At 32.0% G+C, this 72,089-nt stretch overlaps 3 protein-coding genes across 7 annotated transcripts; 2 read left to right on the top strand and 1 right to left on the bottom strand.

Moving 5' to 3' along the window:
- Nucleotides 1-4,290: 4,290 nt before the first annotated feature.
- On the bottom strand, nucleotides 4,291-8,265 carry LOC132718461 (uncharacterized). 3 transcript variants are annotated; one of them, XM_060702160.1, is made up of 2 exons: nucleotides 8,086-8,265; nucleotides 4,291-6,108 (listed from the first exon to the last, which is right to left on the bottom strand). In XM_060702160.1, the coding sequence occupies exon 2, from the start codon at nucleotides 6,044-6,046 to the stop codon at nucleotides 4,862-4,864; it is 1,185 nt and encodes a 394-aa protein (XP_060558143.1). In that variant the 5' UTR covers nucleotides 6,047-6,108; nucleotides 8,086-8,265; the 3' UTR covers nucleotides 4,291-4,861. The 3 variants fall into 3 exon arrangements, with proteins under 3 accessions (XP_060558143.1, XP_060558144.1, XP_060558142.1); XM_060702161.1 differs by having other exon boundaries at nucleotides 8,090-8,265; XM_060702159.1 differs by lacking the exon at nucleotides 8,086-8,265 and adding an exon at nucleotides 6,272-6,484.
- A 4,669-nt stretch (nucleotides 8,266-12,934) lies between these two features.
- On the top strand, nucleotides 12,935-21,998 carry LOC132718464 (TATA box-binding protein-like 1). 2 transcript variants are annotated; one of them, XM_060702165.1, is made up of 6 exons: nucleotides 12,935-12,984; nucleotides 17,375-17,671; nucleotides 17,973-18,055; nucleotides 19,277-19,441; nucleotides 20,241-20,335; nucleotides 21,285-21,998. In XM_060702165.1, the coding sequence occupies exons 2-6, from the start codon at nucleotides 17,441-17,443 to the stop codon at nucleotides 21,506-21,508; spliced, it is 798 nt and encodes a 265-aa protein (XP_060558148.1). In that variant the 5' UTR covers nucleotides 12,935-12,984; nucleotides 17,375-17,440; the 3' UTR covers nucleotides 21,509-21,998. The 2 variants fall into 2 exon arrangements, with proteins under 2 accessions (XP_060558148.1, XP_060558147.1); XM_060702164.1 differs by lacking the exon at nucleotides 12,935-12,984 and adding an exon at nucleotides 15,860-15,985.
- A 17,615-nt stretch (nucleotides 21,999-39,613) lies between these two features.
- On the top strand, nucleotides 39,614-67,318 carry LOC132718462 (regulator of chromosome condensation-like). 2 transcript variants are annotated; one of them, XM_060702163.1, is made up of 11 exons: nucleotides 39,614-39,627; nucleotides 59,476-59,542; nucleotides 59,907-60,094; nucleotides 61,624-61,803; nucleotides 62,238-62,382; nucleotides 62,862-62,933; nucleotides 63,635-63,781; nucleotides 64,230-64,343; nucleotides 64,545-64,697; nucleotides 65,421-65,526; nucleotides 65,983-67,318. In XM_060702163.1, the coding sequence occupies exons 2-11, from the start codon at nucleotides 59,476-59,478 to the stop codon at nucleotides 66,041-66,043; spliced, it is 1,233 nt and encodes a 410-aa protein (XP_060558146.1). In that variant the 5' UTR covers nucleotides 39,614-39,627; the 3' UTR covers nucleotides 66,044-67,318. The 2 variants fall into 2 exon arrangements, with proteins under 2 accessions (XP_060558146.1, XP_060558145.1); XM_060702162.1 differs by lacking the exon at nucleotides 39,614-39,627 and adding an exon at nucleotides 58,959-59,148.
- Nucleotides 67,319-72,089: the final 4,771 nt, after the last annotated feature.

Raw genomic sequence — 72,089 nt, 5'->3', positions numbered from 1 at the left:
TGATTTACCCTATATACATATAGTAAAACCTTAAAAAATCTTCTTTAAAAAAACTCAAAGAGCTAGAGCTTAGCTATTAAGCATGAAACCTCTTCTAGTGGGTGTCTACCAAGTTTGTTCAAATAAAAGCCCTGGGGTCAAAATTGGCCCCGCCCCAGGGGGTCATTGTTTTTCCTTTTATGTATATAGTTAAAACATAAAAAATCTTCTTTTAAAAATCTTAAAAGCTAGAGCTAAGATATTTAGCATGGAACATCTTCTAATGGGTGTCTACCATTTTTTGTTAAATTAAGGGCCTTGGGGTTAAAAAATTGGCCCGGCCCCGGGATCATTGATTTTCCTTTTATGTATATAGTAAAAACTGAAAAAATGTTCTGTTAAAAAGCCCAAAGAGATAGAGTTTAGATATTAAGCATGAATTATCTTCTAGTGAGTGTTTACCAAGTTTGTTCAAATAAAAGCCCTGGGGACAAAATTGGCCCGCACAGAGGGTGTGGGTCATTGTTTTTCACTATATGTGTTTAGTAAAAACTTAAAGATTTTCTTAGAGCTAGAGCTTAGATATTTATCATGAAACATCTTCAAATGGGGATCTACCAAGTTTGTTCAAATAAAAGCCCCTGGGTTAAAATTAGCCCCGCCCCGGGGGCCTATATACAGGTGAGCGATTTCAGGGCCATCATGGCCCTCTTGTTTCTTTCAAATAAACGTTGTTTTTGTGGTGAGTTATTCACTTATATTTATATTATTTCTTTCATTATTACATTTTTGTTATCTATGTACATATACCATATATTTTATGTTTAAAAGATGTTGTTTATATTATTTGATATAATTTTGTATGAGAAACCTCAATAATAATTGATAAAAAATAGACTGAAACATACATGTATATTTGGATGGACAGAACAATTGTAGTATTAACCGTAGCTTCACAATGCACTACATGTTACAATAGATTTGTCAACCTTCTGGGCTTATTTTCGAAGCTGTAACTATAAGAGTTTGTTTGTACCCCAGGATTAGCTGCAAATAACCCCAAAATATTCTAAAGTCCGGCGTAAATCTATTGAAAAGAGGTTTAATAATTTCTTGTTAATTTTTGGTCTGTTCTAGGAAAGACCGAGCTGACAATAAATTTAATAAGGTAAATTTTATCAAATTTAAATCTTTGCTGCTTTTGATATTCTTTAAATTTAGAATTGTGTACATTCCAAAAAGAATATGGGTAAATGAATCTTTAAGGTTATGTTTGTTCAAGGTAATATTTTTTACATTCTTTTATGAAGATAACATCAGATAGTGTGCATATTTATGTAGAGCTTGGGATGAAAAGTTATATAAATCATTAAAAAAAGTCTGTTTAAATATATTAACTCTTAAATTTAAATGTAACGAAAGTGACTATGAATATGTATTGATAAATCTTACACAACTGACCAACAACCAGCAGAGCCATTTTATCCTCTATCGGTTTTCAATAGGAAAACATTAGGCACATTTGGTTTGTGTCTTCTTTTTTGCAGGAATTTTCAAATAAAAACTGTTTCTGAATAACTACTTTCAAAATGTTGGAAGTTATCCAACTAGCTTACAGAACGTTGGTGGTGCCCATTTAATTTTGTACCGAAAGCCCACCTGAGGCCTTCCTCCACCAGTAAAGCTGGAAAGTCGCTATATGACCTATATTGTGTCTTTGCGACGTAAATTTTTGGTACATAAATCTTTGTCACTTAAATCCCAACCAAAAATAAAAATATGAAATTATTATTAGGTATTACATAGTATTTAGTGATGGAGTATATTGGAATTTCTGTACACCACATTAAACTAAGAGGTCAAGACTCGGGCGATGTCCAATGTTTTGATAATTGTAAGTGTTTGTTTTGATAATTGAATGTGTAAGCTCTCTGTTAATAATATTATATAATTTTCACCTTTTTCTGTAAATGCTACATTTGTGTATTCTTACAGCATTGAATCTTGTTTATTATATACCAATAAAATCAAATATACACGAATGTTGCTGTTATTAAATTTAGGCCAAAGCAAAATTGTAGTTAAATTTCGGTTACTGGAACACCAGTTAACATATTTAATATGTATTTGTCCCAGACTTAAACATTTAGCATAAAAAATCAAGAGCCAGATTACATTTTAAGCTCGGAAAAAAGTAGAGGTATTATATTATAGTCCTGGCGGCGTTGCCGTTGCCGCCTGGATAATAACATTTAACATTTTGGAACTAAAAAATCGAGACCCTATAACATTTTTGTCACTCAAAAAAAAAAAAAAAAACAGGAACTTAGCATGCCTCCAGATTCATGCTTATTTTTATTAAAATATGTTTCAAAGTAAAATATTGTAAAATGAACAAAGAAAGTAATTGACACATGCAAAGGCACGTGCATTACCAAAATGAAGTCATAATGGGTAAAAATAGCCGTGTGTTAGTCACCAGTAGAAATATGGCGATAATAACTATTTAATAATAGTGATGATATTTTGGTTCATCTGGAGGCATGCAGCTTTAACACTAAGCTCGCAAAAATCTTCGAGATTACACTAAAATTAACCTAACCCATGTTTTGGCACAAAAAAACTTCCATGTTATTTAAGTGATGATTTTACCCTTGACCTGGAACAAACGTGATGCTTTAGTTCATGTTGGGCCATTCTTGTTTACATTTAAAATAGCACATGTATTTGGATGGTCTTATGCATTTTTGAGGGTGGTGCGAGGCGAGGTTACATCGAACCAACACTTCCAGCTTTACTAGCGGAGGAATACCTAATGGGCACATCCGTGCATAATTTCAGGGACGAACGGGCACCTAAATGGAACCACCGACGTTCCACATGCTAGCTGGATAGCGTCCTCGCACGAATGATTCCCTAGCAGGATTCGAACCCACAGCGATGATGAGGATGTGAAGTCGACAACTTTAACCACTCGGCATCGGAAGATCCTGCACAAAATGTATATGCTCAAAGTTTGAGCATATAAACTGTAATATATCTAAATGTGGTTTAGTAATCTTTTTTTTTTTATTTTTGCTACAGTCGAATAACTAAACGATCGTTTTAATCAAGAATTTGAACGATGATACGAAATCAGATTGCTTCACAGCTAAAATAAGAGCTTACTTTAAAAAAAAAAATGAACTGAAAAAAAAGAAGAAAAGTTCGAAACGGTACTTAAAGTTCTTTGTTCAAGCAAATTGTTTATGATACAGAAGTATTATTCTTCATGTTTGCGAAGGTATTAGTTCTGTTTGTTTATACCCCGTTAGAAGAATCATTGAAGCTTTTATGAAAGAAAGATTATTTATAAATCTATATCTCTCACATTGTCAAACACTTGGCCTTACTTATCACTTCTCGTCACATACAAGGATTATTTCTAATCTTTCGTATTTCAGAATATTGACGTAATTTATTCATTTGGCGTGCAGCATTTGAAATTTAGACTGATATTTTGTTAAAACTAAACCCCCGAGAGATTTATTTTAGAAATTTTAGGAATTCTCGATTAGTGATATTAAGAGAATGTACATGTATATATGATACGTGTATGACGCAATAAGCATGTTCTTATATAGCAACTTCCATGAAAAAACGTACATGAACGCTGCAAGTACATGTAATAATTTAAGTTATATCTAGATTTTTTTTCCGAGTACACTCTTCTCACTCATCTGAAAGCTTGCAGCTTTAAGTTGCTATCCGTATAATCTCCACTCTGTCAAAGTTACAATACACAGTTTTAAAGGCACATAATGCCTCAGAAATAAATGTTTTTCCATATTTAGAAAGAGCAAACATGAGTTTTATAACGTTTAAATAATGGTTTTAGAGCATGTTAGATACTTATCACCTGAAGAAAGTAGTGCAGAATGTGAAATTATTTGTCACGAAAGTAGCAAAATGTAAACAAAAGCAATATTTTGACTTCCATGCTAAATCACTATAACTGTATTAATTATCAAAATCCAACAAGAGCAAAAGATGGTTCAGGTAATTAGCCGATAAATAACTTTTTGAAAACTTTAACAGGACACCAGAAATAAGAAGCTTTTGAGAAATGAAGATAAAGGCATTTCTGGACATAATATGGGCCTTTAATGATATTTAGTGCCGCGAACTATACATGAGAAGAAAAAAACTAGAGAAAAAATTCGAGAACTTCTTTATCACAGATAAATATATCACAGACATGTTATTAAAAATAAATATGCATAAAATATTATATATAAATATAATATTATTACAGTTAAACCTGTAAATGGAGAAGCCAGTTGAAAACGGACTGCACTAGTTAAAATTTACGTTTTCTTTCAAAATCGGGAGTAGAACAGTTAATAGAATGCATGAAAATGTCACAATTTTTTTTTTTACCTCCCGATGTTCAGTGACATTTAAGCAAAGATATATACGTACACCTTAATATGATTTGTCTTATCCAAGTATGGAAAGCCGTCACAGTCAATATCCGGACACATGTGAATACATGAGAATCCCGTGAATGCTATTCAAAATGTAGTATACACTACAATGTTTGTCAGTTTAAATATTTATTAACACTATTTTCATAGTTCTTTTGCTTTGCATAATCATCATCGTTTGTTATTTATCTGTTGTTGTTTCTATACAACTGCATAGTTAGTGCATATAAAATGGGCATTACTCTTTCCAAACCAAAATATTGACCTAATACGTTGAAATTTGAAAATGCGTTTCATGAATTCTCTAAGCACAAAAATGTAACTTTCAAAGAATACAAAATAAAAAATGCTTCACTATCACACTATGGAACACCATATCCGACTAAATTACATATCACATGCCAACTAATCCGTAATTATATACATTTATCAATCCAGGACTGACACTTTATATCAGTGTCTTCTTTAGATATCTCCAGAGACTGGAGAACGTCGGCCATTGTCTTTGGTGGTCTTGGTTTAAAGGGATCATTGTGGAACCGAATTCGTGGCCTTTTCGGTCTTTCGTTGCGTGAGTTACGTCCCTTAGAACGCGAACTGTGGTCCATGCGGGGCGTTATCCGGGGACTTATTGAACGGGGGCTTTTGGAAGGACGTCTTGAACTGTCTACAATGTTAACTATGTGAGTATCTCTAGTGTCTTTTACTTCGTCTGGTAAAGTAACAGAAGATTCGGATGTACCTGGGATCTCCTCTTCACTAGATCCTAATAATGTTCGTGGGGATTTCTTATTTGGGTGCAAAATTCTATCAATTCTTTCCAACATCATAAATGTTTTTTCGCGCTCAATATTTTCTATATCAAAAGTTTCATGCTTAATATTTTTATGATATTTTTCAATTTCTGGCAATGGCTCCAATGGTTTGATAATACGGATCGTTCCGTTTCTTGAACGGAAGTTCGTTACAGTACGCTGATGACGTTGTCGCTCGTGAGCCGCCACGCGACTCATCGGCATCGACTTTCGTGGTACTGGTTTCATTACGATTTTCCTACTATCTCTATACTGAAATGGCATTTCCCTTGGCCTCATATCTTCCGCAGTAAGTTTCGTCTGGTCATCGAGAGGTGAATAACTGGTTCCCCATGGATTAAAATTAGGATCTACTTTTGGTTCCCGCGGTGTTAATTCATGTGGAGAATCCAAGACAGACGGTCTATGGTGAATAATCCTTGAAATATGTGACGGCAGGCTCATTTGACTGTTCGTTGCCCCCGTGTAACCAGTCACAGTACTTGCAGCTCCTGACATCATCGAAATACTCTGACGTGGTGTTGACGTCATATTGAACATTGAGCGACGTGCTTCCGTATCCGGATCACTTAAAACGGAAGTAGTTATTTTAGGCAGGACCGACATTTTGCGGGGCACTGCCGGGAATGTCGGCACGTTTGCTTTCCATTGGGCTTCAGCGATGTTGTCCAACTTTTTATAGTAGTCAGTCCCTCGTTTTACATCAGCGAGTCTTTTATTTCTAGCTCCTTCATTTTGATAAAACAGTGGGGATTCGTGCCCCGTGGGACTTTCGGCTAACATCATGAAAACCTCCTGCCGACAAAAGTTTTATTCCGAAAGTTTTTCTTATATCACATGATTTCCATCTGAAATAGAAACACGAAATAACATTTAAAGTAAAACTTATTTTATTTTTACTTTGCAATAATATTGTAAGTTAACTTATACTAGAAATTATACCACTACATACAAAGTCAGCATGTCTTTATTTTGATGAAAGTTTATCCATGAATTACAAAAAACTGATACCTTACGAAAATATTTATCCGCCATATTTGTCGAAAATTTTAATTTGTATAAAACGGTTGGCCTTCGGTCGTATAAGAGCGCTGCATATCAACAATTTAACACTTGAACTTGCAAGACAAAATATTCTTTTGTCCTTAAAACTGGCAAGGTTTATTTTGAATATAATCATCTACTGTTTTTATCCGATTGAACATTGTGTGAACAGAACAGTTGAATCAAAGGTATCGTTAATAAGCCATCAGCGCCCAGTATTGAAAACTATCATAGTGGTTCGAGTATTAAATATAGATCATTTTATTGTTTAAATCTGGATAATTACAAAACCGCATTGACACATTCGATTTATGAGTAATTTGAGATAGATGGGTTTTTTATATAATAAGTTATCAATGTTTTTAAAGCGATTTAAATGTTTTAAGTAATTTTAAATCATTATATGTTATTTTTTACCTTCCGAAAATGTACGGCAAATTAAACTAAAAATTCAAACCATTTAAAACCATTTTGTTTAAAAATTATTGACATCTTATCATTCAATAGCCATTGGATATAGCATCAACAACTTCGGTATTTTCACGCTGAATGAAATTATAGTGCGTACTTACTAAGGCGTATTAATGATACTTAAAAGGAATATGCGATAGATACGGTGGCGTATACATGACATTACGCACTGACAAAATGGCGCGTGCCATAACTACCAACAAAATAGCGACCATTTCTCGTGCCTCTATCAGCACAATAACACCCTAGATCGTTCTTTGGTTCATTTGTATCATGTTTGTTGACGATGGCATAATTCAGATATAATTCAACAAAATGGCCCGACCCAGCTACCATAGGTACATCGAAGTAAAAATCATACCTAGTACGTTGTATATCAAAATATTTTATGGTTTTACATTATGTTTATCTCCTAATGTTTACTTTAATAGAATAAACCAGCCATTAATGTTCGAGATGCTACCGTTAAAATACGAGGCTTTATATGTCCTCAAAATAAAATAAAAAATGCGAAACCAATATATAGTATCAAATTGATCACTTTTAAAAAAATCTTTGATTTATTCACGCAATAAAACATATTATTCAATAAACCGTACAAGTACTGTGATCAGTGATCGTTTACTGTCTTTTTTCTAAAAGTAAAATATTTAATGCGAGAAATTAGAAAACTATTTATTATAATATATAAGCGATTAAGTTTAATGGAGCAATCATAAAATACTAAATCACATTTTACAAACCCAAACCATGTAACTGAGCTGAAAATTTTATCAAATGAAATGTACATGTTGAAACATAAAAGCTCTTACATACTGTAATATTATTAAAATACTATAAAAAATACCTTGGATAATAATCAAGGAATTAAATAGAATATCCAATCAATTTGAAAATTAGTTAGCAAAATATTTTCATTTTAAGTACACAAATGCCGTTAAGTCAATTTGTTTGATCAATAAAATTTATTAAAAACAAAAATCGAATTACAAAACTTTGACCCTAAACTAATAATGGACTACAAGAAGCTGGGGTATAGCTACGAATCGACTTGAAAATGCTTCATATATTTGAACTGTTTATGTGTTAAACCATTAACTTGCAATGTACAAATCATACTGATACAAAAATTAACACAATATTTTAAGAAAATGGAATTACTATTTGCCAATACCCACAAACTCATCTAATGAAAGTTTCTCATCGCCAAGAATAACCAAATTCATTTGCTTGACATACAATATAGACCCATTATAGATCAATCTGAGTGCACAATAACAAAAAATGCAATGACAAAAAAAAATACTCACACACTTTGTTAAGTGAAATCTCCAGTGACCGTTAAACAGTATTCAAAACATCACTATATTGAAAGTCCAACTTTCGCATACTACCTGTTCGATAGATTTTCTTCTCTTTTTTAAAACCTCGATAAAAACGCCGCCAATATAATGCTATCTTAATATTGGTGTTACATTTAAACCAGTTGGCTACCAAATTCAAACTTAGTTTGTTGACATTTTATGAAAACAACGGGGGTTAGTTTAGACAATCGAGTACTAGTATGTCAATATCTTGACTTTAAAGGCACATTATGTCGCAGAAACGATTTTTTTTCTTCCTTTTTTTCTGAATAGCCAAAAATGAGTTTTACTTGCATAACGTTTGAAAAATTATTTTAGAGCATCTTACATGCTTATTAGCTGTAGACAGTAGCGATGAATGTGATATTATTTGTCATAATAGTAGCAAAATGTAAACAAAGCAGTATTTTGTCTTCTATACAAAATACTTAATCACTATATCTGTACTAATTGGCAAAAGGCAACAGATGCAAAAGATGATTCTGGTAAACGTTTTGGAAACTCAAACAGGACAAGAAAAATAAGAAGCTTTTTAAGAAAAAAACAAACATAATGGGCCTTTAAACAATCTTCAGCGTTGCATAAATGGATATGGCATGACAAGTGTGGCTATATGTATACATTATAATACAATATGATAATACACAGTCATGATCTTGTTCTTTGGTTATATTAATCATAATCTGAGATATTAATCAACTGTTTTAACTTTGCAATTAAGCATGTATTTAAATATATTAAAACAAACTTGATTACAGATTGGACTTTCATCACATTGTGTGTTCACAGAACTGAAGAAAATAAAAATACTTATGTGCTCACATAAAGTCTGAAAAACATTATTTGTTAGTTCTATTGGCTTACCATAACATTGATTTGAGTTAGGCAAAGCAAAGTTTTTGTTGTTGTTTTCCCCCACTTCCTATGCCATGTATGCGCTCTACCAACTTCAACTCTCTTAATTAAAACAGTCAATCCGCGGCGAAATTCAGAATAAACCTTTTCAACTTTTTACTTACATCTATATAGTCAAGAAGAAGTAAGGAATTTTTGCTGACCTCTCTGCACTTGAATCAATGTTTCTTAGAATTGAAATAATGTGCGTCTAAATAAAAGTCAATTTAAACCCCTGTTAGCAAACGGTTCAATCGCGCTAGATAGGTGCATTTTACTAAAGAAATTATATTTGGAAGTATTAAACATGAGGGGGAGGGATATAAATGTATTCATATATTGTCCATGATAAATATAAATAGATATAGACACAATTGAGGCATCATTAAAAATTATCTTTATTCCCCCACCGCGATCCATGCCACTTTGGGTTGATGGTTAGGGAATATTACATGAATGTACTATTCTGGTGGTTTGCATCGCTGAAGTTGATTGTGTAAATTTTTGGAGTAGCAGTGTGTAGGTAGTGGGAGTGGGACAAAAACAGAATTTTACTTTAGGCATTGATTTAACTATTTTTCGAAGCCATTTGGCCGGTTTTAAAATAACATTTCGGACGAGAAACAAACTTGTAGAAAATTGTCACTCGCAGATTCTTATCTGTACATATACTGTTCCTGAAAGTTTGGATAAATTCATATTTAATGCATTTGTTAAATAGTGCCGTAGGTGCCGCTTCAATTTAATGATGTCATATTCTCCATGGGAAATTATTCCATTTATTAGTTGTCAGTGATAGTCTGAATTCATTAATTTAATCTTCAATTTTATTTCTAAAACAATAGACCCATCTTAAAACTACCTTCTTTAGGAAATAGCTTTACCAGTCACTCTCTTGTTTCGCACTTATTTCAAATATGTATGTATAACACCCATTAATGATAGCATAACATATTAATAATTGCATAGTACTAGATACGAAGGATTTGGAAACATTTAGTTTTACTGCAGTGTGCAAATAATTTCAAGAAAATCAAACATGAAAAGAAAAATGTTTTACATTAGATTCCAGATTCAAGTAATAATTTACACGATTTTACCGAATCACCATATTTGTGTTACGTGGCTAACGCAGTAAGGGCAAATTCTGCATATTTTGACCTGTTCTTGGTAATTTGTGTATATATTGTAAGCGACAGAAAGTTCCATTATTAACGCCGTATGAATACAAAGTTCTGTAGACCATATTTCATAAAAGGTTACTGTCCTAGGTCAATAACTTTAATAATTTTGATAGAATTATGACCCTTTTTTAAACAAAGTAAAATCTACATCATCCAGGTATTTTTTTAGCTCACCTGTCACAAAGCGACGTGGTGAGCTTTTGTGATCGCTTTTTGTCCGGCCGTCCGTAAACTTTAAAGGACATCTCATAAACCACAAAGCCAATTTCATCCACACTTCACAGGAATGTTCCTTTGGTAGTAAACTTTAAAAATTGTTCAAAGAATTTAATTCCAAGCAGAACTCTGGTTGCCATGGCAACCAAAAGAAAAAAAACTTAAAATATCTTCTTTTAGAAAACGGAAAGAGCTAGAGCTTAAATATTTGACATGATACATCATCTAGTCAGTGTCTACCAAGTTTGTTCAAATCTTGGGTCAAAATTGGCCCCACCCCGGGGGTCATTGTTTTTCCTTATTTGTATATAGTAAAAACTTAAAAAATCTTCTTTTAAAAAAACCAAATAGCTAGAGCTAAGATATTAAGCATGAAACATCCTCTAGTGGGTGTCTACCAAGTTTGTTTAAATATGGGTCCTTGGGTTAAAATTGGCCCCGCCCCGGGGGACATTGATTTTCCTTATATGTGTAAAGTAAAAACTTGAAAAATCTTCTTATAAAAAACCCAAAGAGCTAGAGTTTAGATATTAAGCATGAAATATCTTCTAGTGAGTGTCTTTCAAGTTTGTTCAAATAAAAGCCCTGGTGTCAATATTGGCCACTCCGAAGGGTGTCATTGTTTTTCCCTATATGTATATAGTAAAAACTTATAAAAAAAACCCAAAGAGCCAGAGCTTAGATATTTATCATGAAACATCTTCTAATGGGTGTCTACCAAGTTTGTTTAAATGAAAGCCCCTGATTTAAAATTTGCCTTGACCCAGGGACCTATATACAGGTGAGCGATTTCAGGGCCATCATGGCCCTCTTGTTTACTAGTAGTCGTGCAGTGCACACTGCTTTACTGACAACTTGTTCTGACATGCTTGACCATTGTGTGAAACATATTTTTATATGAGGCATTACTGCCGCATACCATTTTCTTTAGACATTCAGAAGAGCAGTGTCGATGTCGAAACTGTTTGCATATTGGAGTTGATCCCCTTTAATATCTATGCAATTTTTGGTCTTGGGCATAAGAAAGTATTGGAAGTTCTAATTTAAAAGTCCATACATGGAATTACATAGAGAGGTAAAGTGTTTTTTTTCCAAAGGAAGATCTAGCTACTTTGATAGCTGCAATATTAAGAATTTTCATCTATATATTTTAAGTTAAGCTGCGTTAAAAATGTTTAGAGTGACTTGAAATTGACATAAACTTTCTTATTACAAGGCCCTTAACCACGACAAGGGGCATTACATGTATTTTCAAATCATTATTTTTGGAGTTCTGGCTTATTTTAATTTTGAATATTTTTAAAAAAAACTGGTAATTGATGGAATGTTTTGAAAACTTTCCAATAAATTGTACTATTTCTTGTCAGAACAAAGCTCATTGATTATATCGTCTCTTCATCATCTGGAAAATTTTACTATTTTTGTGTTCATATCAATATCTTTAACATTCACAATACATGATTAAGTAGTAGAAGTGAAGTGTTTAACAGACAGTTTGTGTTATTTGTTGCCCTTAATAAATGAGTTTTAACATCAATGCTCGTGTTTCATACTTGTGTATAGTCCTGGCATTAACGCAAAAGTATTTGAAGTATTATCTTGACGCTTTAAGACGGATAGATGTCATTTTGAGAAATGCATTTTTAAAGGACCATAACTCTTTGGCACAATTTTAGAGTCATTGCCCTTTGTAATGTTTTATTCCTGATTTTTGTCGGGAGCCTAATTCCAAATGTAATGGAGTCAACTTAAAAATAAACATCATTTAGGAGAACTTAAATGTGCCTATATCTATTATTAATACCACTGAAACATAAACCAATAACATGACATGCTGAATAAGTATGTACACCTTAATCTCAAGTGTTTGAATCAGTTATTCTACCTAACCACATACCCGTGCTGCTTTTGCTACTCCGTAAAAATGGTATTACATGGCCGTGCATATATTTTGACGTGTTTTCATGTGCGTAATACAAACATAGTGTATATAAATGTTACACTATTATAATGAATAAAATGATCTTTTTTTCACTTAAAACAATTATTATTTTTGGTATGTTTATATTATTAGTTATAAAGATTGTTGACAGGTTATATGGCCCTATATAAACGGCTGTTTGTAAATATAACCTGAGCCGCTAGGCTGACCAGATTCTTCATGAATCGACAACAGCCTTGTATATAAAACTATATAAACGTAACGATTATCCAATGAAAAGCGACGTTACAAACGTGCAGTATTTTAAAGAATATAATATCCGTTACTGAATAAATAAAACTCCTTGGATGAAATAATATGCTCGCCAGAGGCTCGCATAATATAATTTTATTAAACTCGTTCAATAAATTTAGTATTGAACTTACACACAATATCATCTGTATATTTGATAGCGGAAATTGTGATTTTGATTGGGAAGGACTGGTGGCATGCGCAGTGCATCGTTACGTTTAAGACGTCATAAGTATTATGACGTCATTAACGTCGTTACCAAAGCTTAAAGGGACAGACAAAATCACAGCTCATCGTTTTCAATATAGTCTATAAAAGGTAAAGATTAGAAAATGTTCTCATGTTTTAAGAAAATATTTTGCTGTATACTGGATAACCAGGTTGAACGTCGGGCTCCGTACATTGCCAAGAGTTTGACGTCCGTAACCAATAATCTGGACGATACAATATTCTTCTGCGTACCACGAGGAGAATTCAGCGTCTTTCTCGAGAAGGACCTCAACTCCTGGAAACTTGATATATCTGGCTTAATGTGCCTGTACAAGTATGCAACTGACGATCCAGTTCTGAAGCCTGGACCCGAGTACAAATATGCTAGGTACGAATTCAGAGCTGGCGACGAATGTATCAAAGTTAAAGGATGGATACCAGTTGACCAGATAGTGCCACCTTTTTAGTTTAATCCAAGTCAAGAAGAAAATGTAGTTTCCGTTGATGTAAAAGGCAATAGATATACCTCAGAAGATATGGTAGTGGTCGATGTGAATCATCTTTTAGAATAAAGGCTTCCTCCTCCAAGGCTGCAGCAAGAAGTGGAATTTCATCATAAAGCCGCCACATGCCAAAAATCAAAAGTAATTGATTAATTTATCCAGTCATCTCTCTGCCTATTTAAAGATCATCACGGTATCCAATTATTTTTATTTTAAGACTTTTCTTACGATAGATATAAAAATAATTTGGAGAAAGACATTTAAAAGGGCAAATATTGGCGGACCTTTCCTAACTAAGGGACACTTGATATTGATAAAACCATAATCTATGCACGAGTCTTGGATCATAAGGACGATTTTTCTTAAGGCAACAATTTGAAAGCCAGTCTTTGGACTAAATCAAAACATTTATCAAAAAAGTTTAAAAAGGAAGTTATGACTTCTTCCATGAAGATTCCGCAACGATGAACAACGAAATAAAAAAAGCGGGATCATAGTTGGATGCGACGGACTAACCAGACTCGTCACCGTTGTCCTACTACACAAGAAACTACTAAACTTTCATTAAATGTGAAAAGGCAACATGGTCGGAACAGAGAAATTGTTGGCACGGATAGGATTCCTACAAATGAAAGCTAGCTCCTTCAAAGATAAATTAAATCAACCACCGCAGCGGAATTTTTCTGGCTAGTACGTTCAAACAGAAATAAAAGAAAACAAGGCGGGGAAAAAACATCATTCGTGTTTTAAATATGTAATGGTGTTTAAGTAATATATTATGCTAAGGTCGCGTTGACTCTATGTGAAGATTACGTTAAGACATGGAGGAAGACCAGAAGCTGAAATGACAAGTACGATGACATCATTCATTTGTGATTTTTTCCGAAAAGAATCTATACATGTATTTACTTCAAAAGAAGAAATGATAGTGCAGACAGAAAAGAAGACTCTATATAAGACTGAATCATTCACCTGTGGTGGATATGATTATCTTGCCTACTGTTATACGTTTATTGAAACTGTACGGAAATACCCGAAGTTTAACGTTCGCGTACTCTTGTTGGCTGAAATGCAGCAAGTTTGTTAATAATCAAATAGCAAGCAATTATACATTATTTATATAAATATATATGTATGTACCTTACCTTGATCTTGCTCATGTTATTATGCTAATAAAATTATTATCCTTTGAGAAGTATTTCAGTTGCTGTATATAATTATACTCATAAATTTCACTTTTGAATTATTATAATAACTTACGTGTTAGGTATTATTTTCTATTTTATTTGTTTGGGTCGTCAGACCAAACAAATAATGGTAGCAAAATTTCAGACCATGTTGTGTTTATCTGCAAAAACCGAAAGTAGTCCAAACTCCTCTAAGCGGTTACTTCCCTTTATAAGTACACTAACGCCGAAAAAAATAAGGGGAGATCACTGCGTAAAGATTTCAAATGACAGGCGCATTAATTTTCAAGCCTTCTCGGGGAAGAAAAAATCTCGATTGGTTGAAGAATTGTAATTTAATGCCGGAAGTTTATTCCAATATATCGAGTCAAGGTCCACCTAAATGAATTAAATTTATGGAAATAAAAGTAAACAGTACATTATTGAACAATTATTACTACGTTTGTTGTAAACAAAAGATCTACCTGTGTTTGTAATTATACATCATTTGGGCATTTTTAAAATGATTATGATTGTCAGACATATTTTCAATCATAATTTTACCGACTGTATTTTCCTTTGGATGTCAAATATATACATTCATTATACATTATCTCTGTTGTTTATTTATTTTTATTTTTTTAGTCTAAAATCAAGAGGTAGACCTATACCTTCAATTCGTATTAATTAAGTTCGAGGTTATCATGAATAATAGCCGAAATGTTCCGATTGATTGAACATTAGCACGTGCAAAACACCATCAGATGTGACGTCATATTTGACGTCATCGCTGAAAGAAAAAGTGGGTGTTTTTAGTCTCCGGACAGCTTTATTCTGATATTAAATCTTAGCGTAACTGCTTTAAACAGTTACACACAGTAACTGTTAAACAAAAAAAAAATGTATGCAGAAAACTTTCGTAACTGCTAATCGGCCCTAAATAAATGAAGTCCCTCGTGTTAAATAACTCGGGGCAATTACTCATGTAGATCTACAGAACAAAAAAAATCATCAGAAATCAACAATTTATAGTTTTCTGAAAAATATCTTAAACTTAATAGATGTTTTGGAGAATTTTCACAAGGATATTTTATAAATTCTTATTTAAAATAGATCTGTATGTCTGTACTGTGATCAGCGGCGAATATCAATGAAGGCATTTTTTCGAAAAGCATGGTTCATCACATCAATATCGTTTTATGTTTCTGATATGTTAGGCATATCACTCGTATAGAAAAATCATATCTTTAGTTTGACACACGACCATTTCTCATAATAATTTAGTATATAATTTAATGGGGACAGAAATCAATAGCTAAGTCTGACCATATAATCGCAGGGGACCAGTCAGCGGAAGGTGGCGCTGTTAATCAAAATGGCTGTCTGCGATCACTTCGTGCGTTTGTAAGAAGACTAATTCGAGTTTAAGGAGCTTGAATGGTAATAAGTGCTGAAATTTTCATGACGCTAAACTGAACAAATTTATGACTTTTGAATAAACTTAGGTGTTTACGATTAGATAATTATGTGCATTTTAAATTAGGAAAAGTATAGATTAGTCACATATTTTCGCGATAATTTAAACAAAAAATTTAATGCAATCTCTCAGAGTGCTTTAAAGAACATTCTGAATTTTAATAATTTGATGGAGATTTGTATGATCCCAGAAAAGGTCAATGACAACATTGAAAAATCATTGACTGTCATAATAGCAGGCAGAGTTGTGAATTCTGCTAGGAGTTAGATTAGTCCTATAAATATGACGTCGCTTTGAGATATTTTTGCTTCTGGGCAAAGCAACGTCATATCGAAATTGCTCAAAAACCCATAGCATGTTCCGCCAGAAAATCGGGCGGAACGAAAAACAATGAAGACAGCGTGTATTTACATATTTTTTGACCTAGCTATGAACAAAACTAAAAAATAAATACCTTTTGTCAAAATAATTAAACTGTCACATCCGAAAAATCATGATTAAATCCTCTCATGTATTTCAATTCCTTTTACAGCCGATAAACAAATGGCGGCCGTAAAGTGCGCGAAATCTGATTGGCTAATTCAAATGCAAGCGTTTAACTGAGTCAGAACAATCTAACGGAATATTTTTTTAACGAAATAATTGCCCATGCACCGTCCGTGTGTTTGAATATATTTTTCCGTTCAAAAATTTGGAATCAATCTGTAAAGCACCTTGTTTAACCAGTATGGCTGATAGAAAAAAACAGATTGATGTTTATAATTTATTTTAAATTGATAAGTACATCGTTTGACAGTTTTTGTGTATGATTGAGCATGAAATTGAAAGAAAATATGATAATCTTTTGAATAAAGCTTGCAAGGCAGGACAATAGACATTTTTGGAATTTTTTATGATGCTATGCGTTTTTGAGCAATAACTATTAGACGTCAGGCTTGACCGACAAAAACTATAACAAGCCTGTAACGTCTAATATATTGGACTAGGAGTTAGATATACAAATATTTACTTCCAGCTTAAAAACTAGCTTGTTAACTGTGAAAATTTATATGTTCACCATAATAACCATATATATAACTCATTATTAGTTGCAATGAAATTACATAAACTTTACAAGACAATTGACTGTTTTTTTAGGAAAAAAATGTATGTCAACAAAGACAAAAAAATCCATTCTTCCCATATATTTATATGCAAGGGGATGTAATTTGGCAGAATTCTACACAGAATAAGAAGGGGTTGCCTTTCATGTCTTGCCAACATGGCTGGCTGAAATGTTTGAGAGTTTGTTAATGGGGATATAACAATATAGCGTAGTATTTAAATAGCCAAATAAGATACCTTTTTTGCAGGAGAACATGACCATAGACAATTTGCTGTGTTAAATTGTATACTACAAGGACATTATCTCAGGCATTATGGCGGACGGTCAAGTCATAGCTGGTGGCGTAAGCCAGCTTCCTGGTACAAATGGTGGAGTTATTGCCCCTGAAGGTTATGATCCTAACCCTCAACCAGAGGAAGAGGACGTTCCAATGTTAGATATTAATATAAACAATGTTGTATGCAGCTTTAATACCAAGTGTCATCTGAATTTGAAAAGAATTGCCATGGAGGGTACAAATGTAGAATATCACAGACAACATGGGGTATTTATACTATTGTATTATATCTGAACTTTTGGTCAAGGACCTGTAATCCCTCAAGATAAAAAAAAATGTGCAAATGAGTCAAGTTCTGATAGTTATTTGCTTAATTAATTATGTACATAAAACTAGTAGTCTAAGAACTAAATATTAAAATGTACATTAGTAACATTTATAAATTTTATGTCTACTGACACTTATTTAAGCAAGATTTTATTTTGACTTCTTTTAGTTTGTTATCCAGTTTATTTGTGAATGTGATTACTAAAACACTTATCATTGGACTTTTTTAATTCCTTTTCAGATGTTAAATATGAGATTAAGAAATCCTTACACTACAGCCAGTGTGTGGTCTTCTGGTAAGATCACATGCACAGGGGCCCTGAGGTAAACATATTTAAAGTCATATTAAGTGTCATTTAAGGCAAGCTGCGTTTTACTGAGATTCTGAGGGAACTGATGATTTTTAGGGAAAATGACCAAGTTATGTTAATTGTTGTAGTTTTCAAGAATGAAACAAATAACTCATCAACAATGTATAGATTTTCAAGTACTGAATGATACTGTATTATGTTATTGTATGTTGAATTACATTGTATATAAAGTGAAGTAAGAAAAGGGAACTTATGCATGCCTAAGTTTGTATAGGAATGAACAGCGATTTTTCCCCTGAATTGTCAATGGGTCCGGTACCATAAAAATTTTGAAAAAAAGCGTTGATTCTTAACAAATTGTGAATTTTTTAATTAAGATTGTTAATATCTTATTAAGCAGTAAGAACATATAATGTTTTTAACCTAATAGTTCCTGTTACGAGACATTTTGAATGATGTTTACAGAAATTACCAGACGCTTGTTTCAGTATTGATTCGTCCCTAGAAGTTTCGTATTCAAACGGTACGAAAATTTAAAGGGCGAATGCACTGAAAATCATAGTTGGCTAAAGGCATTTTAAGATAAACGAAGCACAATAGGCAAAATTTTAGCATCATTATGAGAAGAGAGCAAATAATACATTATTAAAGGCTTAATTAATCAGATTTGTGAAATTTCATCAGAAATTGTGAACAGCTCCGTTGGACCGAGTCTGAAAATTGTGAAGGTCCGTTTGTGATTGTGAATGGGTCCGTTATTCGGTACCACTTATATAGGGAAAAAAATCGCTGATGCCGTATAATGCCAAACTTGCGTCTCAGTTTCCTTTTCCATTATAACTCATGTGATAATATTTTATGTTTGATTTTAAACAATGCTGTAAATATTACAGAAAAAACAACATCACAGGTATTGCTATACTGCTATACTGATGATTTAAAAAGAAGAAAACGAGTCTTTAAACATGTTTTGTAAAGAAAAGAAATTAGTTGGATTTTTTTCGTCTTATTGTTAGGACAGGTAGACAAATCTGAAACCATTTCTTCAACAGTTAATTGAATTTATTTACTTACAGCATTTAACATTTTCCTATTTTTCACATTTTCCTGTTTATGCTTGTTAACTACTGGTCCATGGTCCATGAATGTTGTTTAAATGAATTGTATGTATACAATAACATAGCATTTTACAATAGTTTTACTCAAAATTTTAATATTTTTCCTCTATCTTCAGTGAAGAGTTTTCCAAAATAGCTGCAAGGAAGTTTGCAAGAAAAATACAGAAAATGGGATATAAAGTAAAGTTCACCAATTTCCGTATAGTGAACGTCCTTGGAACATGTTCACTGCCATTTGCCCTTGATATTACTAAATTTTCCATGGAACACAAGGAAGCCAGGTAGGACTTTGACAGTCATACATATATTAAATTGATTTGGAAAAAAATTGTCTGAAATACTTTTGAAATTCATAATAAGTTTATTGTGATCCAAATACAGAAAAACTTTGTAAACTTCCTTCTGCTCCTTATTAAGGAAGTGGGTATTAAAGCATTAAAAATTTGAAAGAAGATGATATATACCTTTTGGTGACGCTGTCGGTTAATATGAGAAGGGGCACATGTGGCTGAGTGGTTAAGGTTGTTGACTTCAAACCACTTGCCCCTCATCGCTGTGAGTTCGAATTCCTACAGGAACTTTGGATTCTTTCATGTGAGGAAGCTATCCAGCTAGCTTACGGAACGTCGGTGGTTCTACTCAGGTGCCCGTTCGTGCCTGAAATAATGCACAGAAGGGCACTTGAGGTCTTCCTCCACCAGTAAAGCTGGAATGTCGCCAAATGACCTATACTGTGTCGGTGTGACGTAAAACCCAATCAAACAAACAAATTACTATGAAAAATTGATTGGATGTAGTATTTCTCACGAAGGCGCAATCTGCGCAACACAAAAGTTCATCACTCTACATAGAAATGTAATAGTAATTTAGCATGTTAGATGCTTCACTTGATATATTTAAGAATTTTTAAATTTTAGATTTAGCATTTTGACTTTGGTAGAGTTTCTTAGTCTTCTTTTAATTTTAAATGTTTGATTGACTTAATTAAATTCAAATAAAGTTGATCTTAATGTTATGTTATTTATAGAATCAAAATCAACTGAAATAAGTGAACAGACTGTTATTAACTTTACTTTTTAGTTATGAACCTGAGCTGCATCCAGGTGTTACTTACAGAATAAAAAGTCCCAAGGCTACACTGAAAATATTCTCCACGGGCAGTATAACTGTCACAGGTAGTATTGTTGTCCAGTTTCAGTATTTTACTGGTTATCATTTTATCTATAATTGTTTTATTTTAGCAACATTTTGTTCTTTTTGTACACCAAAATTTTGTTTGCATTTATTTTTGGACACTGGTTGTCTGTCCACACTACTGAAGTTGTAGATAGGGGCCATTTAACTATAAACAGAACTATAGAGAACAACAGAGTTCTTTTCCATAACAAAAAAAAACAAAAGAAATTAGTAAAAGAAATGGCCCCTTATCCTATTTTTGTTTCACGTCTGAGAGAAAAATGAAACTACTGGGCAGAAATGTTTACCATAATGAGAGGATGTGCAGACAGATCCAAGGTCAAGTCATGCATAAATTACAAAATTCCTTGTCTCTTCTGTATCTTTTGAACAGATGGAAAGAAATTAAAATTATTTTGGCAGAAATATTACTTATAATAAGATGATGTGCATAATTCAGGTTTTGGCTTCCTGAGATTAAGATTGGCTTGCCTCAGGGGTCAATTGATTTATAAGTAAGACGTTACATTGATAAAGTACATTTAAGTAGTTTTGTTGTTTGAAGCTACATTACCTAGAGTGGCAATATTTGTCATGTAGCAATGCCTTGTGTACCTAAATAAAACTGATATTAATCATTAATATTGGTGCTGCACAAGGGGTCACTTTGAAATTACAGACCTATATAGAAAAACACATTTAAGTCTTATTGTGTGAAACTACAATGCTCCAAGCTCAGATATTTGTGTATGGGATTAACAAATATACAATCCATTTGGATTTTGAGGCATTTGGAGCTCCACAACCCAACTGTTTGTCATCAGAATCACTTTAAGTAATAATTGACCAGTTTTGAATTTAAAGAAGTATATTATAAAATATCAACAGAGTAAAGTGACTGAAATTTCTGGGTTTCATTTTCTTTTAACATAGGTTTTACTATTTCAGCCCCACGGGTAGCAAATGTACAGTCAGCAATAGAATATATATATCCATTAGTGGCAGACTTTAATGCTGGACCTAGATCTGTAAAAACTTCTTCTAGTGTGAACAATGTGATGAACAAAAGACTACAGGCTGAACGCAAAGTCGTGGATGATGAATCGGATTTTGACGGAAGTAGTATGGAAGACAGTGATGGAGATTTTGACAGTGATGTTAGTCAGGATTAAAAGCGCGAAGTTAGTCAAAATTTAAACATCTGTGGTGTTTCGAATAATTGTGTTTCTTATCGTTGGAGTCTTTGTTGTTACAAAATATTTGTACCGAGCGTCATCGAAGTAATAGAATTTTCACATTGATTAATTTATGAAATATCTTGTTCATAATTATGCTTTGTTATCGGAAACTTTGGGACCGATGTTTTGGTGTGATGTTGTTGAGAAAATGTACGTGTTCTGTGTAAGTATGAGTGGATGTGTTACGATATTGTCACGGTTATTTCCTGCATTGAATTTTTGTAGTTGAACATTTGTTACTTATGTACTCTGTGGCTTTTTACATGCATATGTAGTTATTGATAGAATGATTTGTTGAATATATGTGTACTGTGAATGGATTATCATTTATATGCTCTGTTATTTCTTGTATATACGATGGAAAATCTTGAAAAATGTTTTTTATAGGGTAAGAAATATTTAGTATGAATATAGTTACAGGCATTTTTTAGCTCGACTATTCGAAGAATATGAGAGCTATTCTAGTCGCCCCGGCGTCAGCGTCCGCGTCGGCGTCTGCGTTGGTTAAAGTTTTTTGTAAAGTCAAATATCTCAATTACTGCTTGAGATATTCAATTGAAACTTACAATACTTATTTATAGTAACAATGTACATCAGATTGACAAGTTGGATAACTCTGCCTACAATATTGACAGAATTATGCCCCTTTTTAACTAAGAAATTTTGGTTAAAGTTTTTTGTAAAGTCAAATATCTCAGTTATTACTTGAGGTATTCAATTGAAACTTACAATACTTATTTATAGTAACAAGGTACATCAGATTGACAAGTTGGATAACTCTGCCTACAATATTGACAGAATTATGCCCATTTTTAACTTAGAAATTTTGGTTAAAGTTTTTTGTAAAGTCAAATATCTCAATTATTGCTTGAGATATTCAATTGAAACATACAATACTTATTTATAGTAACAAGGTACATCAGATTGACAAGTTGGATAGCTCTGCCTACAATATTGACAGAATTATACCCCTTTGGAACTTAGAAATTTGGGTTAAAGTTTTTTTTGTAAAGTCAAATATCTTAATTATTGCTTGAGATATTCAATTGAAATTTAAAATACTCTTTTATAGTAACAATGTATATCAGTTTGCAAAATTGCATAACTCTGCCTGCAATATTTGCAGAATTATTTGCCCCTTTGAAACTTAGAAATTTTGGTTAAAGGTTAAAGGTCTTCAAAGATATTTACTTGAAACTTTACACATGCACTTAGGGTCATAATTGGAGGGTCATAATTGTATGTCACTGACCAAGTTCCATAACTCTATCTTGCATTAAGGCTGATTCATATCCCCTTTTCTACTTAGTCTCTTGGTTAATGTTAACATGATATTGATAGTTTTACATATCTCAATAACTATTAAAGATATTTATTTAAAACTTCACATATGCATTAAGGGTCATAATTGTAGGTCACTGACAATGATCCATAATTCTATCATGCATTTAGGCTGATTTTTCTCCCCTTTTTCAACTTAAAAATTCATGGTAAAGTTTTGCTTGTAAGCTGTTATCTCAACTACTGAAGGGTTTGTACCTTTTTTGGGACAATTTTATGCATTCATAATAATAAAGCAGTGATTAACTTGATAAAACATCTTAATAACAAGCCTTTGTACCTTTTCTGTCAAATTTATGTATTCAAAGGTAATTAGTATTATTTTACTCAATTAAACACCCTTGTGACATTACCTTCCGAATAGTCAAGCCAATACTGTAAAATTAGACTCTCTCTAAGGCCTATAACATGAATTTATGAAAAAAATTAGCTCTTTTGTGAACTTAAAAAATTTAACATTATAAAGGCTCTTTTACTATCAAGCACTTAGAATAGTCGAGCGTGCTGTCCTACCGACAGCTCTTGTTATACTTAATAAAGTTAACACACTTCTTTTATGCTATTCCTGTCAAAGGAGACTTACCTGTCTTGACATAAATTATATTTTGGGTTATTCTTATGTAGTATTGATTGAAAAAATGCAGTTAGAACATGCTTCCAGATTCACGTTTTAAATGTATGTCGTTTAAACAATTAAAACATATCATTTTTAGCTCAAGTATAAATATTGTGGTTTTTGCAAGTGCGAGTTATTTGGTATTCATATAAGTCACTTAATAATTTAGAAATTACTGTGTTTCGAAGTAGGAAAAAAGGAAATGCAGTCAAATACAATTGGCATAGTATCCTAAAATGCTGTTGATGATAATACTTACAAAATATTGTTTTCCATTCGCTTATTTTGGGACATATAGACTTAAAGAGTTGAACCTTAAATATTTTAATTAAAAGGTAAGAATTGTCTCTATACAAGAATGAATTTATTGGAATTTCACCTTGTAAACAACCTCACCTGGTTTTATTTAAAGAGCCACTTGAGAAAACAATTTGGATAAAACTTTTAAGAAAAGTTGAAGTATGAAATAACAATTTGGACACGGTGAAGTGCTAGTATTTCTACATATTTTATTTTTGCAAGGTATATTTGTAAATATTTTGTGTATTTGGATATTGATGAACATTGATGAGATCAAGTCATTTTACTTTAAGATCCTTGAAGTTACATGTTATATTAAAGGATCTCCACTGAGGTTCCAAAGACATAAAAAAATGATAATCTTACAAAATATGAAGTGAAGCACTTAAAATGGAAAATCTGCGAAGGTTGACAAATAAATATACTCAGAATTAAATTGAAAATTGATTTTTATTCGTTTCTTTGCCAGGTTTAGTTCAAATGCTTCTCATTTTTTGATCATTTTTCATATAAATAAAATAAAAGAGAGTATTCTGGAAAAACAGGGTGAGGGAATTAGCTGAAAATTTGCACACAAGTAATTGGATAAGACCTAAATAAATAGGTACACAAATCTGTTTAAAACTATTTTCCATCCTGTCATGTCAAAATATCTCAGTGGAGTCCCTTTAATGGGCGATATTCATGTTTTTTTAATAGTGCTTATACTGTACAGGGCTTTATATACATGTAAAAGTGCTTACTCTTTATGATGAATAATTTGTTGTTTGTTTTTGCTTGATTTTTTTGTTGTCATGTGTATTGTAAGACACAGTTGTACATACATTTATATTGATAAAATGCATTTACTTCCTAAATATGTTAAGTCATTGAGTGATTTAGATTGTTTTTTCTCTACCTGCACATCTCTGCTGGTATTCCTACAATTTGTTCTATTCTAATAAGGGATTACAGACCCTTTTTCTCACCCTTTTGATACTTCTTCTGTCCATCATTACATATGTCTTGAAATGTTTACTGAAATAATCTGTTCACATCCAGAGTATGTTCAATGCTGTTTACTTTTACTAATTCATGCCCCATTTTTATGCCCCCACAATGTGGGAGCATATAGCGTTGCACTTGTCCGTCCGTCCGGAAATCTTGTGAACGCAACTCCTCTTAAACCGGATGGCAGATTTTGCTTAAACTTACAGGGATGAACAACCTTAATGTGTAGATGGTAATAAAGGAAGGAATTTTCGCTGCGACCAAATTTAACAGAATTATGGCCCTTTGTTGATTTTTTCACTAGATACTATGTAGAAATTTTGTGAACGCAACTCCTCTTAAACCGGATGGCAGATTTTGCTTAAACTTACAGGGATGAACAACCTTAATGTGTAGATGGTAGTAAAGGAAGGAATTTTTGCTGCAACCAAATTTAACAGAATTATGGCCCTTTGTTGATTTTTTCACTATATACTATGTAGAAATTTTGTGAACGCAACTCCTCTTAAACCGGATGGCAGATTTTGCTTAAACTTACAGGGATGAACAACCTTAAGGTGTAGATGGTAGTAAAGGAAGGAATTTTCGCTGCGACCAAATTTTACAGAATTATGGCCCTTTGTTGATTTTTTCACTATATACTATGTAGAAATTTTGTGAATGCAACTCCTCTGAAACCGGATGGCAGATTTTGCTTAAACTTCCAGGGATGAACAACCTTAATGTGTAGATGGTAGTAAAGGAAGGAATTTTTGCTGCGACCAAATTTAACAGAATTATGGCCCTTTGTTGATTTTTTCACTATATACTATGTAGAAATTTTGTGAACGCAACTCCTCTTAAACCAGATGGCAGATTTTGCTTAAACTTCCAGGGATTAACAACCTTAATGTGTAGATGGCAGTAAAGGAAGGAATTTTTGCTGCGACCAAATTTAACAGAATTATGGCCCTTTGTTGATTTTTAGTTTTCAACTTGCGGCACATGTAGTCCAAAAAATATTTGACCTAGAGTCATAAGATTGACAGAACAGTGGTGTGTGGGGGCATCCGTGTCCTATGGACACATTTCTAGTTTGTTTCTAGCCCGAACTAATCAAATGTATATTACTTTCAATGACAACATTTTTTATATCGTCACTCAAAGACATTTTCCCCCCTTTCATGTACAGTCAAAAAACTGTGATAAATATGTATATATACAAAACATGATGTGAGTGTAAGTTTTGGAATATCATTTCATCCTATTTTTGTTCATCAAGGGCATTATTTTTTGTAATACATTTTTCTACACTTAAACATACTGAATAATAGTAACATTTTCCGATATTATTTCACCCGTACCCTGCTGTTCAAAACAGAAAATGAAAAGTTTTTACCAGTGGTGCTGTCTGACCAGGCTCTATACTGTTAGCTGACCAACTTCAAATTTTCATCTTGATATCCCCCCAAAAAATGATAATGGACAGTTCTAATAATAGAAGAAATTTAGCAGGTTTCAGGTTAATGTAAAATCAAATTTATCAGTATATAATTAAACTCGACACCGTCGCAGATATTTCTTAACACCCTATGAATGCTATTCCTGTGCCACGAGCGTACAAACAATTTAAATTGTTACTGGCGATGAAGGCTTTGCAGTTTTTTTTTTCCGCAAAGCAAGGGTTAAGTGTCATAATCATGATTTTTGTAAGTTTAGACTTTCCCATGCCATTAGCATACAAACAAAACTGTTACTGGCGATGAAGGCTCGGCAGATGTGTTTTTAGCATGGCAAGGGTTAAGGGTCAGATTCTTGATTTTTGTAAGTCTTTTTTGTAATTTTTAGATAATTTCTTTGTTATTTGAATGAATCTGACACATCAAATTAATAAGTGTTTTCTGCTACATTGCAGTAAATTGTGTAAATGAATTAAAACAATGATGTTTAAGATGTTGTCAGTTTAAAAAGATACTGATTTAGCAATAAAATGGTTATATTTATAAGAAAAGATTCACCAATACTTAATTAGTTATTATGTGATAATGTTTTAAAGTGAATGAATTACCTTCCCTTCATACAGTAAATTTACCTGTTTTGGCTTAATTGAATGCTAGTTCAATGCAGCCTATTTGTTCTTTAATATAGAACTTTATCGATGGAGTTTTGAAATGTTCTTTACTTTGAGCTTTAGAGGACCTATATTACATGTGTTATAGAAATGTGTTGGACATTACTTGTAAGAGCAGTTATTGGGTAATTTATAAGAACTTTCAGTATAAATCTAGAGATATAGTATTCCAACAGTTATCATTCATCAGTTAAAAACAATTGATTATTTGAAAAAGAAAAACAAGAATGAGCTTTCTTGCTTCATTTTTGAAACACGATACAAAATGAAACTTACATTTTTCTGGTATGTTTGTATGTTAGAGATATGTTGATACAAGATTCATTTTATTTTGTGCATTTTTCTGACGAATTCCATGTTCATTTTTTCAGTTTTTTCATTCAAGAGGTCATTGCAATGATACAATAAAGGTTATAATAATGTAATATTATTTGTCTTGTTGTGTATTATAAATACCCATTTACTAATATCCGAGATAATGTTCACAAACACCAGAACTTTAGGACTCTACTTTTTAAATGTTGATAATGTCATTTTTAGCTCGACTATTCGAAGAATATGAGAGCTATTGTAGTCGCCCCGGCGTCGGCGTCAGCGTTGGTTAAAGTTTTTTGTAAATTCAAATATCTCAATTATTGCTTGAGATATTCAATTGAAACTTACAACACTTATTGATAGTAACAATGTACATCAGATTGATAAGTTGGATAACTCTACCTACAATATTGACAGAATTATGCCCCTTTTTTAACTTAGAAATTTTGGTTAAAGTTTTTTGTAAATTCAAATATCTCAATTATTGCTTGAGATATTCAATTGAAACTTACAATACTTATTTATAGTAACAATGTACATCAGATTGACAAGTTGGACAACTCTGTCTACAATATTTACAGAATTATGCCCCTTTTTAACTTAGAAATTTTGGTTAAAGTTTTTTGTAAATTCAAATATCTCAATTATTGCTTGAGATATTCAATTGAAACTTACAATACTTATTTATAGTAACAATGTACATCAGATTGACAAGTTGGACAACTCTGTCTACAATATTTACAGAATTATGCCCCTTTTTAACTTAGAAATTTTGGTTAAAGTTTTTTGTAAATTCAAATATCTCAATTATTGCTTGAGATATTCAGTTGAAACTTACAATACTTATTTATAGTAACAATGTACATCAGATTGACAAGTTGGACAACTCTGTCTATAATATTAACAGAATAATGCCCCTTTATAACTTAGAAATTTGGGTTAAAGTTTTTTTGTAAAGTCAAATATCTCAATTATTGCTTGAGATATTCAATTGAAATTTACAATACTTTTTTATAGTAACAATGTACATCAGTTTGCAAAATTGCATAACTCTGTCTGCAATATTTGCAGAGTTATTTGCCCCTTTGAAACTTAGAAATTTTGGTTAAAGGTCTTCAAAGATATTTACTTGAAACTTTACGTGTACATGTACTTACAGTCATAATTGGAGAGTCATAATTGTATGTCACTGACCAAGTTCCATAACTCTACTCGCATTTAGGCTGATTCATCTCCCCTTTTCTACTTAGTCTCTAGGTTAATGTTTACATGCAAGATTTACATATCTCAATAAGTATTAAAGATATTTATTTAAAACTTCACATATGCATTAAGAATTTAATTGTAGGTCACTGACCAAGATCCATAATTCTATCTTGCATTTAGGCTGATTTTTCTCCCCTTTTTCAACTTAGAAATTCATGGAAAAGTTTTGCTTGTAAGCTGTTATCTCCATAACTACTGAAGAGTTTGTGTGTTTTTGGGACATTTTTATGCATTATTAATAATAAAGCAGTGATTTACTTGATAACAAGCCTTTGTACCTTTCCCGTCAATTTTATGTATTCATAAAATACAGCAATTTATCTACTCAATAAACACTCTTGTGACAAATTTTTGAATAGTCGAGCCAATACTGTCCTCCGACAGTTCTTGTAATACTATACTGTTAAAAAAGTACATGTACAAGTGGCAGCATGGCCGAGTGGTTAAGTTGTCGGACTAATAATCTAATGATCACTAGACGCATGGGTTCAAACCCAGTCAGGGGCCAGTTGCTGTTTCCTTGAGCAAGAAACTACACTCATTGCTCAGTACTGGTTGGTTCCAGGAACGGATTCTAAAAGCTTATAGCTTCCCTAACAATTGCATTAAAATAAATTCTATATAAACCAAAAGTACATGTACATGTTTATGACCACAAAAACACATTTTACTTTTTCCACCCAAGTCTAGGGGCAAATGGTTAAGGAAGTCAACTTCAAACCGCTTGCCTCTCACTGCTGTTGGTTTAAGCAATGTGTCTTCAGATTCTTAAATGTGAGAAAGCTATCCAGCTAGCTTAAGGTTCTCAGTTGCCAGTTTAAGGCACTAACGCAATAACTTCCTACACCAGTAAAGATGGAAATACGCCATATATAACCTTTGCTGTGTTGGTGTGATGTAAAAGTATAAAAGCTATGGACATGAAACTTCATAGGTTGATAGATCTCATTAAGAAGAAGTGCAGTGCACAAGAACCAGTACTCTGCATGTCTTATTTTTTTGAGTTATTGCCCTTTGTTAATTTTTTTACTTTATTTTTGTCCAGGCCATTTCTCCTAAAGTATAAAAGCTATGGACATGAATCTTCATAGGATGATAGATCTCATTAAGAAAAAGTGCAGTGTACAAGAACTGATACTCTGCACTTCTTATTTTTGAGTTATTACCCTTTATTAATTTTCATACTTTATTTTTGTCCAGGCCATTTCTCCTAAAGTATAAAAGCTATGGACATAAAACTTCATTGGATGATAGATCTTATTGATAAGAAGTGCAGAGCACAGAAACTGCTGCTCTGCACTTCTTATTTTTTGAGTTATTGCCCTTTGTTAATTTTCATATTTCATTTTTGTTCTGGCCATTTCTCCTAAACTATATTGTTCAGAAGGGGACACATCCATCTGGCGGAGTTCTAGTTCGATATATGGGCTGTTGCCTAGTTTTTCACTCCTGATGACACATATTTGAATTTTTCCTACAAATCATTCAAACAAGCTTGCTGATAAAATTTCCAAGGTATTTGGGCTCAAAATATTACATTTATAGTGTTAAGGTTTTCCATATTTGGGCTATGTGGCCCTGTTTTTGACCCCAGATGACCCATATTTTTAACTTGACCAAGAAATCATCTTACAACCTTTCTTACTAATTTTAAGGATATTTGGACCAAAACAGTAGAGTGTAAACTAGTTTTTTTCTATATTTGGCTGTATGACAAAATCATGATATACACAAACACTGGTTAAACAGGGTTCAAACAAAAATTGTATTATATTAATTTAAGCACTTCTCAAGGACTTTATAAGGTCAATCTTGCATTTTCAAGGACAAGTCTTGCCATAAATTTTCTGCAAACAATGTGTAAAGCAAAGATTTCTATCTAAAAGAAGATTGTACAATTTAGACACCTTATCACAGTCATTATCCTGCAGTTTCCTTGTGGGTGTTTCCTCTTTCATATGCACTTTCATTTACTCCTATATCATCTTTTTCAATTTTCAATAGCACTTAGCATCGATAATCTTGAAGCAACTTGAACAAGAAATTGAGGAATTTACATTTTTTAACTAAATTTTTTAAAGTTTACTAATTGGTTTAAACTTATGACCACACAACATACAATAAACAGAGAACACTGCACAAAAGACGTATTCATTCAATGTTGGTGTCAATTTTGATGTGAATGATGTCACCATTATGAGATACATTGTACCTGTATGTAAGGCAAGCACCTAAAGTATAAATTTAAAATACTAATAGGTTTAATGAATAAAGAAAAAACAGCATACAGGTTCGACATAGTCATATCAATATCTTTAATTAAACAAAGGAAAGTCAGCATGTCATATCAAACAAGTCAGTGATGAATTATGAAATGAATCAATGATTGAAAATGTGATGTTAATAGTTGTGCAGCTATATGATGTCCTGATGAAATTCTATATATGTCAGAATTTCAAATTAAAACTTTATCCTATTAAGAATATGATTTCTTTATTTATTAAGCATTGACTTTAAAGACAAATATTTTAAATGTCAATGCCCAATTACTTCTTCGAAATTGTTTTCTTAAACAATAAAACTATTCACATAAAATTAAATTGACATTTTGAGTACAATGTTCAGTTCCACTGCCAATCATCAAATGTATGTTTGATTCATTTTACACTGCAATCATAACTATTACACATTTGAGTTTCACATCCCGTCTTTCAAGTTGACTCACTAATTTATAATTATTAATTGCATGATCAGGTCTGATTGGTGTTTAGGTAAATTATCCATTCACAATCACATACTTCGTTTTTAAAACATCAATGAAAATTCTTAGGAAGAGACATTATCGCATACTTCGTAATCAGTGTTGTTCTATATTTCTGCTTGTAATAAAAAAAGTCAAAAATAAATGTTATTTGAAATTTTAATCTTCTGGTCTTTCTGGTGGTGGGCCGCATGGTTGAACCATTCTTTCCAACAGGTTAAATCGAACTCTAGCTTTTGTTTCGTTTTCTGCTATGGCGAAATAATTAAGCATATCAAAATGTCCCATGTAAGAGGCCGAACTGTCCCTGTGTTGATTAGTTAGCCATTCCCATTTGCTGGTATCGGCATGACCGGTGCCTATGTACTTCGACTGTAGATGTTCCAGCTGACTGTGGATATTGTAACGATCACCCATTATTGAAAACTGGTTGGCAATTTACAGTTATTTATTGCGAATGCATAAAAACCGTTTTAATGACGATGTAATTGCCCTTTTCTTTCCTGATTTTTAATAAAAATCCAATCTACAAATAACAGGAACCGGAAATGTTAATAAACAGGGTAATTTATTTTCTGCTTAAAATCGTGACGTTATCGTCACATATGTTGCGTAGGTGCTAAGAATTAAACGGGGACTCTGTCCCCGAATTAAGTGAAAAGATAAATCAATTAATTAATAAATCAGGGGATCAATCATAAGCATAGGTAACATTGTTTGTATAAAAGACAAATTTAGCTCTTATTTACCTTTAATATACCTATAATAAATATATCGCTCTTGTGGTATTTCCTTCGAATCTTTCAGAAGAAAGAAATGTGAATGGAGCCGAAAGTTTTGAATTTCATCCATCAAATGGTGCCATTTCATCTGTTTATCGCAAATGACAAACAACAAAGATTCAATTTACCATCTACATGTATATGGATTGCATAGATGTCTTTAATTCCTGCTTTAGTTTTGCGAAACACAAAAAAAATAACTGTACTGTGCATTTCATTTTTTGATTTGAAAATATATAGGTTACCTTCTGTCAATTTTAAACGATATCTTATAAACATTTCCAGCCTGTACTTTTTAGTTTATTTCTTATACGTTCTCGAGAAATGTCTGTAGCATACTAGTATTTAATCGCAGTGATAAATGTGATTGACCAGTATGCTTTCACTATACATTTTGCTCTTATCATTTTTGTTACTGAAGGAATTGACTTCAGATTTCAAATTGTTGTGTGTACATTATAGCATAGAAATGACTGTTTAACTTTCATTGGCATGTTCACATGTATATTATGTGGTGCAAATATGTTAAACATTTAACTTGATATAAATGCTTCCTTTTTACTGATACAAAAATATATATGATTGATTTTTTCATAGTTTTGTCTTTCTTTACCGTGTCGAGTATTTAATAAGACGAGCGCGCCGTCTCCTCCGACAGCTCTAGTTACAATGCATACATGTATCTCAAATTTTATATTGATATGGTGAGATAAGCTGTTTAATTTTCGTATTGCCATGTTTAAAACAACAGCTTTGAATCATGCATTCATGAATGGATATTATTTCTAAGTGAAGTTTAGCAAACATTGTCAAAGTCAGTTGTTTTGATCAGATGTTCTGTAGTAACATGCGTTCACCTAAAAACCTCAAATTGTGTCGATGTGAATAAGTGAAATGATAAGAACTAAAAGGGCTGACACAGGAACCAATGGGATAAGGTTTGGTTGTAAGGAAAAGGAAGGCAAGCACAAAAGTTAACAATCTTCAATGCTTATGATTTTCGAAACTGAAAAGCGTGCATTCAAGCTATAAATGACTGTGCGGGTAAACAGTCCGTTCTTTTCAAACCTTTTAGACCTTTTTGTAGATTTCTGTTGAACAATATATGCTTTCTATGTAACCATCTATAATGACAATTGCTTGAACATTGACTGTGTTTAATTCCTTCGGTATTTACTTTTCAGCTCTTTTATATTATAATTTCTTTTTGCAATAAATGTCTTGAGTAATTTTGCTTTGCAAATTCATATACATGTCGTATCGATTTATTCAGGGAATAGACATATACACACATATATCAATTTGCATACAAATGTATATATAAAAACACACACATAAATGCAACAAATATAATTATAAGATTAATTAATGAGTATGTTCCCTAGGATTGCCCATTAAGCTAAAAGCTTATTTCCAATGGGGTCCATTTACTGTAAAATTGTTACACTAACTTACATAATAATAAATGAATTATAAAGAAGTTAAAATAAATGAAAATTTTCAACAATCAAGACACATTTCTCAATATATAATAAGACAAGTACATTGTACACAAACAAATTGAAATAAATTTCGTTTAAACTAAAACATATCAAGTACAACATAAACAAGTTACAAAACCTTAACATAAGTTATACATCAATTTAATAATAAATAAACATATTATTCGCTTGTTTATCATTTTCATTACTTAAAAAATGTTTTACTTTCGTTTTAAATCTTTGGATATTGTCAATTGATCTAATGTTGTCTGGTAAAGAATTCCAGTCTTTTGTGGCATTGTAGAAAAATGTATTTTTAACATAAGAATCATTTTGAGGCAAAACAAAATTAAAATTACTAGATCTTAAATTGGATATTCTACAAACCTTAAACAATTCCTTTAAATAAGAAGGGCTTTTGTTGTAATAAACTTTATGAATGTGGTTGAGTCTTAATTGTCTAACTCTATCATTGACATTTAATAATTTAAAATCGGACAGAACCTTATTTGTCACCGAAGTCCTAGGAGTGTAGTCTTTTATAAAGCGCACAACCTTATTTTGAGCTACTTGAAGTTTGTGCTTCAGTGACTTACTCAGTCCTTCGTACCAAGAAGATGAAGAATAATCAAATAAACACAGCAAAAGGGCAGGACATAACTGTTTCTTTATTTCTTCCGATAAACAATTTTTGTAACGGTATAGAAAATGTAATCTTCCATTCACCTTTGAAAGAATGCTCTTGACAATTTTATCTCCTGATAGGTAACAATCGATATTCAAACCAAGATATTTAACTCCAGACGAAGACTTTATTGTTTGATCATTACATGAAATGGAAAAATTTTGCAGTTTATTAATTTTTGATTTAGAACCAAATAGCATACATTCAGTCTTGCCCAGGTGTAGAGATAATTTATTATCAACTAACCAATCTGAGCATCGTTCCAAGACCTTTCCAAGTTTTTGGGCTATAATTTTTGGATCCTTATGCGAAAATAATATTGTGCTATCATCTGCATATAAAATTAACTTGCAATCAGAATCGATACTAGTTACCATGTCATTAACATAGCAGAGAAATAGAAGAGGGCCCAAAATACTGCCCTGAGGGACCCCACACGTAATAGGAATTGAGTCAGAAAAAACTTTACCAATACTTACTTTCTGATACCTTCCTGACAAGTATGATTTAAACCAAGAAATAGATTTGACACCTAATATATCTAATTTATCACACAAAATATCATGATTGACGGTATCAAATGCTTTTTGTAAGTCCATCATAACCATACCAGTGAGTAACCCTTTGGAGCTATTTGTACGGATATAGTCAAGTAGGTAAATAAGACATGTGTCAGTTGAATGAGATTTCCGAAACCCGGACTGGTGTTCGTAAATTAGTTTTATTAGTTCTTAGAAATGACTCAAATTGTACATACACGGCCCGTTCAAGAATCTTGGATACAATACATAAAATACTAATTGGTCTGTAACTCACGACATTTAGCTTACTTTTCTTTTTGTGTAGAGATTTTACTTTAGCAATTTTCATATCATCTGGGACAACCCCCCATGTTATTCAAGAATTCACAATACAAGTTATAGGATTTTTTACATCAGCACCATCTTTAAGAAATTTTGCAGGAATACCATCTAATCCAGTGCTTTTGCTTATATTAAGCCTACATAATTCTTTATATACAAACTCCTCACTTACATGATGAAGGTGAAACTCTTTTTGTGATATGTTCCTATAAAAATTCTTAATTGTATCGGATGCCACACTATAAAAATTCTTTGCTGCCGGGAGTTTCTGTACTAAATTAGATGCAATACTTGTAAAGAAGTTATTAAAATGACTAGCAACTCTACAAGGATCGTGATAAGTTTCACAATCAATCGACAAAACAATATTCGGACTTTCTTTTTTATTGTTACTGTAACCAAGGGATTTGATATTCTGCCATAGTTTCTTATTGTCGTTCTTATTATCTAATATTTGCCCTTTGAAGTATTCAGATTTTGTCAATTTTATAGATCGTTGTACTTCATTGCGAAGTTTATTGAACAAAATCTTGTCAGAATTATTACGACTTTTTCTATACCTTGCATATACTTTCTCTCGCCTATGTATCAGATCTAGAATATTTGAATCTATCCACGGTTCAGTTTGATTTTTAAGTCTAATTTCCTTAAATGGAGCAATCTTATCTAATAAATCAGTGAAAATTTTCTGAAAATTATTCCATTCATATACATGTAGATAATTAAGAAAATTAGGAAACTAAAACAACACAGTCATTATTTGAAATTTTGATTTTGAAATATATAATTAATGGAATTTATTATTATTATCATTATTATTATTATTACATAAAGTTAATGCCCAAATAAAAGTAAGTCCATATCATTTTTTTAAGTCAAACAGGAACAACAATCTCTTTCATTAACAAATTTCCAAATTCTTTTCCGCATTATATATATACATATGTGTAAAAACACAACACATTTCAATATTTTGAAAAAAAAACAACAAAACAATTATGATAAAAGAGCTATGAATTAATTGCCAATAAGAAAATAGCATACACTGACAAGTGTTTTTCACACCTGCTTTTATAAAGCAGAACATTAAAAAAAAGAGATTTTTAAATCACCCGGTGTCGAGGATTCCGGTTTTGTGATGGTCAGGTTTTCAGATATTTTATTGCAAGACTTTGAACTTGATATTATGATATATTTCTGAAAGAGGCCAGACTTGGCTCGAAGCAAAAGATACCTTTCAAGAATATGTGGCCTTTAAAAATAAATAAAAAAACACATGTGTGTTTATTGTAGTTGTTTGGTTTCAGTATCCTGCTTGTATTCACTCCCAGGATATTTCTCCTTTTAAAGTTGTCTTTTGACAGATTTTCTGTGGTATACAGGCTTCATAATCTTTGATCCCCTTTCAAAATTCAATTCTATATAGTTTACCCCATTGTTTTCTCGTTTAGTGCACAAGCTTACTTTTACTTGAGGATCAAACGCCACTTTTCATGGATGGGCCTCAATATGTCACATTGAAAGTTCCATTATTAACGCCGTATGAATACAAAGTTCTGTTGATGTTTCTAATTAAAAAAAATTTAACTATCATAAATTTGGATGTTGAATACTGCTAGCAAGGGGTCGTTGATGGCAGCTACCGTCCATGAAATCACAGACTCGATCAAACCGAGCTTGCAATATTTTCATTGCTGTTTTAGACGTTTTAGGTATTTCTTTTTTTCTGAATTTTGTTTTTACATTCCTGCTTAAATGCATAGAAATTTTATAGAGGTTTATTTGGTGTAACTGAAAAAGAATTATATATTAAGAAAGTTTACTTTACACTTCGATAATGTAATGTAATAAGCATTGTATAAAATTGTACACAGCTGCTGCTACTTTGATAAGGGAAGTAGCTCCCTTTGGTGATAAAAATTCATTAAATAATATGTGCATGTTTGTTGATAAAATTTATTAAATATTAAATGTATCTGACATAAAGTTCAGTTTAAACGTAAGTATTTTAGTTTGATTTTTACAGTACATGTAGTTCTCGCAACGAACCAACTATGAGTCAAGTTATTTTTTTTATCTGTATGCGTTGTTTTTGGTCCAGAGGCACAAAGGTAGAAAGTCAACGCGAAACGGGAAATCCCTGACACCCCCCCCCACAAACTGTATGACTAAAATACGAAAGTGACTTTTCCTGACAAACTTTAAGTGAGCGAAAGCGACTTAAAAAATATTAAATATATGGTTTAAATAGAATTTAGATTTATATTGCAGTTTGTAGAAGTATTGTTGCGTCCCGTGCGGATGGCTCTTTAATAACTGCTGTAGACTGTTATATGTTTATTTACTTAAGGCCGCTTCTCTATGCAATCTGTTCATGTACTTTTGTATAATAAGTCAGCTTTATAAAGCGCCTTGTGTTATTTTGCTTATGCAATTACAATAATTCACACCACAGACATAGACATAATGCTGTATCATATATGCATTATTTAAATTTATGCCTACTTTGAATAATGCTTGATAATCAGACACATACAGACAGGATGTGATCACAAAACAAATGCTTATAATTAAAGCACTTAAAATAAATAAGCCTATGCAAGACTCATTTACTGGTACCAATTAAGCAACTTTCAGCTTTTATGCGCCTCAGAAAAACGACTGACGGACATCAGACGACACATTTTGGACTCCGCAGTAAATCAAATAACTTCATGGAATTATAAGTAAAATAAACAAATAACGTAAGAATGTTTTCAAGTTTTAACTATTTAAATTTATTTATGTAACCCTTAACAATCAACCTTGCCGCATTTGTAAAATCCGACAACAATATTAATATGAAATATCTCGAATTTCAATATGCGATTGTGCTTACAAAATTAACATTAAGATATGACTAACAGACTTCCCGAAAGTTGAAAAAAACTGTCAGACATTCGGTCTGACAAACCATGAAAACCTGTCGGACCAAAACGAAATCTGTCGGACCAAATAAAATTGATCAAAATCAAAGAATAACTTGTGTTTTGTATTTCTAAGACACTTTTTGTTTTTATTTTTTTCGCCGTAAAATCGGCACATTCCTTACTGCGCATTTTCATCTCCTCCCTATCATACACCAACGATTCACTGTCTTGCTTCTATTTTTCATTAAAATTTGTCTCAGGTCTATTCTTTTTATCCTTTTACTGCTGTTCTGCCTGTTCCTCTGACGTAGATTTTTTATTTTTCAAAGGTTTGGCACCTTTAGCGACGCCATTTTGTATACATGCGGCTTGGATAAAAGCCGGACAGTCGGACCGATCCGGAATAAAAACTCGTCGGACCTGATCAAAATTTATCGGACATGTCCGTCGGACCGACGTATTTCGGGAAGTCTGGACTAAGATCGGGACTGGCGCTTGTGTTATAAACAATAAATAAACAGTTATAGAGATATTAATACTTAAACTTTAAAATGGAAAATGTTAAACAAAATAGAATTGTAATTTAACTTTTTAATATATAGATACTATTTTCACCTAGGAAAATATACAGCAAATTACTATTGCAAAATTTTCCCGGCATAGAATATTGAACTTAAGTTTATTTCTCTGAAAAATTTAAGTTCTAATGTAAAAATAAATAAATTATTTAAATTCTTGTTAAAGCTTCTTTAAGTAATTTTGTACTGGAAAAATAAAATAAAATTACTTTTTCAATGTAAAATATATATTTTACTCTAATGAATACTGAGGTTCTCAGTTGCGGAGTCCTCGCTGCTTAACAAAAAATCTGCCTTTTATATACGTATTGCTAACAGTTTGCTAACGGTTTGCTAACAATATTTGAAACTTGTGAGTTTCTAACAAAATGCTTACAAAGGGACACCGAAAGGGTTGCTAAACAGTGCTAACACTGCTAACAGATAATAAAGTACGAGCTAAAATCACACAAAGCGCCATCAATTAAATTGACAGATCTAAAAATAAAAATAATAAGAATACACAATAACGAGGGATCGTTAAATGTGATGCAAAAATAAAACAAACAAATCTTATTATTTTCGTATGCATAAATTTAACGCTCCATAAGTAACCTCAATGCTATAATAAATCGGAAATAGAAAACATGACGTAGTAATAACATACGTCATCAAATCGTGCCAATTCAAACCAACAGGCTGACAATAAACACTTCCTGGGGTATTTAGTAAAACAGTAAAATTGCCGATATTAGTTAGGGTAAGCTTTCAAAATAAATTTACATTGACAATCAATAGAAAATTTAACATTTTTACAATATAAACCGTATATTATAACAGAAAACAAATTTAGTACTTTAACGTCTACGAAAGATGGATCCGGCTCCAGATGGCATTTAGTTCATTGACGTCTAAGGGGAGATAATTGTTGGCGCCGAAGAATCTATCCACTATTTTTTATAAAATAAAGATCAAACTGTTTGAATAAACAGTGTTCTTATTTTTCTTTACAAAAATTTAACCTTATTGGTTACAATTAGTAGTGAAAAATTAGTCAAACATTGTGAAAAACTCAAGGTAAAGTCCGGCATCACGTTTTGTAATATAAATTCGCGAGCACATATAACCCCGGCACCGGAATATAACTTTTTTAAGCTTAAATTAATATTTAGTCCGTTGTTCGATATGTCATAATTGATTTGGTGTTTGTCGTTACAAAATTACATTTAATCCCAATTTTTAAAGGCCTTTTTATAAAGTTTTAAGTTTTCAAAAGAAAATTGTAAAGGAGTTCAGGATTTAGAAATTATTTTAGACCCCGATGTGTACTTGAGAAGTAAATTTTGAATATAAATGCCACTGATAAGGGAACAGTTATTGTTATGTCTTATATTAGTGTCCTGGTTTTTACATCGGCCACAGACAAACACTCTGATTTTAGATTCTTACAAGTCCCAGTGTTTCAGCAACTCTGAGTTTCTTGCAATTTTTTGACGTGCTAATCACGAATTGACGCATTGCGGGCATTATATCCCAGAAATTAATCTGCATACCCACCCCTAGTGCAAGAGACAGAGTATTTTTTTTTGTCCCCAAGGGGGATGTCCATTAAAAAAATAGTATCGTCTCAATGGGGCTTATGCAGAATAACGCTGTCCAAGGAGAGGTAATTGTTTGAAATAGGTATCCCCTAGCTTGTCAATCTTTTGAAAAATATTTAATGTTGAACCCAAAGACGTATGGGCGAAAAACGAAAGAGTGTGAGTAAACGGGCCTGGGGCAATTTTCCAAGGGGTCATTTTTTATTATCTGATAAAGTTGTCGAATCGCGCAATTGTAAAAATGCTTGATCCTATGGAATATATAGGGTCAATATTATCTGTCCAAGGGGTATGGAAGAGATGTCCAGGGGTATTTTAGACTATTTGTCCAAGGGGTCATTTACAATTAAGTTGTGAGGCACTGTATAAATGATCTGTACCAAAGGGGTATGGAAATATCTGTCAAGGGTATGGCAGAGATGTCCCAAAGGGTCATCGGATTAGAGCGCGTTATTCATCTTAAGCAAAGGATTATGCTGCAAATAAGTTACTTTTTAGAGAAACAACTAACAAAGACACCATAAAATTAAGAAAAGATTTTAGAGAACTTAACAACAAAGCATTTGCGGACATATGAGTCTTTAATAAACTTTTCCCAACTAAAGCCAAGAAATAATATAGCCCAATTTATTTTTTCTCTTTATTTTTTCTTTATCGGATTTTGACACAAAAACAAATTAGGTTTAGTGGATATTTAAGGATTGAAATTCAAAAAAAATTTCGACATCAAATTTTGCCAAAAAATAACAATACGAACAAAAACGGAACAACAAAACAACAACGAACCAAGCGGACTACGAGACAACACTAAACAATATAAAAAATAATAATAATATAATAATAATAATGAATAGATAAAATGAAATATATAATAATATATAATTATATTATTAAACGACAAAATAATTCTCGGGCGTAACTGGCGCGCCGAGTGTGAAAACTAACTCAATCCAAATACAAGTTCAGAATATTAGTAAATATCTATAACAAATTTAAATTCTTAAAGCTGATATATCATTGTCAAAATAGGTAGAGAAATTTATTGATGTTCAAAAAAAGATGAATTTGGTTAAATATATGAAAGGCGACTGCCTCTGTAGATATAAGTCATTTTAGTTACATTGACTGAAAAGAAATTTGAAAAAAAATCAATATTTACCTTTTTTTTACATTTATGCCACCCATTTAGAGAATAATAATATAAGATATTTAACGATAACTGTAGAGTTTTTTTTTAATCTTTTTTTTTTGGTTTTGTTTTTTTTTTTTGAAAAAAATGTTCTTTCAAGCGGATTCTGATGAACATATGGACAAAACGACGGTTCTTATGGAGGATTTTTTGTACAATTATGCACATTGTGTTTCAAATTCGTGTCTCTGCTGTGGAGTAGCGGCTGGTCGTCGTTGCTGGCCGCATTTTTTCATTATTTACCTTCTTATTTTTATTATAATTTTGATCTAGACAAAGTGTCTGGTTTTTTGGACAACAGTCCTTAAAGAAAACAAGGCTTAGATATGAGTTTGTTTTAATCCTGTAATAATAGCTGCTGATATATTGTTGCCACACTTTTACGACAATGGATATCTCACTACAGTCTGTTTTTTACTGGGGCAGCCATACTTGTTTCAATATGAAAAAAGTAAATTTTGACGTCAGTAATATGTAAAATTAATACTTTTCTCAACCTAAGATCAGTATCTGAATTGTTTGTCTACAGCTCTGTAGTCTTTACCGCTATATAAAACCGATTTTAAATTCATTGCTAGTTTTTGTTCATTCATCATTATCATTTATTCTATCAAACGTTGTAAAGTGAATCAAATATCTACATTACATAAAATCAATTAAAAAGACCCAAATATCATACATTAGTTTCATTTATTACCTAACAGTGCTGCCCGTTGCAGGATGAGGAAATCGTATTATGCTAGTACGAAAATTTGTAATTAGAAACGATGGGCACGCAACTTAGCACAATAAAGTTGTGATTACTTTAATCAATGGACGCGAATGCAACTAAAGTGTTTAAAAATGAATATCTAATCGTCTTTTTTGATAAATAGCATGTTTAAAATACATAATAAATTATTTAACGTACATACGAGTGTTTCCAACGAACAAAAAATTCAAAACGCAAATAAAGGAAATTTCATCCGTAATGGATGTCCACATTGTGTCATGTTAATTTAATCATTAAATTACAATAGCTTACATTTTTGTCCTTGAGTTTTTTGTAGCTAATTAAGCCAATAACCACATGCATTAATTATTAAATTGTTTTTAAATATATTGAGTTTAGTTAAGCATACAGTTACTTTCTATACTTTACCCCGAAATCCTTTTAAAAAACTATGTCCTTACTATTAAATCTGAAAAATGATTAGAGATGTACCTAGAATAAACTTATGTAGTTTTTCAAAAACGAATGCTAAGTAATTCAACAATTTACGAAAGGTCTAGTATTTAAGGAAAAAGTTAAATATGTAATTTTGGATATTGTGAAAAAGTAGCCTAATGTTAATGCTTTGTTCATTTCTATATTATGAAATATTTTTTATTTCTTTCATTAAAACTCCGTTCATTGAGCATATGTTCATGACAATAATGCTTTTAATGTATGATAAAATAAATTTGTATTTTTAGTTCGAATGTTCTAAGTGCGAAGCCTGTAATCAGCTCTCGAAACGCTGTCTGAATCCGTTCCATGGAACAAACCAGTATCTAAGCAATACAAACGGCCTTGTCTCCGAACTAACGCAGTCCAACTTAATTCTTTATATTTACTAGTCTGACGCGTGTTAACACAATTCGCCCCACACCGCCACTTCCATTATCGATAAATTTGTAATATAAGATCAAATGCTATGATGTGCATTTATGTTCAAGATCCGTTAATCGGAAATGAATATATTGTAGCATTTGTTGAAAACAGCTATTATTATGTTCTTACATAATATGCTAAAAGTATTGATTTCAACATCTCATGTGCATTCACATGTCAAATATTGAAAGAAATGTTGGCACAAACGACTAATCGTTTTTTTTTTTTAGGCTTGAACCCAGCGCTTATGTCTAACATTCCTTTACTCAATGTATGTATTTAACGAACACAATGTGGGAAGCATATATTTTTTTGAAAATTCAGAAATAACTAAATTGTTCTGTTAATGCGTTAGTTTGTCTTTGGTACCCTGCCTGGAGCTTCTACTGCTGTATGACTATGTGGCTTTTGCTTCTCTCTCTATTTTGTTCGGTATTCTCCTGCTAAAGGGCTCACTTGTCAATCGAGTGTGTTCTGGGCTTTATTGTTATAGGTGCATTCATTGAATTTCCCCCTTCCTTGGTTAATTTTTGTTTTCATACGTTTTTTATGTGAAATGTTTAATTTCATAACTTCATTTACCTTTATTAGTTAACATTTGCACTTAAACACTCTGGAAAATCTTAATTATCGTATTTAAACGTGTTTTACACAATAATACATAATAAACCTATATACTAGTATATGATATGAAAAGAAATAAATTCTATTTATAGTAATGTTTTATATTAACACCTACGAAATACTTCGCATGAGTAATTCAAGTACTGAGATCTGGTGGTGAGAATAGTGATCCACGTTTAAAGCAATTTTAAAATATCACATTTTATAGTCACTTTGACAGTTCTCACGCGGTATTAGTAGCTTTTTATATATTTCACAACAATTTGTCCAAGGGGGTCATTTTTATGATGTGTTGTCCAAGGGGTGCAATATATTAATGCATTGTCCAAGGGTTATGGTAAAAAATATTGTCTGTCCAAGGGGTATGGAAGAGGCGGGGCGGGCGGGCGCGGGGGCCGGGCCCGGGTGGGGGGCGGGCTGTATTTCACACAAATTTGTCCAAGAGGGGTCAATTTTATGGATTGTGTTGTCCAGAGGGGGTGCATATATTAATGATTGTCCAAGGGTTATGGAAAATATCTGTCCAAGGGGTATGGAAGAGGTGTCCAAGGGGGGTATTTCACACAATTTGTCCAAGGGGGTCATTTTTTATGGATGTGTTGTCCAAGGGGGTGCATATATTAATGATTGTCCAAGGGTTATGGAAAATATCTGTCCAAGGGGTATGGAAGAGGTGTCCAAGGGGGGTATTTCACACAATTTGTCCAAGGGGGTCATTTTTTATGGATGTGTTGTCCAAGCGGTCATAAAGTTATATTTGTCCAATGAGTATAGAAAATATCGGCTGTCCAAGTGTATGGAAGAGGTTTCATGGGGGCATTTTTTACATGAGTTGTGCCCCCAATGCAGAGACACATAATTGAGATATAGTATCCACTGCCAAAGATTGGGTAAGTCGGGGTGAGTATTGAAAAATGACATTTGTCACAAGCGAGCTCTCCAAACTAGATCCTTCGCAAAAACGGTTTTGGAGCCCTTTTTGATTTTATAGAATACAGTCGTGGAAAGCAAAGGTAACCAGGTCTTACATCTCTTTGATATTTTAGGGATTCAGTGGATGCATAGCCTAGAAAAGTAGGGGTCCAGGCCTAAATTTAAGGGGTCCAAAATTATATTGGCTCTTGTTGCTGGATCGTGTGGGGGTTGCATTCATTGAACGCTGCCTTTCCTTGTTGATCTTGTTTATTATATTTTCTTAATCAGACAAAAATCTTAATCGATCATCGAAAATAATCAAACAACCCTTTTCGATCAATCATCGATTATATAATCAAAGCATTCACAATAACAAAGTAAATATGTACAAAGTAAATATGTACATGCTAAAAAATTTAAAAATTTTCCATAATAATATCTATTTTTGTGAACTACCATTTTATAAAACGAAATAGCAAAGATCTATTACCCTTTGAGTAAAATATCTAAAAAAAATTAAATTTTTCAAAAAATAAGTAATTAGTCTTTTTTCAAATGGGGGAATGAAAAATACTGGAACTGTTAAGGAAAGCTACTTTTTTACGGGTTAAGTAAAGTTGGTTTTTTCTTAACAAAACTCCCCATTTTTTAATGACATTAATTGATATTTGACCACCTATATGTAGAAAAATTTTATACATCCCCCTAACAATTTTTTTTGGGGAAGCAAAAACATGTTATTTTTTTTACATTGAAACTTTTAGAAAAATATTTTTTTTAATTAATTTTAAATATCATAAGTAATTTTTTAAAACTTAATATTCATTTCCAGAACTATAACCCAGGTCACAGACACCATACATTTTTTTTATTTTCTTTTAAATAAAAATTTTAATTTTCAACCAAGCCTTAATTTTAGAGTTTTTTCAAAATTTTTTGATTAAAAAATAGTGAGCATGTGTTTACATCAATGTGAATTTTTTCCCCATGACATTTTTTTACAGTTTATGGCAAGGTTTCGGGTATTAGATCCCCAATGAAAAATTTTTTTGAAAGTAGGGACAAGATTTCAAAATAGAGGGGGGTTTCAAACCAGGCCCAAAAAAGGGCAATTTTTTTTTTTTTTTTTTTTTTCCCTTCTTTTTTTGGGCCAGATTTTTTTTTTTTCAAAATTAAAGAAAAAAATTAATTTTAATCACAAAAATTGTTAAAATTTGGTGGGGTACAATTTAAAATGATTTTAAATTAAATTGGCAAATAAAACATATTTGAATTTTCACAAATTTTTGATTTGTTAAAAATAACTTTAAAAAAATATTTTGAGCCCTTTATGACGGGTTTTTTACTGACATTTTTCTTACTCCACCCTCTTTTTATTTTAGTAAAAAAACAAGTCCCTGTCCAAAAACCCCCAAAGATTTTTTTCATTTTTATTTTTTTGTATTATAAAAACCCTAGGCTTTTTATTAAACTTTCACCAAGTAAAATATTAAACACCAACACTTTTTTGGGAAAAAAAGAAATTTTCAAAAAAGGATAACAATTTTAATTTCAATTTAATTTTTTTTAAAAAAAGAGGGTTTTTTTTTGTTTTTTTATATCTATTCCTATATACATTTTATAATAAAAAAGTTTTAAATCCCTTTAAAAAAGGGTTTTCTTAACATCTAATCCCTTTTATATTATGACTTAAAACAAACATTTTAAACCATTTTAAAATATACATCCAGTATCAGTGGGCACAATAACTGTCCAGTCGGCTATTGTCTTTTATGTAATTTTCATATTCTTTAATTATTCTTATAAAAGTCATATTTTTATGGCCAACAGACACAGAAGATAACAAGCAAATTCGTTGAATTTATATCCCCCGCCGAGTACTGGTTATTATTAACACAACAACTGAAGACATAAGGCTTTATTTATATATTAATCATGGCATAAACTGTAATATCTTTGAACTTGAAGCCTTGTACCTTTTCAAACAAGAAAAAATTTTAAGTTTCACTTATAATATACATATAAGGAAAATCTATGACCCCCTGGAGTGGGGCAATTTTGACCCCAGGGCTAAAAATTTGAAACAATTTTGGTAGAGGACCTATAGTTATATCATATACCAAATATCAAAGCTCTAGGCCTTGTACTTTCAGACAAGATTTTTTAATTTTGCATTTGAAAACTAAAAATCTTTTACTAATAAAGGGCAAGAACTTTACAAATACTGAATAAATCCCCAAGCAAACCCCAAGTTGAAAATTGCAAATTTATACTACTGTAATTCAAGGGCAATAACTCTAACAAAAACTGAAAAAAATCCACATGCAAAGTCCAAGGTTCATGCTTCACAGTGAGGTGAATCATTATTCCTGTAATTTAGTGATGTTGATCATTATTCCTGTAAAGTTGGTCGATTCTAACACTCAAGGATCAAAATAACAACATAATGAAACAGTTTTTACTAAGTCAAGGGGAAATAACTCTACAAATACTGGATAAATCCACTAGCGAAACCCCAGGAACACACTAAATATATGCTGAGCAACTTTCCAATAAGGTTTAATGACTCTATGTCAAATCCTTTTTGAGTTACATGCGACACATGTTAAAAATTGCAAATTTTCTAAGTCAAGGGCAATAACTCATAAAAATACTAAATAAATCCAGACAAAAATACCCAGGTGCACAACTACACATGCTGATCAACATTCCTGTAAAGTTTCATGACTCTAGGTCAAATCCTTTTTGAGTGACGTGCGACACAAGTTGAAAATTACAAAATTTTACTAAGTCACAGGGCAATAACTCTAAAAAATACTATAATATCCAGACGAAAATACACAGGTGCACAACTACACATGCTGATCAACATTCCTGTAAAGTATCATGACTCTAGGTCAAATACTTTTTGAGTTACATGCGACACAAGTTGAAAATTGCAAAATTTTACTAAGTCAAGGGCAATAACTCTAAAAATACTAATAATATCCAGACGAAAATACCCAGGTGCACAACTACACATACTGATCAACATTCCTGTAAAGTTTAATGACTCTAGGTCAAATACTTTTTGAGTTACATGCGACACAAGTGGAAAATTACAAAATTTTACTAAGTCAAGGGCAATAACTCTAAAAATACTAAAAATATCCAGACGAAAATACCCAGGTGCACAACTACACATACTGATCAACATTCCTGTAAAGTTTCATGACTCTAGGTCAAATACTTTTTGAGTTACATGCAACACAAGTTGAAAATTACAAAATTTTACTAAGTCAAGGGCAATAACTCTAAAAATACTAAAAATATCCAGACGAAAATACCCAGGTGCACAACTTCACATGCTGATCAACATTCCCATAAAGTTTCGTTGAATTCCAGCCATTAGTTGCAGAGAACTACTCCGGAAACGAAAAAAAAATTTTTTTACTAAGTCAAGGGCAATAACTCCAAAAAATACTAAAAATATCCAGACGAAAATACCCAGGTGCACAACTTCACATGCTTATCAACATTCCCATAAAGTTTCGTTGAATTCCAGCCATTAGTTGCAGAGAACTACTCCGGAAACGAAAAAAAAATTTTTACTAAGTCAAGGGCAATAACTCTAAAAATACTAAAAATATCCAGACGAAAATACCCAGGTGCACAACTTCACATGCTTATCAACATTCCCATAAAGTTTCGTTGAATTCCAGCCATTAGTTGCAGAGAACTACTCCGGAAACGAAATTCGGACGGACGGACGGACGGACGGAAGGACGGAAGGACGGACGGACAACGCCAAAACTATATCCCCCTCCCGATTTCATCGGCGGGGGATAATTAGAGAAAAGTCAGTGACCTCTGACTTTTGCAATGAAAGACCATATTTTTTAATGAAGACATATAGATCTAGATGAAATCTTTCCATTAGTATTACTATTAGCTGAACTGAATAACGTTAAATGTATCTTTGTTAACTCTTTCTGTCTTGATGGAGTAATAAAGGCTGAAGAAAAGTCATCTTTAGAAATGTGTGATATAGTTACAGTCATGCATGAAGAGAAAGAAATGAACAGAAAAGTTATTATTGTGTATTTTATATTGTCTCAACCTCATGTGTTAATTTGAATTGCCTGATCTTATCACCTTATCATTATACCGTGGTTGAATCAGTGGAGTATAACTGCCTGTTATAAACTAACATGTAGTGCTACATGACTGGTCAGTGATCAGCTGATTAGGTTTAAAGGCTTCTATAAATTTTCAACCCATCTTGTCAGAATTGTTTTAAACCTGACCACAGATCAGCTGCAGAAACTCTGCTGGGAACAATTTAATCTGCCAACAGTTCATTTAGATACTGTCACAAATTATAATTGCTAATTGGCATGCCAGTGCCATGTGGAATTACAACTTACTCTCCTTGCTTGATTTTTAGGCTGTAATTATCTCACTTTATATTTGTAACAAATTTGAAATCTAAACATGGCACAGGATAATCAACAAAAAGAAACATATGATATCAAGAGGAAATTACATGTAGCATAATTATTTAACTTTTATGAATGGTTCATTGAATTTTTTAATTAAAATGATCCTGAATCTAAACATTTATCCAAGGTTTAATTAAATATAAATGTAAATGAAAATTTCAAATAACTTGTTTAAATTATCATAATTTGCATATAATTTATGGATCAGATTCACACTTGGACAAAATAGCACTTCCAATATGACAATACTGACAATTAATTCAAATGTGACTTTTGATTGACCTTGAACATCATGGTCAAATATAAAATTTGGAATTTTTTTGTTACAAGAAAATTTAATTATGTTTTGTAAGAGTTACATACATGAAGATCTATTTGCGTAATTATTGATAATTCATACCTTATTGAAATAGTCAGTATGACTTCAAAGGACTTGCATCTAAAAGCTCAAAATATTGGAACTTTGACCAAAAATAGGGCAATTATTTCTATTCTTGCATAATATAATATTTTGTGTTTATAAATGCACAGTTTTAAGGTTTTTGATATTAAACCTCATGTTGAGCCTCTAGCTAAAATATATGCAATGACTTGAACTTTTTCATCTATATCAATTTTTTTTTTAGATATTCTTTGTACATTTGCAGAGAATTTAATGTAATGCAGTAATAAGGAATCTTAATAAGTGCTTGTGAATGATATTACAGAAAGTAAAAATTAACTCTTGCACTTAATCAGTGTATTAAATTAGGGAAACAAATGTCTTTATTTTAAAAAGAAACAAAAAAAAAATCATCAGATGTTTTAAATATATACTATGCCAATCCTTGAGTTAAGTATTTTAATCACAAAAAATTATTAAATTATATGACATTGTTACTGAATATGTCTAGTATGAATAAAAGAATGAATACAGTTTGTCTGGGAAGCTGCGTTCCCCATTACAGGTCACATAATGTTGGTCTTTTCTTAAAAAGACTGTTGTTTTTTATTAATGACACTATATATTTATTGTATGTGTCCCAAACACACAGAAATTAGGAATAAATATTTAAAACATTATTACTGTAGATGGCCTTCATTAAGAAAATTTGAAAATTTATTATTAACAAAGTCATCTAAAGAATTAATTGGTTTAGGCAAATAAGTTTATTTTGCATCGTGTAATAGACAGAGAAATTAAATTCTTTTTTATACTTCCCATGCTAACTTTTATGTACTTTTTATATTTGAACTTGTATCACTGTTAACATTATATATACTTTATGGCTATAATGTTGTTATAACATTTATGCAAATAAAATGTTGTTGTTATATATTTATATTGTGTGTACCATTTTTTTACTTAACATTATCTACTTAGTGTGAAGTCAAACATGTTTATTTTATATTTACATAGAGACTGTGTAGCAATTATCAATATTTTCTAATATCAAATTTGAGCATTAGTATATCTTTTAAGTTTAAAACTTTAAATTCTCCAAAATTTTGATCATAGATAAAGTGTCATAAATATTCTGGGAATTTATAAAATATTTGTGATAACATCATCAAAATTTGTTATATTTCAATTTATGGTTTGTAATTCTTAATAATTTCTAGGTAAACTGATGTTGATGATTTGGCGAAAATCTTCTAGCCCAAACAGTCCGACATGCATAATTATATTTCACTATTGACAGTCAGAATTATTTGTGTAATACGCGCAGAAGTCTTTGGTAGCGACAGTGCTAAAATAGTATTTTGTTTAAATGGATTAAATTATCGGGTGCCTAACTTATGGCAGAAATAGATTATTGATCGTCGACTGCCCTAAACTCGTCCCTGTCCTAGAGTCAACATCCTTACTTTATTTGTCAGAAAGTCTAATAACAAATGTTCTTTCAGGGGCGTTTAATTCCGCTCACAATTATCCAAAACTTTACGGAAATGGCCGAGCGATTTTCATTGATTAAAATGATACTCATCCGCGTAATTTTTTGTTGTGCATTTATTGACAATTCTGTAAGCCAAAGCTACTTTTAAACTTTGAATGCGTGGTAATTTGATGGGTACTTGTAACAAAATAAAAATATTTCTTTCTTTTACATCGCTAGTTTTAAGCTGTTTTGAGAACTACTTGTTGTTAGGTTTGTTGGGAAAAACTGTGCGTGAGATTGAATGTCAGCATTGTATTTCCTGATCTGCGATAAAAAAATACAAAAAGTGAGCAAAAATAATTTAAAGGACAATAAGGCAGTCTGAAGGACAGCTAAATCCCCTTCTGCAGTGAACATAATGTGAACTTCTTGACCTTTTACCAGCCAAGACCTTGATTATCATAAGGACATAGTTTCATGATGGTGATTATTTGTGCCATGTTATTTAAAATCTTCCATAAAGTAAAAAAAATTTTGGAGAACATATAACTTTGACCTTGGTGGTAGCAACCTGGATGCTGAACTCTGCAGATTGTATCATGTAGGTGATCATTTGTGACAAGTAATTTTAAAACCTTTGAATTGTCAATAAGTTATAGAGCAGATATAAAAAATATGTTTTTTACATTGGACCTTTGAGTGTGACCCTGACCTTTAGGGTTGTGACTTGATTATTGTGCTCTGCCATGGTGTCATAATGGTGATCCTTTCTGCCAAGTTATCTTTAAACATTGCAGCGGTTTAAATGTTATGGACATACATGAAATGAAGACGGCTAACATTTTACCTGTAAGTGTGACCTTGACCTTGGGTGAAGTAATTCAATTATTGGGCTCTGCACATCGTCTCATAATGGTGATCACTCGTGCCAAGTTATTTAAAAAAAAACTATTCAACGGTTTTAAAGTTATGGAGCGGACACGAATTGCACACCTTTTAACACTTGACCTTTAAGTGTGACCTTGACATTGGGGATAGCAACCCAATTAATGCGCTCTGCACATCGCCTCAATATGGTTATAACTTGTGCCAAGTTATTTCAGCAAAAATTCAGTAGTTAAAAAGTTATGAAGCAGACACGAAATGTATAGACTTTTATTATGAAATGAAGAAATTTTAACATTTGACCTTAAGTGTGACCTTGACCTTGGGGGTAGCAAGTAAATAAATTTATTTCAACCTCTGTAAATGGTAATACATGTATTTTAATGTCTTTTTCAAGAATGTTCATGTTAATAAGACTAATATTGTACATGTACGTTATTTTTTTGTTTCCGACATTTTTTAACCAAACAGGAAGTAAGAACAGTTATCTTTCATAACATAGTCGCTAAAAACAGTGATATGTACCTTCCAGACCGTACAAATCACGGTCACTATAGACACATAACAGTCAGTCGCTTAATACAGTGAAACTGTATAGCAGAAATGGTTGGGCCGATTGAACAGGGTCACATAAGACAGTAAGTCACTGAATACAGTGGGTCACTATGGCAGTTTTGACTGTATTGACTTTAGACATTCGAATATTCAATGATCTTTTGTCAGTAATTGTCAGATTTTGAAGTATACATGTAGCATACAGATTTTAAAGTATGGCATAACAGTATTCATGGTTTATGTAAAACTTAAAGTTACCAACACAACACTTGCCTACCTATATAGACTCTATGATAAGGAGTTTAGACTCTTAGTTTCAGAGTAAAGGTTGTATGTTCGAATCTTAATGAAACATTATGTTTTTATGGGTTTTTTAATGTTGTTTTATTATATTTTGCGAAACTATTACTAAGTTTTTACACATGCCAAATCAAACATTATAAGTACATCTGTACAAATTGAAATTATGAAACTAGAAATATACATCTATATATCAAAGTTATGATTTTTTCTACAGAAAAGAAATCAAAGAAATGATTAATTTATTAATGCTGCATATAAAAAAAAACTTAAAAAAAGTTTGTGAAGAATTAGAACTTGCAACTTTGCGAAAACACTAGACCATCGTTAATATAAAATAAAGTATCGACAACTTCATATCATTAGAAACAATAACTGAATCGTAAGAAATTACAAAAGTCACAAAAAAGCTTCCGAAAATTAATGAGTCTCAGGTCAATATTGCCAAACATAATTCTTGCCAAAAGTAAAGCATTGATAACTGGCAAATAAAGTAAACAATACAGAGGTGGTGCATATTTTACTGTAGATTAGTTATATTAAAAATGTTTTTATTTTTCCTTATTTAGAACAACATACTAGCACTTCTGATATAAATGAAGTGTTTACTTATACACAGTGTTTTTTTTTCTTTATATAACTACTACCCTAAAACGGTACCATTCCCAATAGAAAATAGACATTAAAATTCCCAATTTCCAATGTTAAATTCCCAAAATGGCTGTTCAAAATGCCCACAAGGCAAAGTGATTTTTCTAACATCATTTAAATCCAACATATTCATATAAATCACCACTCAATAGTTCTATCTAGACAGTACAAGTAGAAGCTGTTAGCTATCTTTATTCATGATGTCTAATCTCATTTGTAGCTGAAAAAATGCATTAAAAAAATTCCCAATTTTAGTCAAAATAACGCATTTTTTCCCAATCAGTCTGGTACCGGCACCAATCCCAAAGTAGAGGAAAAAAACGCTGATACATGATGTATAACTACTAAACCCATGTAACTGTTGTACATTTTAGATTTCAACTGAAAATTCCATATTCATTTGAAGTTTTAGCAAAATTTCTAAAATACACAGACAAGAAATGTTGCTAAAATATAGAATGATATATACATATACATGTGTAGTGTCTTCCTCCTTTGAAATGTGATCATTGATGATATCATAATGTATTGCCTTGTGAGTTACATGTACTACAGTCTTACATGAAAATGTTAGGGCAAATTATTTATTATTTTAGTGCAAGACTGTAGTAACAACACAGTTACTACAGTCTTGCGTTGAAATGAAATAAAAATTTCATTTCTTTTTAAGTGCAAAACTGTAGTAAGTCCAGTTAAAACAGTTTTGCAGAAAATATTTTTATCTGTTGAGTTACTACAGTAGAGTATTAATAAAAAATTTATGATATGAAGTAACATAAAAACAAAAAAAAATACCACATGATGTAAAATACCAAATAATACAGGAAACTGAAAAAAAATCATTTTCAGAAAAAATGGTAGTTTCTACAGTCTTGCGCTTAACCCTCGGTGTGAAATACAAGCAAATATCATAAGTGGTTCATGGGATATAATATTGCATGTAAAACTGTAACCAATGCTGACATCCGGGTGAGTAGGATAGTCCTACTATTTTTGGAATGGTCAAGCTGTAATGGTTAAGATAAATCCGTTAAAATATAATTATAAGCTACCTTTGAATTAAAAAAGACTGTCCCAATATTTTTATCAATCAAGAACTATAAAATTATACATTCTTAAGGATTTCTATAGAGTTTTTAATGAAACGCAACCCTCACATGACCCAGCAACAAGAACTAGCAGCAAGGAGCCCAGGAGGACCGTCATGTGGATTAGATATATCTGAATAATTTGGGAAGTAATGTACAAAATTAAAAACAATTATGGCAAAATGTAAAGTTTTCTTGACTTTTGCCTGTGAACTCAAATAAATGGGCATAATATCAGGATAATTTTCCTTCCTTATCGTCGTGTAATAAGGGGTATGATCTGAATTTGGCTAGACTGAATTGTATGCGTCTTTTTTTAGCCTAAGTTACTCCCAAACTGTGTCTGTGGAAGTAGGCCTAATGATTATATACAGACATGATGTTTTGCACAAGTTGTTCATTGTGTTAAAAAGTGTTTTATGAATATACAAGATGTCCTAGTGGGCATCAAAAGTTATTTTGTCCAAGGGAGGCTATTTCATTTAATAGGTTGTCCAAGGGGTCTTTATTAGCATTATACCTTTGAACAATCTTACTTAAGCTCAGATCTACTTTCTCTTTACATGAAGATCTGATTTCCACTGTATTTGTTTCGCAATCATTTTGATAAGGGTTTCCCAAGAATTAAGCTATTATTAGCTATTACTAGCAATGCAGTCAAACCGTCCTTTACATGTATTTTTGTTAGAAAAAGAATGTTTGAAGTAATATGAAACAAATAAACTGGAAATAATAGACTCAATTTTTAATGTAAAATATTGTTTTGGCAGTTTACAGGGTCTGCAGGCTATATGCACAACGCCATGTTTGTTTTCCAAATCACTCAGAATTGATTTTCTAGCTGATAAAAAAAAGAAACAACATCGTTTTAAAGATTATGAAAGCTCGCCGCTGATTGCCTGTTTAAAAGGATATGAGAAGGTGACAACCTATTGCTGATAATCAGATCCTAAGACGTTGACATATGAAAGTTAATTTGGTAGTTTGTCCAAGGGGCTTGGGGGGTATTAAAACTTTTTGTCCAAGGGAGGTCATTTTGATCAAAGTCTCTACTATAGAGTGTCCAGGGGGGTCTATATTAGTGTTATACCTATGGAAGATGTCCTAGGGGGTCAATTTCAGTAGCTTGTCCAAGGGGGTATATTTAATGTTTTTGTCTAAGGAGGATCATTTTGAGCAGAAGTCTCTTCCAAAGGTTGTCCAGGGGGTCTATTTTTATTAGTATTATACCTATGGAAGATGTCCTAGGGGGTCAATTTCAGTAGCTTGTCCGAGGGTGGATATTGAATGTTTTTGTCAAAGGGGGCTTATTTGGAGCAGACGTCTCTTCCATAGGTTGTCCAGGGGGTATATTTTTGTTAGTAATATATAATGTACCTATGGAAGATGTCCTAGGGGGTCAATTTCAGCAGTTTGTCAATGGGGGATATTGAACATGTTTGTCCAAGGGGGGTCATTTTGAGCAAAAGTCTCTTCCATGGGTTGTCCAAGGGTGGAATTTCGATCAAAAGTCTCTTCCATAGGTTGTCTTTTGGGTTATTTTGGGCAAAAATCTTTTACATTTAAGGTCGTCCAAGGGGGTCATTTTGAGTAAAACTGTTTACATTGTGTTGTCCAAGGGGGTACCTTTGAGTGTTTGTCCTAGGGGGGGTATTTTCATCTCAGACCTCTTCCATAGGGGGGGTGCGGATATTTTCTGGAATAGCCCATTGGAAAAGGCAAAGCGCGTTTTCTATGACGCAGTCATAATCTGCCTTACATGTAATTAGATGCATTTTCATTAAGTTATTTCTCCAATTACTAGCACCATTCCGTTAAAATCGGCAATTATTGTTTGAGTCTGAAATTTATTTATTTCCGTTAACTGCGGGTATGTATAAGTTGCTAACCTATTCTGTGTCGTTATCAGCACGACATTTAACCGTTCTACAATCAGTGAGTCACAGTATCTGGGATTTAGACATGCACGGTCAGGATGTAAACGAGCGATTTGTGCACCACAATTGGCAAGCACACCACAAAAGATAGGGGCTTAAGTCAGTGACATAGATAACAATGTTATCTACATCTCAGCTTCAGTGGCCAAAAATATCTAAGTTTCTGTAATAAACAGACGTATGATAGGTTAAATGTTTTAATGCAAATCAGACTTGGTTCTTCCTTAAAAGATTTTTCGTTTGCATCTGCAAAAAGTGAGAAATTGAAGTTAACATGTGAAATCAAACTGAGATTTACTTTTGTAGTTTTTTTCTTTTTTAAAATTTGACCCTTTATAATTTCAAATGACTCCCATAGAGTTTTATACAGAGGGTCACAAATGACCCCCCAAAAATCTAGTCTGGCAGAAACACTGCAAGTCCTTTTTCTATCTGAAGCATTTCTTAACTTGTCCGTATGATATTTATATAGTTGATTCTTAAAAATTTCCACTTGTCTATACATGCTGTGGGACAACCTAGGCATTAGGGACAATCTGACTTTTAATACTATTTCCTCACTAAAGCCAAATAATGTTTTTCTGAGCAATAATTCTATGCAATTAATTAACAATAAAAGTTCTTTTATTCATAATTACAATCCAAATTCTATATCATTAAAATCAGATTTAGTGATGAATGATATTTTGATAGCCATATTACACAGTTATAATAGTATTGGTGATAACCAGCGGTAAACAACAACTAATTGACAGTCTCTATATGAACTAAGTAAATAATCGAGTGAATAACAAGAGTTGTTTCCCTTAGCTTTGAGTAAACTCACTATCTCTAATGCAAATTTAGCCTTTTTTAAACCACTACTTTGGGGCGATTTAATGTCCGATTTTAAAATTTATTACACCTATGAAAAGCTTGTGATCTTAGCTTTGTCTCAGTATATATTTCAACACATTGTTTGACACTGAAGGTATTTAAATTTACGGTTAAACCTACCTCAAGTCAGACCATTTTACATACGTTTTATACAGTGAGATACGCAATTGGTTATCTTTACTCGCAATTCTACTAATAAGAAAAGCCTGTCGTCTGCTATTTCGGAAACTGTCAATCCGTGTATTTTGTAAGGGGAAATGTAAATCAGAAACATTAATATACATTTAATGTAACTAAATTATCAGTTAGCTTGCATCTTTATAATTGTCATCTGCTGCATTTGTATTAGTCCGGGTCATTCTCAGCTTTAACCAGGCCTCAACAAATCCACTCGCCCGCTAGCATTTGCGAGTAAAAGTTTGGGTCGGGCGAGTAAAAAATTTATTAAACTTGCCCAACGTGGCTAGCAAGATTCTCCATATCCAAATGATGCTTCTCTAAATATTTAATATAAATAAGTTATTTGGTAAAAAAATCAAACAGCAGAGGTCATTTTAATCGTAATACTGTCAACCAAACCTGGAAACTGACCTTATGACTAAGTATAAACGGAATGACTAAGTATAAACGGAATGTGTATGATGAATCGATTCCATAACAACAGCAGCAAATTGACTATGTTTTATACATACGCATTGGGCATATTTGGTTTTATACTTAGCCATGAGGTCAATATTTTAGCCGAGTGTGTTCAAATTTGAATAGAAATAGTATTAAGTTGTGCTTAATGTGAAATATTTTTCATAAGTAGAAAATGTAAAAGTAGTTTTTTGACTTCACTTCCATGCAAAATACTAAATCACTATAATTGTACTAATTTCCAGTACAGCAACGGGAAAAAAACAACAGAAGGTTCAGGTAATTGATTAATGAGTTGTTTTACGAAAACTTTTCAAGTACATCAAAAATAAAATCTTTTGAGAAATAAAACTTAAAGCATATCTTGGGTATATTTACAATTGTCAATGAAATTAGCAAAATTGTAATAGTATAAAATAGAACTATCTGGGTCCAAACTACCTTATTGATTGATGCCAGGGCCCTCAGGTGGGAGAAATTCCTGTTTTGGAGAAAGAAGGAAATTTTGTCAGTTACTGACAATCTGTTAAGGGTCTTCTGCTTTTTGCAGATTAAATAAAAAAAAAATTAAAGGGGATTTGAAATTTTCTTTTAAAATTAGGTAAAAAAAATAAATACTAATTGGGAGGGAAACTTGGCCTTTTTCCATGAAATGAGAGTCTTGATTATGTTCACAAATATTGGCATAAAAGGGCTATTAAAATTGTAAATTATATATGAAATATAATAGACATCTTGATGGGTGAACATTTCAACATAATAAAATAACCAGTTTTAACTAGATTTTTAGTAAGTTTTAATCTCTTCTTTCTGTCATAATTGTTTTATTATTTGTGATTGATATCTTTTTACCATACTATACACACAATATCCTGTTTACTAATTACCCTGATTGACAGTTTTACAACTTAATGCCATAATCAAATCAATAAATCAATGTTTCACTGGCTTCCTGCAAATTACAGTTAATTAATTGACAGGAACTCAGACTGCCACTTATCAATATTTGCCCTCTGGGTGTGAAAAGGTCACATGGTTGACTGGTACTCTGAAATTACCAATGAAGGTGTCAAAGGTCACTCAGACTGGTGTACAAATTATATATATATACAAGGGAATTAGTTAAAGGGACATTGTTATCTGGTTGATAAATTTAAGAGGATTACATAACAAAAATTGGAGGGAAAATTGCACATTTGAATTTGTATCTACATTAACAGAAATTCAGAGGATTTTATTTTTAAATTTAAGTGTTTTAATTGAATTTTGATTTTAACAAAAATGCCTCCTTTAGGAAGTGATGGAAAGGCAGATACTTTAGGGACAAATATTGGAGATTTATTTAAAGGTTCAGCTAAACCAAAGGTATTGATATTTGATATTTAAAGTTTTAATTTTTTTATTGTGAAAAAAGTATATTTTTGTGGAAAAGTGCTTGAGATTGGGAAAAATTTTGTTGAGAATACTTGTGTTCTAAAAATGTACCCATGAAAGTGATAGTACGAAGGAATTGTCACAAAATGTCAAAACAATAATTTGCACAAAGAACACATGTAGAATCTATTTCTACATCCCCACAATGGATGGTACGTTATTGGGACTTTGGGAGATAGATACTTGTTGCATTATTTTTGAAGTAGTTAACAAGCGGTAGTAAATTAAATTGACAACAATGCAATCGTTATATTTCAGATGGCTGGAAAGGGCAAGAAGAGAAGCAGAGAATCAGAAGATAACCAAACAAAGAAAAGACAGAGAGGTATAGATCTAGGGTGATATAATGACATTTTCACGACTTATAATCTAAAATAGATAACTGTGTTATTGTTTCTCAAGTTCGTAATAGAAATCTTCAGTATTATGGGTGTTCCTAGCAGGATTTTATAATCGGATATATGGAAACAATTGTGAAACTCAGTTCTTAATCTTATTTTCATACAATTTCCTGCTAAGGAATAGTGTTATTGACTGGACAATTGATAAAAAATTTTACATTCATTGAGAATAATAAAAAAAGCTTTACATTATTTCAAGGTAAAGAATTGCTTTCTACAAAGAAATACTGTCTAAATTAATAGGATTGAATAATGAAATTAATGTAATGTGATTTTTTTAATTTTCAGTTCACCATCCGTGTCATGGTAGTGTAGGAGGCGTGGTTCTGGTATGTGGTGAGGGCGATGTGGGACAGCTGGGTTTGGGAGTGGATGTTATTGGGAGGAAACGCCCAGCACTTGTCACTATAGAAGATCCTGTTATTCAAGTATGTGGCGGAGGAATGCACACTGTTTGTCTGACTGAGAAAGGGGAGGTAATTATTGTCGATTTTCTTTGAACATTTTCAGAAAAGTAGCTCAGCTAAAATTTTATTTCACATTTCCCTTAAATTGAAATCATATGCAGCATGTTGCTTTTTAAATTCTAAGAATGTCTTCACAAAAACTATCAATGGCCCTGGCTATACTATTATACACAGGTTACTAAAAATGCAAGCTAAGAACATTTTATCAAATTGTCATAAATTTATCGTAGACATGTACCGTCACTGCCTTCTTTTGGCCTAAAAATGCCCCTTTAAAAAAAAGGGCCACAAAAAGACCCTCTTAAACATATAACCAGAAAATTGCGACACTTATCACATCCTTTATATTTTAAAGTTACATTAAATAAATTTCATAAAAACAGAAAGAAATAGCGACATTTCATTAATAAATTGGGTTTCACATAGACTCCAGATCTTTTTTTGGTGTCCAGACAACCAAAATAACTTTTTAGCTCCACTATTCGATAAGAATAAGTAGAGCTATTGTAGTCACCCGAGCGTCGGCGTCGGCGTAACCACTTATGTTAAAGTTTTTGTAATAGTTTAAATATTTTCAAAGTCCATTGACATATGGCTTTGAAACTTTGCACACTTGTTCACCATCATTACCCCAACCTGTAAACAGGAGGAGGTAACTGTATCAAGCATTTTGACAGAATTATGCCCCTTTTTCGACTTAGAATTTATGTTAAAGTTTTTGTAATAGTTCAAATATTTTCAAAGTCCATTGACATATGGCTTTGAAACTTTGCACACTTGTTCACCATCATTACCCCAACCTGTAAACAGGAGGAGGTAACTGTATCAAGCATTTTTTTTACAATCAAGCACTTAGAATAGTCAAGCGTTGCTGTCCTACCGACAGCTCTTGTTTAAGCATAAAATCTGCAACCATGTGTGGCGAAATCGGAAGATCAATTTCTGTTTGCATGTGAAACTTCGCCTTCAGATCACCCATACATCAAAATTAAAATAACAAACTTGACTATAAGTAGCAGTCCTAATTTAACGGTATATTTCGGCATTGTAACGGATGTTTTCATACAAATTTAATCTTTTTGATGAGATGATTACTTTTTACCTGAACGCCAGGTCTAGTGCACCGTGAAGCTAAAGCGGTAAAAGTGTGTTTGCACAAGAAAATCTCATGTTTTCTGTGTTCCGGATAGCAACTTTAACATTGTGACGTAGAGCATACACAAGCTGATTATAATCTTCATTTGCATGTTAAAATTCCTATACGAACTTTAGTGTTACCGTGGGGTTTTCCGTTAAAATTTGTAATTTATGAACAATATTTGATGAGATTTACAACAATACTGTTAAAAAGATTAATGAAACTGTTGAATGCTTGGTTTTTAGGCCGACGGCAAAATATTTATACATATTTATTTAATGTTACTTTAATAATATTTGTTGCAAAATTCCTGTTTCATCACCCATGTGTATGTTTTTTGTTCTGTTTTAGTTTAACTTGGATATAACTCAACATTTATGTATATTTTTCTTTCAAAAAGGTGTATACATTTGGATGTAATGATGAGGGAACACTAGGTAGAGACACATCAGAGGAAGGTAGTGAGACGGTACCTGGTAAAGTAGATGGTTTGCCGAAGATTGTATATGTGAGTGCGGGAGACAGCCATACAGCCGCCCTGTCAGAGGATGGTCGTGTGTTTGCATGGGGCAACTTCAGGGTAAGTTTGATGTAATTGTGTTTTATTTTATATTTTTAACATAATTTATAAATAAGATGAAAATTAACTTTTAACATAATTTTTGGGACTGTCGTGTCTAAAATTTTGGTGTATCAAGAAGAAAAGGTAGTCAGTTAACAGTATAGAGCCCGGTCAGACTGTACACCCACTTCTTAAAGGAGGGGTAAAAAAATAGATTTGGCCTTGTCGGACCAGGTTTTGATGTCTATCTGTAGCCTGAGAAGCATTTAATATGTATGAACGTCCATGTGCTTTAGATACATTTCTTGTAATTTCTAGAAAATGTGACACACATCAAAATAAGTGTACTTTAGTGTAACAAAATACAGGAAATCTGCAATATTTCCATATATAAAGTAATTCTAAGTGAATGTACATATATTTCAGTGTGTTATTTTTCTGCTATGTTACAGGATGCTAGTGGCTCAATGGGATTCACAACAAATGGTATACAGAACACACCAATGCATTTGTTGGAAGGGGAGACAATTGTGAAAATAACATCAGGAGGAGATCATTTAGTCTGTTTGTCTGATGTCGGTGAAATATTTACTTGTGGTATGTGTATAAGACTGTTATTATTTCAGTTTCTTTTGTAAGATTATATATAATATGGTTACTTAGTAGAATTTAAAATGGATCGGCAGTGGCTCTACTGTCCAGTTTGTGCCTGAAATAATGCACTGAAAGGCACCAAAAGGTCTAAAGCTGGAAGGTCGCCATATGACCTACCGTATTCGTTACAACCAAAAATAAAACAAATCAACGGTAATTTAATCTTTTTACTTCTGTCATGAAAAGAACCTTAAACATATTAAGATTGCAAGGGCAGTGGTGATTGGCAAGTGAGAAAATTTTGTTGCAATTATAATGATGGGGTTACAAAAGAAAATAAAGCAATATTATTAACAGTTACCTTCACTTCAGAAAATGAAAATAATATGATAGCAACATAATTTTCTACTTAAAAACATAAACAACTATTCTTTCATGGTGAATATTGCATGTTAATAAAAGTTGTATGTTGACATTTACAGGATGTGCTGAACAAGGACAGCTAGGTAGAGTAGCTGAATGTTTCTCACAAAGAGGAGGCAGAAAAGGATTAGGTGAGTGCTGAATTTAACTACAGGTTGATAATAACAAATGAGCCGCGTCATGACAACCAACATAATGGGTTTGCGACCAGCATGGATCCAGACCAGCCTGCGCATCCGCGCAGTCTGATCAGGATCCATGCAGTTCGCTATCAGTTTCTCTACTTGTTGGTTTTGTCATGACGCGTCTCAAATCAGAAAATTGAAATGTTCCTTTGGATATATTTTGCCTAATGTTATTGTTTACCACTTGTGTCTGAGGCATCAAAATTGCAATCACTGTTAATCTGTGCAAGATCGCAAGAGGCAACTGATTGGGTTTGAATTACTGGTGTCTATGCGTCTCTTAGTTCCAGCAGGTGAGGTGGTTTTAAATCCTGACGTTTGTAACACCCGAGGTTAGCCAAAATCTTCTTTCCTGTTCTGGTGCCATATGAATTCAATTGTGTTGGTGAACTATAAAACCAAGCAAAACAAACAAATCTTAAAATATTATGTTTCTTAAATTTGGATAATTGACATGGTGTGAGTAAGAAGAAGGCAAAGAGTGGCTGTGATGGAATTTGTGATCAAAATTTGGCTTCTTCCCGTGTTATGAAGAATGCAGGTAGAAATTTGTACAAAATAGTAAACTTCATGCACAAAACAAAAGTGTAAAAACTGCTGTACAAAACATTAATAATTTTTAATTATTTACATTCTTAATTTTTCAGCATCTATTTTAACACCCGAAATTGTGAGATTTAGGAAAAAGAAATCTGTATTTTGTGATATCTGGGCTGGTCAATATATCACATTTGCGAAAGAGAAGAACACTGGTGAAATATATGCCTGGGGCTTGAACAATTATTTCCAATTAGGTGAGTGATAAATTTAGAACTTTGAATTTTATGTTTATTTATTTTGTTATTTAGAAATACATAAACAGTATATTTCCTGAAATTCCCTGAAAAATTCATAGATGTTTAAAAAGTATAATTAGCCAAGTTTGATTATCAGAAGAACACCCATTTCTCATTAAGAGTTTTTTCGTAATATGAATTTTGAAGATTTGGAAATGTAAAAAACTCAGGAATGATTTGGACCCTTAGGCTGAAAAAGAATTGTGTGTCATTTTAACAGTTCACACAAAAAATATTAACAGTTCACATTAACAAGAAAAAATCATGTTTAGGGTGTTTTTGGGACTTGCATTTTGAGTTTTACCTATTTCAGGTCTATAAATAGGATTGATTTACATCATTTTTTTAAAAGCAAGTAGACTATGTAAAAATAGTTATATTTTACATTGTTTTTTTTTGTGTGTAGGTTTTAGTGAAATGACTAACAGATTTGTGCCAGAGAAAGTGAAATCATTTGACAAGAAGAATTGGACATGTTTAGAAGGTGGTCAACATCACACTATAGCATTAGATGACAAAGGTATGTATAATATATAGCTGTTACTGGTAGAATTAGAAACTAGAAAAATATTATAATTATTTTTTCTATTATGGAATATAATGTTTCTTTACTGTAAGTTAAATATGAGAAGTGCTCAAAACAGTAAACTGTGTGAAGAATAGTTATATTTTGAATTTTCAATTGAACCTCACTCATACATAGTATTCATGTATATTTCAGGAAACGTGTATTCTCTGGGCAGGGCGGACTATGGTCGTCTAGGGCTTGGTGAGAATAGTGGCGAGGTTAAGGAACCGACGTTAGTTAAGTTGGAGAAGAAATGTACCAGTATATCTGCAGGCCAGTCTGTGTCATTTGCTCTCCTTGAAGATGGTGAGTCACTGTTTTGTTGTTGTGTTGATCCTCTATTATATCTATAATATATAATATATAAAATGAGGGAGACTAAAAAAGTGTTGGAGCACCCAACTAAATACTGTTTTCGGTATATATTAGAGAAGGCGCTTGAATGATTAAATGCTAAAATCTCGTCTTTTCACTTGCTGAAATGCACTACCTCTTATTCATCTCTTGATTTATGTAAATTCTTAAACGAAAAAAGTAAAAATCTGCAAATGAGGCGATATTTTTCTACTTTATGGTTATGATTTTGCAAGCATCTAGGAGGTATTATCCAGCACTGTAGTGAGTTGAATCCATAAAAAATCCATAAAAAATAACCTGCAAAACAAATTTCTATTTGGTGAGAGTTAAAATCAAATTTGCCTCAGCCTGGGCACTTGCCCTACATTTTGAACTTTAAGTTAGTTTGTGGTTAAATACATTCGTGCCCACTCATTCCTCAAGAAATGCATTGAAGCCTTTCTGAAATGTTTATTAACAATATGAGCTGGAATAAAGTGATTGAAGCAATTAGCTTCAGCCTAAAATTGAAACAATTTTAAAGCTGAAAATACACATGCAGTAATAATGTGCCATCAGGTTTTGCATTTAATATTGGGTGGGTTGGGGTTCATGTAAGGTTAAAAATTAAATATTTTGGATATATTTATGTTAATGAATTGAAGGTGATTATTTTCATGATTGATTTTCCAGGTACTGTTGCATCATGGGGTATGGGTACCAGCAGTCAGCTAGGTAATGGTGAAGAAGATGATTCATGGGTACCAAGCAAGATGGATGGGAAACAACTTCAAGAAAGGTATTATATAATTATGTGCATATTTAGAACCATTAGGTTGTTGTAGAATCTTCAGGGCAATAATATTTCAGTATCAGGATTTTAAAATAAGTGGCTCTTTGTTCAAAAAAATATTACTTTTGAATATACAGGTTATAATGAGAAGAATTAAGAAACAGTGTAACTGTAACATCTTTATCATAATACCTTTTCCCAGTCTCACCATGGCTCAGATTTCAAGACCCATTCCCAATTGCAAATATGCTTATTTTTTCCCCAATATTCAATGGAACTGAAATTCCCCCTATCAAAACTGACAAATTTGTTCATTCCAGCATAATATCGGAGAGATGTTTCCACAAATTTCTTTTGTCAAAATTTGTTATGCTTTGATTGATATTTGCATCAATTGGTTTTTCCTGTAATGACTAGGAAAAGACCTGTTTTATGTTAATATTTTATCATTTATTTTTTCAGGAAAGTGATACAGGTATCTGCAGGTGGTCAGCATACAGTGTTACTAGCAGTGGACAAATGATAATGATAGTGGATTTTAGCGTGTACATAATCTGTTTTTATCTCAAGTGCAGCTACTATCTTCCATACATTATACAAGGAATTTCAACCGGGAAATTTCAACCATATAAAAATATAACAAGTTTTGTGTAATGAACTTTACATTCTTTGATATTTGAACTGTTAACTGTTTATGGTTTTCAGTTTCAAATTTATTACTACCATTGAATAGGAAATAGTAATGAAAAGATTTGTGTAGACTGCATCAAATCTATACATGAGCTTGTGAAATACCACTGAATAGTAACGAAATTGATTCCATGAATTCTATAAAGTGTAAACTTGTGGCCAAAATAATTTTTTTGGAAACCATTCAGATGTCGATGATTTGGGAAAGATCTGCATGCAATTCAAAGAGGCCATAACCAATGAAGAATGAATGGATAAAGAAGAAAAATTGAAGAGTGTAGAAATTCATGGAACTATGTTTGAAATTTATCTTGACAGAAAAATCATTGCTCTGATAAAATAACAGAATATTCAGGTACTGAATGTTAAATAAACTGAAAAACCAGTAAGTTGTGTGCAAAATTTCAGATAATTCTTTCTCTGTTTTACCAGAATCATTATTCTAACTGCGAAAAAATTACTCAAAATGGAAAAATGTTGCAATGCTTTTCACTCATATCAACTTTGAATAGCTCACAAATTTCAATTTATTTCTGAGTATAATTCTTAATTATCTTTTGCATATCTTTCTGTTTGAAGTACCTAAGCTGTTAGAAATTGAAGTTTTTAGTTTTTGGACCTCAGTGGATTTCCTTTTTCTGTTTCTAAATGATTCATTCACACACATGTTTTGACATCATTTTGCAAATCATTTTATTATTCAAATATTTTTTTTGCTGTTAATTTTGATATAAAGTACTGAATTTGAAGAACGAATGAAAAATAAATCATGTAAAACATTACAGCGATCTAGTTCTGTTTGGCAAAAAAAACTACATCATGTAAACTATCGTGACTTGGGCAATAAATCTGACCATATCTTAGTTGTTTTGGATTAATATTTATTTCTTTCTTTTCATAATAGATATTTTGTTACTCAGAGGTAAGTTGTATTTTGTATTGAAGACAGTAGCTTAATTTTTTATACTGCTCAATATGTTTTATCTATTTTCATACTTTGTCACACTTATTTTTAAAAAGTAAACAAACACTGTATATAGATATTTTAACATGAGAACTGCAATTTTAACAGTGCCAGATTTGTAAAATAAAGAAATAGAATTGATAAGGAGTTTGGTATTATTTGAACGGTTTTAGAATGCAATGTATTAAATGAATGTACTTGTAATACTAGATAGTAGATGTAGAGCTCTTGCTATTTTACTATATGAATTATTTATATATGTTGTATAACTGTATAATTAGTATATAAGTCAATTTCATTGGTCTGAATTGTTTATCCATTAACCTGTTGGAATTGAAATTCACTAGTATAAATTTTGCCACCAGTATAGAGCCAAGCCAGCTTGCACATTTTTGTTGTTGACCAGATTTGCCCCTGGTGGGGGAGAGGTAGCCTTTACAGGTTGAGGCATCAGAATTTTGGCCACTGTCTAACCCTACGTGATCGTAAGAGGCAACCAGTTGGGTTCATGTTTTAAGATGGTTTTGTTTTAAGTCTTTCATCCAAGGTTAGCCATGAAAATCATCTTTTCCTGTTACGGTACCATATGATCTAAACTGTGTTGGTGTGCTTTAAAACCATATGAAAAACTGACTAGACTCTATACTGTTGGCCGAATAACTTTTGATTTTCATCTTTGTCACCAAAATTTAATAATGGACAGCTTAAATATGAAAAGCTGGCTAAGTGCATTCCAGAAATTCAGCAAGTTAAGGTAAAAGTCCATTTATTGACGGAAATTATTTTGGTTATGAAATTTATCATAAAAATGATTTTACTTTCATGATATAAAGGTTCGAGTTATAATAAGCATAACTTTATGACATGTTTTGAAGAGAAAAATCTTGTTGGCATAATATATCTTTATATATTTAAGCTAGTCTTGACATGCCATTTGCCAAAACTGTTGTCAGTTGAAGAACAAGTGATTAACATTTTATGGTTCATGATTTTGATGCACAAAAACTTGGATAAACATTTAAGATGGAGATTAATTATTAAAAAAAATCAGGTGCTTTTCATGTTGGAAAACTCAGGGTTGCATTACTCATGCTGTTGTCAAATTGAAAAGTTGATGTCTCATTTTTCTTGTTTCTTAAAACGCTGTAAACATTGTAAGTGCAATAATCTGAATTCACAATGTGCCATGCCAAAACATGTTAACATTTTCAATATTTCATAAACACTCGATCTTTTAGTGGTTTTATTTCCAGACAACTCTAAAACTAGCATATAGCACGTGACTAAGGTAACAATCTTTTTTTAATGTAATAAAAGGCCTCTGTGACCGGAGACAACTTGACTACAACCCCCACCCCTCCCGAAAGGTTTGGGTTCAGATTTCACTGTTAATTTTATGATTTTTCTATAATTACAAGATATATTAGTAAGTTGAAAGGATGGTAGTATAATCAACTTAGGTGACTGGATCTGCATGAAATATAAACTGAATGAAACCTTAGGTCTTTCTCCACCAATAAGACTGTGTTCACAAATTTGTTTTTATATGCACTTGTTAATTCTTGTAACTTTCTTAAAGCTTCTGTTATGAAGACAGATGAAAAAGTAACTTGTAATTAGTTAGTTTAGTTAGTTTAGATAAGTAAGTTGTAGTGTAGAATATACTGGCTAATTATGTTGTATTTATTGGTTATGTTCTCATTTATTGCTAATTTGATACATACTTATATAAATGACTTAAAAATATGATCTACATGTATTGGTATTCTGATTTTTGTTTACAAAAGCTGAAATTTAGAATAGACTTTCGTCAGATAAATTCAACTTAATTTTGATGTGGCTCAATGAAAACATGGATTATTAAATGGAGAGATTATTTTTTTAATATTCAGAATTCAAATAGCATAAAGAATGTTATGAGGAATGTTCAAGCATAATATAACAACACAAGGTTCATAACAACACAAGGCTAACTTTCTAGTAATATACCATATACTGATATCGGAATAAAGAACCTTTTTTTTTTCCAATATACCTTTTAACATGTAGTCCATTTTGTCATGACCAGTCAAAAATATTACTAACAACAATGTTGTCATCATTTCAGAGTAATCATTTAATATTTGATCTCAATAAATGTTGTCAATGTACAAGTAGTGTTTTTGTAGAATGTATGTGTCAGAAAATAAGAAAATTATTACTATTATCAAGTTTGAATTATTATTATTAAACTTTGGTCACTCCTTTAAAAGTAAATGTGTGATTTTGTTTGTAAGAAGAAATTGGGAATAACTTTTTATATTAATCTACAGAAATGTATGGTTTTTCACAAAAGTTTACATGCTTGTTTTATCACTATTTCATACTCTTGAATGAAGATTTTGCTTATCTTATGAGTCTTGGCAAAGCAATTTTTGTAATATTATAGGTCAGTTCTTCTTTGTACTTTACCTGTATTTTTTCTGTACTTTTCTGTATTTTCCTATACTTACCAGTATTTTTCTGGCAAAAAAGATAGGGACTATTCAGTGAGTACAGACAGTTATCATTGGACTTAAAATGCTAAGCTGTATCTATGGAGTCTGTTAAAAGAGGAGAGAACTCATACCAAATTTATACTTTAATGCTGTTTTCAATTACTTCCCTTGAATTTGTACATTACTCACGTTTGAATTACCTCCCTTCAATATGTAAATTTTTTTCATACATTGAATAATTTCTCTTGAAATTGTACATTATTTTTATTTTGAATTACCTCTATTTATTAAGTTATGATTACCTACATAAAATTTGATAAAATTCTGACATTTTATGATGGCATAATTTTGCTTGTTTACCTGTTACCTGTCTGGTTGAACTTTTCTGACATGTATAGTATAAGCATTGTATTTAAGATGGGATATATCCAATGTATTTCACAAGTTACATCTGTGCAACACATTGCTTTTAAACTTAATAGTTTCCCCTTACATATAAACTTATTATTCTCAACAAAAAATTTTTATGCACATATGATGAAAAATCTGTTTCACATCATGACTTTTATTCAAGTACTTACTAAATGTCAATCTTTAACCAAGTGAATTCCTTAACAACCTCTGTATAGTGACACCCTCTGGTTGCTGCTGGGAGGTTGCTGCTTTACAGCAGTTATATTGTAGAGTTTTACTTTGGGAAGAATTGATACTTTTGTTGTAGAGGTGGTTGCTCTGCGGAGGTTGCACTGTACATGAATTTGCATAATTGATGGTTTTCACATAGTAATTATTACCTCCCCTGGCTGCCAATTTGGGGGTCATTCCCAATATATCATGCTTAATTAACATAAGATAAAATATAAATCTTCATGATTAAATTCTAGCTTTTTGAAAACTGAAATATCGTGTAAATATTGGTGCTATAATAATATTTGCTGCATATGCATATAATAATTTGACAATCAATTATAATCAGCTGTTTAAATTGATTTTTCATATTTTGTCAATGTTTTAATATAGAATATTGACCCCCAAAATGGCTGCCAGTTTTTGGCAAGGGAGGTAAAAAATCGTCAAAATCTAGAACTATTGATTTACTGTTTACTAATACTGTGTTCTTTTTATTCAGCAGTTAATATAGTAAAAGTGTTTTCTATTTCTGAGTAAATGCTCCAAGTGTATTAATACAATTAAAACACATGTACTAGTTATTTACCTTTTAGCTAAAGATAAACACATTTCAGCTTGGATTTCCAGAGAACTTACTAGTTAGTTTAAATGTAATTGAAAAGTTAATAGCTTTAAAAGCATTTTTTAACAATGATGTATGTACTGTGCCGTGGTCTGTACTAATACATTTTTTTGTTAATATTTTAATGTAACAAAAGAAATGGTAAGAAAGAAATGAATAAAATATTCAACAAGATTCCTTTGTTGTTATTATTTGTTTTTAGGAATTTTGACAGTCTTTCATAATGTATTGATTAAACTGCAACCATTTGAGGGTAGTTCTATTAATTTATTGTAGTAATTATTGAAATTTTATTGATAAAGATTTTAATTATTCATGGCTTGAAACAATGGAATTTTAGACTATTGGCAATTTTGAAATTAAATCCTTTTGAAATGCATCTAAAAATAGTAATAAATTAGATGTCAGTTTGAATAGATTTATATCCTCAAGGTATATATATATATATATATATATATATATATATATATATATAATATATATATATATATATATATATATATATATATATATATAAATGAAAGGGATCAAATATTTAACACATAATTCATTAAAGTCAGGTTGACTTGTGTTTGAAATTATAAGCTTATTTCCTGGAACCAATTTATAACTAAGTAATGAAACAACAGCTTGCTCCTAACTGGTTTTGAATGCGGTCAGCCAACCTTAGATTACTATTCGGGGGGGGGGGGGTCGAGTGGTTAAGGTCGTTGACTCTAAACCACCAGTCCATTACCAGTTCGAACCTTGTCAGTGATATAAAACATATTTTTATATATGACTAAAGCAGTGTCATTGCGACTTAAAAACAACATTCTCGGAACAAGCATTATATGAGCCGCGTCAGAACAAAACCAACATAATGGGTTTGCGACCAGCATGGATCCAGACCAGCCTGCGCATCCGCGCAGTCTGATCAGGATCCATGCTATTCGCTTACAGACCCTATAACAAGTAAAGAAACTGATAGCGAACAGCATGGATCCTGATCAGACTGCGCGGACGCGCAGGCTGGTCTTGATCCATGCTGGTCGCAAACCCATTATGTTGGTTTTGTCGTGACGCGGCTCATATATAAACGATCGATGATTGATAGTGACATCGGCAAGAATGTGTGTCAGGTAACAAAACCGATATATCTTTTATCTGGGATGATTCTCGTATTGCATTTATTGATCACGTGTCA

Source organism: Ruditapes philippinarum, unplaced genomic scaffold (assembly GCF_026571515.1).
Source record: "Ruditapes philippinarum isolate M1 unplaced genomic scaffold, ASM2657151v2 ctg6316_1_1_1_1, whole genome shotgun sequence".
Classification (NCBI taxonomy): Eukaryota; Metazoa; Mollusca; class Bivalvia; order Venerida; family Veneridae; genus Ruditapes; species Ruditapes philippinarum.
This window is presented reverse-complemented; position numbering and strand designations above follow the sequence as displayed.

Bases quoted from the DNA above. Each gene is read 5' to 3' on its own strand.
- LOC132718461 (XM_060702160.1), bottom strand. From the start codon at position 6,046: ATGATGTTAGCCGAAAGTCCCACGGGGCACGAATCCCCACTGTTTTAT.
- LOC132718464 (XM_060702165.1), top strand. From the start codon at position 17,441: ATGGCGGACGGTCAAGTCATAGCTGGTGGCGTAAGCCAGCTTCCTGGT. The intron at 17,672-17,972 runs GTATTTATACTA...ATTCCTTTTCAG, and splicing joins AATATCACAGACAACATGGG to ATGTTAAATATGAGATTAAG. The intron at 18,056-19,276 runs GTAAACATATTT...CTCTATCTTCAG, and splicing joins ACATGCACAGGGGCCCTGAG to TGAAGAGTTTTCCAAAATAG.
- LOC132718462 (XM_060702162.1), top strand. From the start codon at position 59,065: ATGCCTCCTTTAGGAAGTGATGGAAAGGCAGATACTTTAGGGACAAAT. The intron at 59,149-59,475 runs GTATTGATATTT...GTTATATTTCAG, and splicing joins AAGGTTCAGCTAAACCAAAG to ATGGCTGGAAAGGGCAAGAA. The intron at 61,804-62,237 runs GTAAGTTTGATG...GCTATGTTACAG, and splicing joins TTGCATGGGGCAACTTCAGG to GATGCTAGTGGCTCAATGGG.